The 72089-nt window shown below is 44.6% G+C and overlaps 1 protein-coding gene across 1 annotated transcript; it reads left to right on the top strand.

Moving 5' to 3' along the window:
* Window positions 1-18497: 18497 nt before the first annotated feature.
* LOC139643887 (zinc finger protein 521-like) lies at window positions 18498-69825 on the top strand. Its single transcript, XM_071519178.1, has 5 exons — window positions 18498-21831; window positions 22041-22125; window positions 50506-50637; window positions 56383-56498; window positions 68392-69825. Exons 1-5 carry the CDS (start codon window positions 18676-18678, stop codon window positions 68419-68421), a joined length of 3519 nt encoding a protein of 1172 aa, XP_071375279.1. The 5' UTR covers window positions 18498-18675; the 3' UTR covers window positions 68422-69825.
* The last annotated feature ends 2264 nt before the right edge of the window (window positions 69826-72089 follow it).

The raw sequence follows: 72089 nt of genomic DNA, 5'->3' as shown, positions 1-72089 counted from the left end.
TTCATAAATTTGGTTTTATGGGCAGGATGGGTGTCGTTTCAGGTCTCCAAGGCCACCAGCTGGACTACGCTTTGGCAGGGGGAACAGTGTGTGTCTGTACAGAATGTAATGGTGTGACGGTAAAGTCATGCTGTCAGGTAATACAGAGATGTCCTGTTAATGTTAAGAGCAGTGGACAGTGGGGGGTCCAACACCGCTGAGAATGTAAAGGTCATCTAATCTATTCCACCTCCAACCTGCCTGGCTGATCGATCATCCAGGAGGAGTCAATCGATTTGATCAGAGAGCCTCTCCTAAGAGATGGCCTCCCGGCGAGTGGCTGGGATTCTATGGAAGGCTGCAGAGTGTGCCAGCTTCGTACGTGTCTCTGCGATAAACCAAGACATTAAAATCCCTGATTAAATAGTAACTCGCCACCTGTGGTAGCCATGCTTGAAATAAGCTGCTGTTTTAAGAGATAGCAAAGAACATCTACTGTTGCTATCACTTCATTCAGTTACATCACATTCATTCTATATGCACTGGATGTACACTAAAAACAAATCAGATCAGCAAAACCCCACAGGACTTCTGACAGCCAAAAGAGATTGGACTGTAGTAAACAGAGTGGTAATCTTTATGATTAGGACATTGTGTGCCCCCAGTCAAGGCATGATGCATCTTGCACATCGTGGGCTTGGTTTGTAGAACATACCCCACAAATAAAGTCAACAGACAAAACCATCGTGTGATTGGATTTTAATCCAATTGCATTATTATTCTGGCCTCCCATTGGCCATTCATTACTCTCACATGGAGCCTGTGTGGGCTGTTATCACCCAATCAGGCGCAAGACTGTATTCCGGAGAGCATGCTTTCGTTTGCATCCTTTAAACCCTGTGAGCCTTCACTCTCTCTGGGCCCGCCAACGGAATACCTAATTCCAAAGTAAACTGATTGCTCTCTCCAACAAGATTACACTGTGATGATGTTAGTCAAATGAGACCGCTATTCGGATGCAACCAGGGCGGGCAAGGATGCTTACCAGAAGATGACTGATCAGCATGTTAAGAGAAACGAGGTTGAAAAAAAAAGGAGAAAACGAGGGAGAGAAATCGAAAGAGTGTGAGAGAGTTGTGCGCGTGGGGGTAAGCAGAAATGTAATTTGCTTCTCACCTCAGGCGACTGGGCTCTGAGGCCAGTAAATATGCAAACAGGCTGAGCCTGGCCATCAATATGAAGACCCTAGATGATTACTAATCTCCACTGCAGAAGCAGATTGAGGTCTGTTCAGGAGCACCATGCAACATGAGGAAGAATACGAAGGAGGTTGGAGGACCAACTACATCTCTATATCAGCCCTAAAATTACACCCAAGCCGGAATTGCGGGTACATTTGACCTTAGAGTTAAGAAGTTATATACTATTTATGATGCATACAAATCAGCAATATTTTGCAGCTTTTTACATTTAATTTATTTTCTCCTATTTTGCAAGGATACATTAATGTTACATCATACATATAATGCAGAAACTAATGGCGTAACTTCTCAGTAACTTTGAACTTTGCTCTCAACTCACCCCAGTCTTTTCATCATGGAAAACTCCTTGTCTGATATGAGCTCTCAGACGTGAGGCACAGTAGTTTACCAGCCCATTGTCATTCCCCATCCGTAATCCGGGATAAAAAAACCTATGGGACATGGACCAGGCTGGAGTCATTAGGTGTGTGCGTGGCTTACCCAGACAGCCAGATAAACCAGATGCCTCGGGATGGCCAGGGGTCATCTCTCTGTGAGAACACGTTGTTGATGTCCTTGGTTCTCGCTCGCTCTCTACCTCTCTCCTCCCTCTCTTCATCATTCCTTCTCTTGCTTTCTTTCTCTCCCTTGATTGCTCTGCACAGTCATCACAAACACAGAGGTCCGTGTTGGAGCTTAGCAGTCGAAGAACCTGTCAGCTAAAGGGAAGGAGGAGAGACAGACAGGGGAATTGTCTGTGGCCCTAGTTTGAATGCCTGAGGGTGTGCTACGTGTGGAGGATAGTTAGTGCAGAGGACGCACCACAGTCTGCAGGTGAATCCTCTCATTTTGGGAGAGTTAGCGCGTTTGAATCATCACCTCTAGGGGGGAGTGTGATGACTTTCTGTGATAGAACGAACCCAGATATAAAATGCAGCAAAAGTTGTGTTATTTTTTTATTTCTAAATACAGCAGGAGGGCCTTGTAAGAGGAATATATATTCTAAGAATGTCTTTCCAGTCCTAAACATAATTGACTATTCCCTGTATTTTAGAGTGTATTTCAAGCATTGAGCTTTACCCTCTGCAGTGAGTGCACAAGGCTTGAGGATGTTTACCTGGCATGGTGCCTGTTGTAGCTGCCCTCCTGTAGAGGAAAAGCAGGTCAGGCTACAGCTTTGTGTTTGTTTGTTTGTGTGTGTGTGTGTGCGTGTTTTGGTGTGTGCGCGTGTGTGCATGCACAAGTTTGTGCGTGTTCATGGATGTGTGCATACAGTATATGTGTGCGTGTGTATGTGTGTGTGGAGGAGGAGATCATTAAGATGGTAAGGGTCAGAGAGCATACTACGTTCAGCCAGGAAAAAAACACGATGTATCTCCAATGTAAGCATTCATTTTTCAGGAATGGAATAGGATGGGCGGGTGTGGGGGGGGGGGGGGTGTGGGGGGTAGCTGGACTCTCAATCCAACTGAACCATCCATCTGCTCAGCCATCAATCTTCCCTCTCTCTATCCCTCTGTTCATTTACTCATCCAGCCATTTATCCATCCTCGCCCGTGGCCAAAGGGCCATGTCTCTTTGTGGCCCTGATAATCTAGACCAATTTCCTCTGCAATTTATTTCCCAGCCAACCACCCACCTGGTCAAGCAGCATCAGCCTTCTCAAGGTAGAGCCACTCATCCCAGCAAGCTCCTTCCCACCAATCACACCCTGTTTTTTTTTTCTCCTTCAAAAGCATCAGTTCTTTTGTCTGAGGTTTCAATCCAGGAATGGAGAGTTCTGCTACCTTTTCTCCTCTCCTTTCTGTAATCTCTGACACCACTCAACAGCAGTTGTTTACCTCTCATGTCCTATTCTTTGTCTCTCTTTGTTTTCTGTTATTCATCTCCTTCCATTTCCATCCATAGCTCTCTCTGCTGCCTCCCTTCTTTCTCTTTCTTTCTCTCTCCCTCCCTCCATCCTGTCATGGCTCCTCAGTATTCTGCTGCTGTCTTGTGTGGAGTGATTTTGCCCAGACACGTCTGGCTCTGGGTAAAGTGCGGTCCCCAGAGAGCGCGCTCCGCAGCCCCCAGGTCGCCGGCACCATGAATACATTATGATCCCCATTTCCATCCTGTTGCCACGGCAGCACTTTTGGAGCCGCAGGGCGATTAAGACGTGTGCTGTCGATACCCTGATAGGAGCAGAAGTTGGATCTGGAAGCTGGCCTTTGATCAGATTCCATCCTCCCGCCTGCGATTGGTGGCTAGAGCACAGGGAGACAAAGAGGAGGTCTGGTGGGCTTTTTGTTGGTTTGACAGGCTCACCTACCGATATAAGCATACCATGCATCCATCCTCCAGCTCTTTTTCCCACCTCTCTGCTTTATCTCTCCCTACCGCCCGAAACCATTTCCCTCCCTTATTCTCACTTCCGTTGCTCCTCCCCATCGCCGCAGTTCAGCTAAGGCAGCATTATACGCAGTCTCTCTCTGCTCTCTGATATTCTGCTTTCCTCACAAAGGAAGCAACTCCCTTACCTTTTTATTGTTTCCTTTTTTTCTTTGGGGGATGATGTATAAAACATGGCGCCTCAGGTAGAGGATGTTGGGTAGGAAGCCATGTCCCCCTAAATGGCCAGCCGTGTGCATGCGCCTAACACTTCACTGAGCAATCTGTCAACATGTCAGCAACACATGTTTTGTAAAAAGCCTCTGGTGGGAGCCAGGGGAAAAAAGGCACTCCTGCCAGACCAGAGAGGAAATGCTTTTTTTCTCCTCTATGCAGTGGATTTTCTATTGCTGGTGCTCAGTCCCACGGGCCCCCCACCACCCTCCCCTCCCCCACACATACACCCGTTGTCTGCACTTCAGAAATTTGAACTGGGGACCCTCGAGGGGGTTTGCTGGGAGGGTGGGGGTAGGTTGGGAGGGAGGGGCTCCCTCTTTTTCAGAGCGTATGAAATTGTGAAGGTATATTGTGGCAGGTCCCCAAGCGGTCTTTTCTAATACCTGAGTTTCTGGCGAAGCTGGAAATTACCAGCGGCTCCCTCGAGGGACGGCTTTATCCACACCAGGAAGGGGAGCAGAACTCAGTGGGGAGGTTGCTTAATGCATGGCTGAAATAAAAGAATTTCTGAGAGACAGAGGCTGAAAAGCTAGCTTTTTTCTTTTTCAACCCCCCCACGCCCCCCTCACTCTCGTTCCCTCTCCCTCTCTCTTTTCCTCCCCAGTAGTATAGTTTACTACTCTCTGCCTTCTCTTGAAGGGTTCTAGTTTAATAAACTTTCAGAGGATCCTGCTGGTGCAGACAGCTAGACAAATACCCTTGTGTGTTCTCTTTTGTCGGAGATACAGCTTTTTGTTATGTTCTTGCAAATTTGATTTCTCCCTCTGTCTTTCGTTTTCTCTCCCGCCCTCTGTCTCTCTCCCTTTCTGCATTTGTCTTCATCTCCCTCATCCTCCTCTCTCTTTCTTTCCATCTCCCTCTCCCTCTCCCTCTCCCTCTCCCACATACACACACACACACACACACACACACACACACACAAAGTCAAACTCTGTCTCTTGTGGTTGAGTTTATTGTTTGGTCTGTCTCCTCGTTCTCCCCCTCTGTGCTCCCTTTTGTTTTCTGTATGTTTTGTTGTATTGTGCAGAGAGGCTGAGATGCAGATAGAATACAGACAGTTTGCCCTGGGTGAAGAGTGCGCACAATCACCCATGGTATCTATTTAACAAAACACATACATCTATTTACACTTGACCAAATGTACAAAACTCTACCTACTGTTGAAGGAGAGTGTAACTATCTTGCATTGAAGGGATTTTTTGCATAATTTTGGCCGGGGCAATTTGCTACTGATCCTCCTATATGCCCCTATTTTATAGTTACTGTATACCAGTATGCCCTTTTCCTTGGTAATCAACACCTATATCTAATGTCCATGGATGATTAATCTTGCCTTTTTCATAACCTCAAAAACAACATAAAAATCCTATTCCATGTACAAAGCACCCCTCTCTCTCTCTCTCTCTCTCTCTCTCTCTCTCTCTCTCTCTCTCTCTCTCTCTCTCTGTCTCTCTCTCTCTCTCTCTCTCTCTCCCTCCCCCCCTCTCTACTGTTGGTAAATAATTCAACCTTTTCCCTGTAACAACCGTTGGCCTTAATAGGAGAGCAGTACCTGTAGTTGGGATAAACAAGGCGGCCGGCTGCACCAGTGAAACAAAGGGATTTGGGCTTCATGAGGGCAGAGGAATAAGTCGTTTCCTTCTGAAAGGCAAAGAGTAGACTGGCTGACATTAATTAAACCCTATAGGATAAAGGTTATCTGAGGCCTAGCAAAGCAGAGTCCGTGCGTGCAGGATGCTCTGTCCACCGAATCCTAATCAAGACCTCTTATTAAAGCTCCATGTGTGGGCTCAGGCATGTGTAATATGTGCGCTATGTGTGTACTATTACGTTCCAATGTATGTATATTTTTCAGGGGGCCATTGGTGCATAGCAATGCTAACATTTCATACAATACAATAGAAGAAAGGCACTAATATCTCTGATCTTCCACCTTCAGTTGCAGATGCAAACTGATAATCCAAGCAGCTAGTAATGAAAAATATGAAGCACCAATACAATCTAGCTGCCACCTCTGCTACATTTCCTGTGTTCTATTGTTCAACATAGATCTAAAAAAAAAAAATGACGGAGGCAACTTCTAGAGAATTCCATGTTTAGAAAACATTGTGCTGCCCACCTTGCTCTATGGTGGGAGGTGTGCCTACTCACCAGAGATCCTCCCATGGTGCACCTGTGACTGAGTCACCTGACCCGAGCCTCAGCAGGGCGCTCGGGTGCCATGGCTCATGTTTTACAAATTACCCAGGGGGCCATGCACCACCTCTGTGCCCACATTTCCTCCCTGCTGTATGCATAGTGCGTGGGATTCTATTCCCCTGTCCAACTCCTCCCTCAGACAATGAAGAGCCGCAGAGATGACAGTCACCTCACTAACCCAGGAACGCTAAGGAAAATACAAATTAAGGAAGGGAGAAAGCGCTGCTCTGACCTATTGGCTTCCTCTGTTTGTGCTGGATGTACGCTGGTAAAAACCCAGCATGGATCCTGTTACCAGGCGGATAGGGCTCTATGTGTTGTCATCAGGACTCCAGTGGTAATGTTAGAACATCTCTCTGTCTTCTCTCTCTCTCTCTCTCTCTCTCGCTCTCTCTCTCTCTTTCACTCTCACTCTCTCTCTCCATCTCTCTCTGTCTCACCCTCTCACTCTCTCTTTCACTCTCACTCTCTCTCCTCTTCCTGACTCGTCAACTTATTTGCATGCCAAATTTAATTAAAGGTCACCTTATTTGTAATTCTCCTGATATTTAAAGTAGCTAAGTAAGATTGCCATTGGATGACTGTCTTGGGTTTTTATTACCATGCCATCACATATGATGTTTCTATATTAGTGGTACAGTAGCACTATTTCTCCTTCACATTAATACCATAATAGTAATGTCTCCCCTTTCATAGACAGATAAAGGCCGGTGTCCTCTCATCTATAATAGCGCAATGAAAAGAGTAATTAGCTGATATGGATGTTGCTGTCAGTGATAACTGATATTGGGGGACTATTACATCCACTCCACTGAATGATGATCCTTGAAATGGGTTCATCACAGTAAGCTGCTCATTGTGATAGACGTGAGATTACGCCATGGAAGGAGGAAAACTCCCTCTTACTCCAATAGAATTGCATAGAATCGCATTTCCATATATGAGGTTACCTTTAGCATTAACAGTAAAGTCGCAATATCCACAAACAGAATTACTTGAAAATATGATCTTGTAGTATAGTTGAAGATGTGATATTGCATTAGTCTTTTTTCTGTGTTTCTATTATTAGACATTTGTCACCTCTAACGTCATGTAGTGATGTTTCTCAAGCAGACCTAAAGTGATACTGAGCATCTGAGATCTTTCCTCAAGTTTACCAGTATTGAATGGATGATAATTCATACGGGGGCGTTGGTTGGCAGTCATACCGAGTTCCTCTCCTGAGAGAGACAGAAATAGCCTCCCAGGTGGTGGTGTGTAACTAAGTAAATGGTTACCAAGCCAAGGAGTGTTGGGCCTATGTAAATAGGGATAGGAGAGGTATCTGGAGGGACAGGGGGGGGCATGCAATTGGGTAAGATGAACCCCAATACTTGCTGTTAGGGATTCTGATACAGTGACCCTGAAACTTTTCCCTCAACTATCAGTATGTCAGCATGCAAACTTTTTAGCAAAACAAGCCAGGGGAAAGTTTTTTTTTTCTTCCAGCTGATAAATAGATAAACAGGAATAAATCAATGTGAAGTGATGGATGAATAAGTAAAATGCCCTGTAGTCATTTGTCTGGTTGTATTCAGGCCTCATATTCCAGCCCTGTTCTGCAAATGAGGATGAGGGCAGTGAAGGAACTGCTCCAGTCTATCTGTGGTGGGTGTCTCTGGTCTCTCTCTGTGTGTGTGTGTGTGTGTGTGTGTGTGTGTGTGTAGGTGTGTGTGTGTGTGTGTGTGTGTGTTATAGACATTCGCAAAGTACTTACTAGCATTAAGATATGATGATGAGCTGCCTGGATACCAGAAGAAAACAATAGAAGGGGAAACAAAGCAAACCCCTAAATCTGTCTGCCATTTGCGCTCACATACTGTACACACATGTCATGAGTATTCTGGCACAGTTACTGGGCCAGGGAAGTGCTGGTCTGGGGCCTGGCCCATTCTCCAGAGACCCCCCCCCCCTCCTCCTCCTCTCCCTCTCCCTCTCCGCCCCCTTCCCCCTTCCTGTGCAATGTGTGGACACAGTCTGAGGCGACAAGGTTGCACAACAGCCCACAGACCTCCACTTTACGAACACGAACATAAAAACACAGCCTGCCATTAGCGACCCGTTAAAAAGAAAAAAAATAATTAGAGGGACTGTGATAATTGTGTCAGGGGGGAAATAGATCAGACGAATTATGGGAAGAACCAGAAAATCTTGCCGTGGCTTTGTTACTTTGCTGTTGGTTCATTCCGACATTGATCCACCCTTCCATCTGTCCTCCTTTTCCTCTGCTCCTTCTTCTACTCTCCATTTGTTTCTCTTTCTCTCTCTCTCTCTCTGTCTCTCTCTCTCTCTCTCTCTCTTGGATTTGGGAGTGGAGGAGCCTTCTGGCTTTAACAGAGAGGGGATGAAGATGTTTATTCATCTGGAGGGTATTAGAGCCATGATTAAGGAGAGGAGGGAGTAGTATGGCTGATGCGACGTCTGCAGCACTCGCTCACAGGCCGCCTGTCGGATTCTGGCCAACACACCAGGAAAACAAATTTTTTTTAAAAAGAACGAAAAAACTTGTAGTGAAATTCGAATCTGTTGGCAAAGGACAGAAGTTTAAATTTTACCCGTCTCCCTCACTCACTCGTTCCCGGTCTCACTCCCTGTCCTCGCGGCTAAGCTAATTATTAATGAATGCGGTTTCTGTTGAACCTTGGAGAGGTGTCAGCGCTCCAGTCACTGAGGGTTAGGAAATCTTGACATTTAAGACAGGGATGCATGAAAATACATCGTCTTGCTTGAGTTGATGCTTGTTTTTCTTCCCACCCCTCTCTCCTCTCCAAGATGCATGTTTTCTTCTCCCTCATGGGCTGTCTCCAGTTGTTTTACCACTGACAAGCTGGGATGGCATTGAGGAGATATCAAATAGAGCCAAAGTGTATTAATCAGGGGAACCAGAGGCCATGGGTCAAGAGGCAGGGTCAGCCTTTTTCTGGCGAATGCTAATGCTAAAGCTAACACTCGAGGCTATTGATAGGCTTGTTTGTTCATACCGTACACGTGATTCTGTGTAGTCCACTGCAGTGAGAAAAAAAAGTCTTGTTTTCTTTGATGGGCATTTGGCAGATTTACTGCCCTTTTTATTCCCCCTGTATGCTGAATGGTAGATCCAAGTGTCTGATGTTATCCTTAAAAAGTGGAATAATTTTCTGTTGAAGTCTTGCCCAAGTTTTATGGGTCACTATAAGGTAGTTTGATTAAAAAGAATTAGACTTTCTTCCCCGCATTCAGTGAGTGCTGTGCTTGGTTTTAAGTAATGGATAGTGCCTCTTGAAACTTGCAGAGCAAACCCTATTTTAATGAAGCAACCATACAGTAACTCAGCATATTTCTATGGCACACAATTTTTTTCTTTTTCAAGTTGATCACATAAATCAAATTTCCGTGAGTAACTAAGAGCGGGGGAAATAAAACAGCATCCAAGTAAACTCTCGCCCGGCGAAGAGAGTGAGAAAATATTGGTAGAGCAACAGCACAGCACAGCACAACACAGCGCTGCAGCATCTCTCACAGTGGCTGACTGGCTGACTGGCTGGCGGACTGTCCACTGGGTCCTGCGCCTGGTCTGCCGCAGTGTTGAGGGAGCAGCACACACACACACACACCCACACACACAGTCTCCCCTGCCTATTGAAGCCCAGCCCATCCCAGCCCAATCCCGCCTGGCCCAGCACTCCCTTAGAGCCAGTGCAGTGAGGCAGGCGGTGAAGGGGCATGCTGGGGGACAGATTGTCATCCTCCTCTCTCCCCCTGGGAGGCCCACTGTGGCTGCGGGTCTCGCCAAGACCTGGGGAACAGCCTCCTTCCTGTTTGTGCCCTAGTCTACCTGAAACGGTCAACTGTCCTTCCTCTCCACACCACCGGCCTCTCGGTTCCAGCGGGGCCGCTTGGAATTCCGGGCCCCATGACAACATGTCGCCGTGGACACCCCCCGCCCCACCCCCCACTGTCCCACCCCCGCCCCCGCTGCCGCCCACACCCACGCACACTGCACCACCTACACCCAACACACGGCTCTACCTTGTGACCTTGTGACCATCTTGCTTTCCACCACAGCTACGTCTTACTGCTGCCAAAGCTTGAGAGATGCTGCCTGTTTGTAAACTAGGAATAGATATAGTATACTGTACAATAAACTGTACAATATACTGTACAATTCCACTTAATTAAAGTTAGTTTTACCATAGTGATAATGTCTGTGCAATTAAAACACATTTATACATGATGTTAAAACACTATATCCAATATCACACAGATAAGGCTATACAGTGCCATGAAAAGTATTTTGAGTCCAGTGTGATTCTCTGCCTTAATCTGATCAAAATATGTGAAAACAAAATTGCAGAACTAAAAAATCAGAGAGAGGAGGCTAATATTTTCTCACAGCACTGGATATGATTTCTCTTATCAATATTATGGAAAATAGGTTGGCAAAACCTTTGTCTAGAAGAAATCAGCTACCACAAGCCACAGGGTGAAGAACACATTTACAGTAATACATTTGTGCGCGCACACACACACACACACACACACACACACACACACACACACACACTATAAGATGCCAGATTAAAATGACTGAAATACCAATCAAGAGCATATTATCTGCTCTTTAGAGAAAAACCAGCCTATATCCTAATCAAAGTTTTAACTTTATTTTTTTTTTATTCTTTTATCAAAATAAATTAAACAGATATTTTTAAGAGACAATACAAAACAACATATTATTTTGTTGACATTTATTATGTTACTGTAAGTGTATAATTAGCCTATATAAAAAGTATCAGATGCTGAGATAATGCATGAGCAGAACAACAAGCATAAGTAAATCAATAGTGGTTAATATGATGTGGGCGACCAATTAGAGACTTATTTCATCTCTGTGGAAAATCTTGTTTTTTTTTGTTTGTTTGTTTGTTTTTTTCCAGTGCTTCTAGCATTAGCAATAAACTCACATCACACTAAGCTCACCTCCCTCTGTTGCTATTGAAGCTTGATCATCAGGTGGAGGGGTGAATCTGCTGGGACAGTTTGGCTGTGAGAATGAAGCCCTTTATACCGCTAAAATTCAACTGAAACAACAGAATGTCAATATTAGCTGTAACCGTATAGTCTCTGAAAAGTAACCTGAACATGAACTGTAAGTTCACCTTTCTCTGTGAAAAATTGTGTAATTAACTGTCTTCCTTTTCTTTTCCTATCTTTCCTTTCTTTCTCTTCTGAAAACCAGACATAGATTTTTGAGGCGGCATGATCGCACGATATAGTGATAACACTCCTGGCAATTTTATTTCTTTTCAGCCCTTTCTTGCTGCTCTATGATTTTCTATCCCTGATGTGAGTCGTTTCTCCCATGGAAAAGACACGACAGACAGCGGGCCGGGCTAAACCATTTTTGACATAACACAGGGTGTGTTAGAATTTGCGGATATTTTGGGCTAATAATAGTGATAATTTCACTGCAAATTGTATACATGGCTTTTTCTATGTAGTTGTTTAAATCAACACAACAGAAACATTATTTTAGCAAATATTTATAGTAAAATTGATAAATTACGGCATCTTCGAGGTCCCCTGTTCACCCCTATTCAGCACCCATGTTCAGCTCCACACTCAATGTGATGCACTGAAGTGTTTACTGTGCTTTGGGTGTGTGTTGTTGACCTCAGAGTCTTGTAATAGTAGATAGCCAGTTGGTTATGGAAGAGAAACAACAACACAGTATTATGCCAGCAGTATGTCATCGCTGGCACTCTTTCAGGGTTCAAGCACTGTGGTTATTGTTATGTGATGCTAATTTTCACAAGGAACACAATGAGGCGGATCCTTCAGAGAACGCAGACATGCTCCTTGTTTTTAGAGGCTTGTAATTATTCTTTATACGTAAAGCAAAGTTATCATTGATTTCAGTTTGTCCACGTCTGCAGACAGACGTCAGTGTAGACGGGGGAGCGGCCCTGTGATAAGTAATGGAATTCCTTTCTTCATTCTGTCTCACTATCATGGAAAGAAAAAGCCTAGTAAAGGATGACTGGCCGCCCTACTTTTCCTTCTCTGGCCCTCCATTTGTCTAACTTTCCTGGGACGCCACTGGGGCGCTGTGATTTCTGGGACAGTGACCAAGTGCTCCTGTCTGAGCTGGGGGACGTGGGTAATGTGGACAAAGTAGTTGACAGTTTGCCGCTTCCCCACGGTTGAGAGACAGAGCCATGAGGGCCAGAATAATGGACACCCAGACCACAGACGCAGGACAGCGCTTGATGTTCCAGCTCTGCGTGTCAGGCCCTGTGTGAAAAGATCCCCATTGACTGCATTTTTGGTGTGTGAGCGTCTCAATGTGTGCATTGTTGTCTGTGTAAATGTGTGTTGTGTTGTGTTGCGATAAGGTGTGTGTATGTGATGTTATACTTCGAAGCAACACAGCACTACCGCACTGGTGAAACCCTGGGAAGTGAATCCTTTTTTCATCTACTCTTCCTCTACCTTTGTCCAGTAACAGATAGCATCCTCCTTCACTGTTCCTCCAGTCGTCTCACCCAACCCCTCCTTCTCATCCTGTAGCATAGCGGACTTGATTGATCTGTAGCAGGGGGTGAGTGGGACCTGACATTTCTCAGTGATGTGTAAAAAACATATTGTGTTTGCTAAGAGAGAAAGAGGAAAAGACAGAGAAAGAGGCTGAGTATACACAGACACACACGCACACATGATATATATGATCCTCCTCCTAATATATATCCTAAGGGACATCCTAATATCCCTCCTGCTTGTGCTGGTGTATTTGTTTATGTTTGTGTGTGTGAAGTATCAGTTGCATGTGAAAGACTGGTGCAAAAAGCCATGTCTGGGCACCCGGCACTGTCGTTGAGAGCTACTGGGAACGTTCAGTGGTCCGTTTTGACTGGATTTGATGTCGTAAAAATAGGGATGTAGCGGGACTGCTGTGTGTAAAGCCCGACACTGGGCCTCTTCCAGTAGCTCTGTGTGGGGTCCTGAGTCAACTGAGTGATTCAGTCAAATAAGAAGAGCTGGAATTAGCCCCACAAAATTGAAACATCTTCTCTCAGTCAGGGAGATAGGATAATGTAAAGTCTCTGTAGCCACCTTCTATTAGATCTTAAGTGGTTGTGTCACGTACAGCGCCGTACATGATATTGTGTTGTTCAGACACACATTGCTATTTGGGCATCAGAACAGGAAAAGCTTCGAGATGACACATGCATTGTCCCAAGGGAAAGGCTCACTACTTTTCCCAGTAACTGTAAAAAAAAATCCCCTCTCTGAATATGAAGTGGGGTCATGGTGTTACATCAGACAAGTTGTCAGCTTTTTGTTTATTCAATGAATCCCCAATCCCCAATGTGCCACAAATACACTCACACAAACACATCTCTTATGACAACCTCTATGTACAGATCTGTGGTACAACACACAGGAAGATAGGGTTTGGCGGCTGAAAGCACAGCCATCCTTTGCTTTACTAGAATGGCTTTTGAACAAAGTCTAGCTCGCTGTGGAAGTGGCAGATGAGTGATAGCAAAAACACTCTCCTGATAAGATAAGGTCCTGGACCTGGATAACAGTTTGGCTTCCTAAATGGGAGAGATGTTCTCTATTGCTGTCAGGCAGAGATAAGCCACCTTGAACAGCTTCCAGGACCTCAGACACGAAGGCCCGGGTGCCAGTAGTGAGTTATTCCCAAACCACGGTCCCTGTAAGGTTTTAACAGGGTGTATGACTGGATAAAAACAAAACAATCACGAATAAGCCTGTCTACTGGAATTAAGCATGATGTTTAACAGTGGGCTTGGGGCAAAGACGACTGACAGATGTCATATTCTCTGATGGAAAAATAAGTGAGTCACCTCTTTTGGTCAGGCCAGGGATGGTCAGCATTACTTCAATTCAAAGTTTCACCCATCTAAGCTGAAAACATACAAATAACAGCTCCAACATCTAACTGTGGTTTTGTGCGTGTGAAGAGAGCTGTATTTACAGCAGATTGTTTTAAGGAGACATTTAAAAAAAATATACGGCAAGACTCAAGTGTGGGTTGAGAGTAACAGAGTAATTTTGCTGAGGTACTGTAAGTAAATAAAGTTTTAATGTATTTGTACTTTCCATTTTAAGGATTTCTTATTTTCTCTACCAAATTTCAAACCAAATATCCTAGTTTTAATATTACATTTAATGTAATGGTTAATGATACCTTATTTTCCTTTCTCTCCGACGTTCATTTTCTCTCAATATATCATTGTCAAACTACTTTTGTTGCACACCTTAGCTGACTCTCTACTGGAAGGGAATTTTTACAGGAATTGAATGTGTATTTCACAGTAGTTGTGCGTGTCTGCTCAGTTGACTTTTCCACTCCTGAACAAACCAGCCACTAATGTGTGTGAACGTGTATAGTGTATAGTGTATTAGGAATACAAAAATCATATGTTGCCTTCCCTCCAAATTCTGTGTGCAGATGTGTATGAAGGCCATAACAAGGTAGTTTATGTCTGCAAGTAGCCTTCGATTATAATGATTCTTTTTTAAATTATGCATATTTTTGAGCATAAAAAAAGAGCATTAAAAAAAAGACAACATTTGCCACCATATTTTAGTCCAAAAAGAAAATAAGTTATCAGGAAAATGACTTTGTTCTCTTAAAAAAAACAAGAGAGAGAGAGAGAGAGAGAGAACAAAGTAATTTTATATATATCTATATCTATATCTATAGATATACATGTATATATATATATATATATATATATATATATATATATACATACACACAGTATATGTCTTAACAATTCTCAAAGACATTAATTGTATAAATCCAAACATACTTCAAAGTCCTTGAAAGCGATGCCTTTGTTTACAGAAACAGCAACCCTACCTGGTCCCAGCATTAAGGGTTTTATTTGAACAGGAGTATTTGCTCTGGGAGAGGGTGCTATAAATGAACATAGAGGAAGTGGCACACAAAGAGTAGTTCAGACTGGCTTGGAGGAATCAGAGACTTGCATGTGAAGGGGGAATTTTTAGAGGTTAGTTTCATAATAAAAAAAATATGACTGGCGTTGCATAGGGCTGTTGTATCTGTCTCCATTAGCCTTACATATTTTTAAATCCCTAAACTGAAAACCATAAGCTTATTTATTTAATTAAAAGAAAGTATTTTATGTACAGTAGCTGAGGGCTAAAGCAATATCTTACTAGTAAGTATGACTATGACACATTTTTTCAAGCTGTCCCCTATATGAGCACTGCAAATGAGTTGTTTTGTTCCATATAGGAGACATTTAAAAGGGGTGGGGGGGGGGGAGAGAACTCCCAGAGAGGGACAGGCCTTAAGATGGAGGTCTTCCTCCCAGGACGTGACAGGCTGTTGGCTGGAGGATGCTCAGGAAGGCCTTGGCAGACCAACAAAGACAGCCCTTCAGCTGCAGGGTGTAGTTTTTCAGGCCCCAGCATCCCCTTTGGCAGCAGCACAGAGAGTGCTGGCGTGCACAGGCCCCCGGCCCGAGAGACAGGGAAGTAAGGCCCGTTCTTTTATTTACTCAGGCTGCTGAGGCCTGGGCATTTCTTGTCTGGGTGAAGGAGGAAAAAAACAAGTCTCTCTCTTTCCTCTTGAGGTCTCTTGAGGAAGCTAGCGCTTTCATCTGCAGTTGTTCACACACTTGTCTCGGCCATGTGTTTGTATCTGTATACTCTATGTGTACATATGTGTCTGTGTGTGCACATATATGTTTGTGACTGTGAGTGTGTGTGTAATGCATGCATGCATGCTTTCTTGTGTGCATGTATGTGTATGTTCCTGAGCATGTGTGTGTGAGAGAAACTGCAGTAAGTCTCAATATATGGGACAGTAGGGGACCCAAAATTGTACCTCAATTCCAATTCTCTGAAAGCCCCAAACCAGATGGGATACACTTAGATTATTTTTCAGTATTCATAGCCATCACAGTAATACTAGGAAGAGTTAGCAGCCACCTGTTTAAAAATGTGATTCAGAGGACACTGAAGAGTGCATGTATTATTTAAATAGAGCAGCTTCTGGAATATTTCACAAACCCAATATCACAGCTATTTTACCATATATTTAGACCATTTAGATGTTTGTATTTAAGCATGTTAATTCAATTAAGCTTCTGTCAGCTGAACTCAAGCTATGGTCCATATACACTCCACATACCCCCCACAGATGTGAGTTTATATATCTGGCTTATTGGAGTAAAGGCACTAAATAAATAACATACATCAAATAAACAAAAGAAAATGGAATGAGGTTGTTTTGACAGCTTAGTAATGTCTCAAGGCAAAGGGATCCTCATTTAAGACAGTAGAATTTCATTTAGCCTTGTATACAGGCCCATTTGTTTGTTTGTTTTATACTATTGTCTCCAAGCCAATATGTTTGACTGTAAGGCATTGGCTGGGGTCATTCTTCTTGCACTGTCTTCTTCTACCATACCCTGGGAGGCTGTGTGAGAGAGGGCAGATCCGCCCCCTCTGTGGAGGAGGGCATACCATTGAGTCACCCATCCTCCCTCCAACCAGAGAGAGAAAGAGAGAGAGAGAGAGAGAGAGAGAGAGAGAGAGAGAGAGAGAGAGAACATTGAGACATGCATGAGATAGATAAAGCAAGTAAATCAGGCAAGGTTCTCTCCTTGAGTGAGATGTGTGTGCAGAGTGGGCGCCTTGCCAGGGGTGGGAGGTTTCCGGGAGGGCCACGGTGTGGAGGTGGGCTCTCAATGTGCCGCTTTCAGCAGTTTGGAGGGGCAGGGGAATGGCCTCCGACCCCATCTGTTTCCTGAAGATAGGCCCTGATGGGGGTAAGTGCTCGGAGAGGGCATGTTATCCTGACAAAGGGCAGATCTCCCAGCAAAAACAACAGAAAGAGGGAGAGAGAGAGACTTGGATTTGTCAGCTGAAGGAGAACGCAGAGGTTGGATCCTGGAAAGAGCTTCATGCTTTTCCTTCGTCCCTCCCATAAATCTTTGCAGTTTCCTCTTGTTTTTCCCATTCCAAGTTTTGGCCTTTTGACACAATTTTTTTTCTGAAGGGGTTGGGATTACGTTGTTTTATTTAGGTAAGGAAGTTCACAGCACTTAGAATTCGGCAGCGGGAAGAAGTGGTCTGTAACCTTTTGAACTTGTGGAAAGTGGTGTTCTGTGTTTTCCATTCATATCACTGTACAGTACACCAGTGGAATGGAATGTCGGCAAAGAAGTGATTTGAATAGGGACACATTAAAGTAATTGTAATAGGAATGGGGGTGTATTGTCAGTCGTCTGATTTTCCGTGTTCATTCTCTGCACCTGCTTGTCCTTGAGTGAGGTAGTTAACTGCTCTGTTCTCTTCCCCTATCCGTTTCCCTGTCCCCTCCTTGCCCCCCTGCATCAGCACATGGCACATTCATCCATCCAGTATCGGCTGCCTCACGGCTTAGCTCAGACCACACTGACAAATATGATAATAATGCATATTCTATAATCTGATATCTATTGACTGATGTGCTGAAAGGCCCATGTTTCATGGAAATCATCTATTTTGCAGTGGAGGGATCCTAAAGGCTATGCATAGCTGTGGTTTAAATTGCACATTTAATCTTCCCTTTTAGCCTTGTGAACTGCTTTTCCCTGCTTCTTTTCCCTTTTCTTAAGGTCATTTTAAGGCCTCTTGTTTTTCAAAAAATATTCTGGTAATTGTTCAAGAATAATAGAAATGTTCTAATTTACCTCATGCCGGGCTTACATCTTAAAGCACACCCATTGTCTTGTGTTGGCTTTAAATGTCAAAGAGATTGCGTTTTGAGTCACAGTGGGCTAAGCCATTACATGGCCACATACAAGGTTAATTGTAGTAAAAGTATTTCCATTTTTCCTTTTCCCTAATTACACTTTAAATTGCATATTTAAATGTAACTTTTTAGATAACACCTAAGGAGAGGTATTGTTTCTGGTGAAGAAAAAAAGTCTAAGTTGCAAAGAAATCTAAATTCATACACCACTACCTTATAATTACCATGACGATTAATACCACAGTGGCCCACCTTTTCTATTCAACAGAGTGAAGACAAATGAGTTGCTAATACAGTCTGACAAAACACCTCTCTCTCTCTCTCTCTTTCTCTCTCTCTCTCTCTCTCTCTCTCTCTCTATCTTTCCCCCTCTGACTTGCCCTTGATCCACTCTTTTCTCATCCACTTTCACACTCTCCCATCTTCTCTCTCTCTCTGTCTTTCTCTCTCCCTCCTCTGACTTTTTCTGCAGACGGTGCTGATATTGAGGATGACCCTTCGTGTTCTTGGCCTGCGTCATCTCCCTCCAGTAAAGATCAGACTTCTCCAGGACACTGCGAGGACTATGATTTTGGCGAGGAGGAAGGGGGCCCTGGCCTGCCATATCCGTGCCAGTTCTGTGACAAGTCCTTCAGTCGCCTAAGCTTCCTCAAGCGTCACGAGCAGAGCCACGGCGATAAACTCCCTTTTAGCTGTACCTTCTGCAGTCGCCTGTTCAAGCACAAGCGCAGCCGAGATAGACACGTGAAGCTACACACCGGTGACAAGAAGTACCACTGTGGAGAGTGTGACTCTGCCTTCTCCCGCAGTGACCACCTCAAGATCCACATGAAAACCCACGCCTCCAACAAACCCCACAAGTGCCCTGTGTGCCGCCGAGGCTTCCTCTCCTCCAGCTCACTCCACGGCCACATGCAAGTACATGAAAGGGGCAAAGATGGCAGCAGCTCAGGCCTTTCTAGAGCTGACGAATGGAAGTTGAAAGAAACCCGCAAATGCAGCCGATGTGAGGAGGGCTTTGATGTCCCAGAAGAGCTCCAGAGGCACATCGCTGAGTGCCATCCTGAGTGCTCTCCGTCAGAGGATGGGGGCTTGGGCGCCACCCTGCAGTGCATCTATTGCCATGAGCCCTTCAGCGATGAGGGCACCCTGCTGACCCACATCGACCAGGCCCATAGCCGCGACAGGAAGGGCCACACTTGCGCTATCTGCTCTGAGCACTTCCTGTCTGTTGAGGACCTCTATGCTCACATGGACATCCACCAGCTCCCTGAATCTAGTAACCATAGCAACAGCCCCTCCCTGCTGACAGTGGGCTACACCTCCGTCTCTAGCACCACTCCTGACTCCAACCTCTCTGTCGACAGCTCCACCATGGTGGAGACAGCCCCACCTGTGCCCAAGACAAGGGGGAGGAGGAAGAGGGCTGCCCAGCACACATCTGACATGGGAGGACGTTCCTCCAAACAGCCTAAGATCTCCTACAGTTGCATCTACTGCAACAAGCAGGTGTTCTCCAGCTTGGCTGTACTTCAGATTCACCTGCGAACCATGCATCTAGACAAACCAGAGCAGGCTCATACTTGCCAGTTTTGTTTGGAGGTTCTGCCCTCTTTATTCAATCTAAATGAACACCTGAAGCAGGTCCACAATGCAGAGGACCATGCTGCCCTGCTAGCCAGCTTGCCTGATGCCCTGCTTCAATGTAACTTCTGCCCTGAGGTGTTGAGTGACCTCAACGCCCTCCAGGAACACATCCGCTGCTCCCATGGCTTTCCCAGCCCTGTGGCCAAGGAGAGCAATGCCTTTTTCTGCCCCCAATGCTTCATGGGGTTCTTGACAGAGGCCACCTTGGAGGAGCATGTCCGTCAGACTCACTGTGATGGGGGAAGCCTGCGCTTTGACTCTCCCCTGGCTGTAACTCCCAAGGAGCCTATTGTAGAGGTATACTCTTGTTCCTACTGCACCAATTCCCCTATATTCAACAGTGTTCTGAAGCTCAACAAGCACATCAAGGAGAATCATAAGAACATTCCTCTGGCACTGAACTACATCAACAATGGAAAGAAATCCCTACGTACCCTCAGCCCCTCTTCTCCAATATCTGTAGAACAAACTGCCTTGCTGAAGCAAAGCAGTTCAGCCTCTCGCACTACCAGTGAGTTCATCTGTAACCAATGTGGGGCCAAGTATACCAGCCTGGACCTTTTCCAGACTCACCTAAAAACTCATCTGGATGGCCTGCAGCCTCAACTCACCTGCCCACAGTGCAACAAAGAGTTCCCCAACCAAGAGTCCTTGCTTAAGCATGTGACAGTCCACTTCACCATTACCTCCACTTATTACATCTGTGAGAGCTGTGACAAGCAGTTCACCTCAGTGGATGACCTACAGAAGCACCTACTTGACATGCATACCTTTGTGTTTTTCCGTTGCACGTTGTGCCAGGAAGTGTTTGACTCCAAGGTGTCCACCCAGCTCCACCTGGCTGTTAAGCACAGCAATGAGAAGAAGGTGTACCGCTGCACCTCCTGCAATTGGGACTTCAGACATGAGACAGACCTGCAGCTGCATGTCAAACACAGCCATCTGGAAAACCAGGGTCGTGCTCACCGCTGCATTTTCTGTGGTGAGTCCTTTGGCACAGAGGTGGAGCTGCAGTGCCACATCACCACCCACAGCAAGAAGTATAACTGCCGCTTCTGCAGCAAGGCCTTCCATGCCATTGTCCTGTTGGAGAAGCATTTGAGGGAAAAGCACTGTGTGTTTGAGGGCAAGGCCCAGAACTGTGGCGCCAATGGCTCTGCTGCAGGAGGTGGAGAAGGCCAGGCTAAAGAAGATGTTGAGCTACAAGGCCTCTTGACAAACAGCCATGGTACAGTGCCAGTAGGAGGATCTGTGGTAGAATCCCAGAACAGCCGTGATGGAAGTGAGGAAGAGGTGGACACTGCAGACCCCATGTACGGGTGTGACATCTGTGGGGCATCTTACACCATGGAGTCACTCCTCACTAACCACCAGCTGAGGGACCACAATATCCGCCCTGGGGAAAGTGCCTTGATGAAAAGGAAAGCGGATATGATCAAGGGCAACCACAAGTGTAATGTCTGCTCCCGCACCTTCTTCTCTGAGGCTGGGCTGAGGGAACATATGCAGACCCACCTTGGGCCTGTCAAACACTACATGTGTCCCATCTGCGGGGAGCGTTTCCCTTCCCTGCTCACCCTGACTGAGCACAAGGTCACCCATAGCAAGAGTCTGGACACTGGCAGCTGCCGCATTTGTAAGATGCCTCTTCAGTGCGAAGAGGACTTTCTGGAGCATTGCCAGATGCACCCTGACCTGAGGAACTCCCTGACAGGTTTCCGCTGTGTGGTCTGCATGCAGACAGTCACCTCCACACTGGAGCTCAAGATCCATGGTACCTTCCACATGCAAAAGACAGGCACTATGTCCACCAACCACCCTATCGGCCGCAGCAATGCCATCTCTCACAACCAGCAGCAACACCAGATCCAAAAATTCTTCAAGTGTGCCTCCTGCCTGAAGGATTTCCGCTCCAAACAGGACTTGGTAAAGCTGGACATCAACGGACTGCCGTACGGCCTCTGTGCATCCTGTGTGACAGCAGCTGGCTCCAAGAGCTCCAGCCCAACGGTAAATGGAGGAAGGCAACAGCAGCAGCAGGGTGGAGCCACCACTCCAGCAACAACTACAGCTACATGGATCCAGGGGGAGAGTCTCAGCCCTGGGGAGGGGAAAGGCAAAGCCGCCTCTTCATCATCTTCATCCTCCTCCACATCCTCATCATCCGCTGCCAAGACACGATGCTCCAGCTGCAATGTGAAGTTTGAGTCTGAAGCTGAGTTGCAAAACCATGTCCAGACGGTACATCGGGAACAGGCTGGGGACAGCAACAGCGGGCAGCTTAGGACCCCTCAGGTGTCCCCCATGCCCAGAGCCAGCCCCTCACAAACCGAAGAGGTACTTGTAAATGACATTATATTAACTGAGATTGAATAGTGCATAGTAGAGGTCTGTCATATTGTTATGTATTGTCATGTTAAATCTGTACTAGAAAATTGTTTTATTTAAAAAAAAAAATGATTTATTCATTCTTGCTAATAATTCAAAAAAAAAAGTGAATATCATTATATTATATAATATCTTATTCCTCTTGGTCTTATGTACAGAAGAAGACATACCAGTGCATCAAATGTCAGATGGTGTTCTACAGTGAATGGGACATCCAAGTTCATGTGGCCAACCACATGCTGGGTAGGAGATGACTCTTTGTTTTATTTCATTGTGGTCGTTGCAGTCTTGCAATCATGCTCTTCATATAAGAGAGTGCCTGTGTAATATGTAAATGCATTTTATGGACATTGCCCAAAATATTTTGATAATGTAGCATAATATTAATCAATTCGGCTTTTAGGTTGACCATTTAAAGGTTGCAGTCAATGATTTTGTGTGACTGGTCATCAATACAATATACAGATCATGAAGGAAAATTCACTCAATTTCACAAAAAATGTGAAATATCTTACAATTTTCAAACATCATCTGTGCATACATTTTTGAGAGTGAAGGGATGTTTGTAATAAAATATTTGACCCTGTCTCATTCAGGCACACAAGTATCTGGATCACATCACCAAATAGGTGGAATTATTTTAATATTTTGACTGCCAACTGCATCCTCAGTGTTATGCATCTTATAAACTGACCATCTCCATTTCTGCATGCATGTGAATGGTTAAATATAGTATGTGTGCATGCTTGTGCAGCAAAATCTCTCCACTTCAAATCACTCAGGAATGGAGGTAGTTTGAAGTAGTGGAAACATACAGATTATTGAAATATGTTTAAATACCAGTCCAGAGTATATTCAAAATTTTGAATATGTTTTTGCACTCATTCCAAAACATGGTGAGTCTTATTTGTGTTTACAATGCTTGTAATTGTAAAAATTACAAAAATCGGACACAATTATTGAAAAATATTTTCACATTGCTACATTTTTTGTTCATTGTTCCCCTTCGGTTAGCTGGTAAATTCAGATGACTGAGATTTGGATATACAAGATTTAGCTGCATATTCTCTTGTTCTCTACACGTAAAGACTTGTCAAATCAATTGAAAAAAAAATTGATTATTGAAATTATTACATTGATTGTTCATCACAGAATTATTCAAAATTGCTCATTTCCCTTCAAAAAATTCCTAAACAAAGGATACTAGTGTAATACTAACCTCCACGTTTTCAAAATGTCTTCACTTTTGGTTGTCATTTGTATGCAGGCAGAATAATTTGTAGAGAATAGACAATTGGAAAACAGGTTTTCTTGCCTGCAGTAAGTAGGCGTCTGAATTCCGGTCTCACCTTCCTTTATTCATTCATTTATTCAGCTCGTTTGGCGGCTCTTTCATTACACTGCATTATCTGTTGTCTTCAGTGGGAGAGAGACTCATTGATCTGGAACCAAACCGCCTCTCTGTTTGGGACACGCTTCCAGGCGCAGGTGAATTTAAACACGGTGGGCAATTCTATCAGGACCGGTAGGCAATTCTATCAGGGACACACTGTTTGTGCATAAACAATCAGAGGCATGTGATTTGTGATTTTGATGCTGCGGTGTATGTGCAAAGGAGAGAGACGGGCTGAGAGTGTGTAGGTGTGTATTTTGTATTCATCTTTGCGATCTGCTCTCCCACTATTCTACTGGGGGTGCCTAATACAGTACCATGCCAGCATTAGTCCTTTCTCTCGCAAAGGCAGGCACGGAGCACACTGGGAGGGTAGAAAACAAACCCCCCTACTGGTTATTTTATGTCTTTCAGCCACACAGGCACACAGTTCCCCCATAATAGTGGAATTCAGACAGCTTAAGATAACAGGAGGATAGGTGATTGGGTTATGGTCTGATGTCTTACTTCTCTGATATTCCATTGTTTTATTTTCGACATGATCATTTGTTTCATCGATTTCCTCGAAAGGATTTCTGTCAGTTGCATTTGTTTTACATGTGGCCTGTAAAATAAAAAGAAAAGGAAATTCGTAGAAATGAAAATTGGGTTGAAAGATAGATGGAATCAAGACGTGATCACATAAAAAAAAAAAAAAATAGATAACGGAAAAGGAAAAATCAGAAACATTATAACTGAAGTAGGTATAAAGATATAAAAAAACATATGCATCATGTTGGTCGTGTTGTAACACCAATGTTCATCTGACATGTCTTTGAATGGTTTTATGCTGAGAAATTGCAATTGCTCCCTCATTGAGAATGGGGTTAAATTTGAACCAGGCTGTAATCACTGCAAAGCCAATTTGGGCCAAAAACACAGAAAAAAATACTCATTTGGAAAAGCTCTAAATACCTTCTCCCTGAAAAAAGGGACACTTTCTCCTTTTAATGGCCATCTGCACAGGAGAGGGGAAACAGGGGGCTGGGGTCATCTCCGCTCAGCTGTCAGCGTTATTAGCGTAGGTAATGGAGCAGACGCTGGATTCATAGGGGTGTTGTTTTCATCCATGCCCCGCTCCATGGTGTCAGTTCACACTGATAACTCTATATATAGTGATGTGGCGTGACATAACCATAGTGCTAAGTGTATGGAACAACAAAACCTGAGCCTGTCTCACCCAGACAAGTCCATCTTAGCTGCCTTTGTAATACAATAGTCTCCCTAAGCCAAGTGCACTCAGCCTCCTCCCTCTCCTCCTCCCATCGGGCCGAAGAGCTTGTGGCTGCCTCTTCTGTATGACTGCCAGCACATTTTGATGCATGGATATTACACTCCGATGATGACGGTCCTAGTTCAGACAGAAAGCACAGCTCTGGTGCCTAGCTACTCGACATTTAGTATGATAATGGAGGTAAATGAAAGGGAGGGCGGTGGCCATGGGTGCAGAAGGGTGTGTTGCAGACCAGCCCTAGCCAAGCCTGTGAACGGCCCCACGTGTCTTAAGATGGAGGCCGCAGCCTGCTAGGGCCCAGATGGATCAGTACACATTTGCTGTACAGCTGGTCGCTCTGTTTGGGGACCTGGTGTGATACTCCTATGGAGAAAAAAATGATATCGCCACCATCCAAGGAGCAATTTAATAGCAGGCCAGAAGACAGCTGGCCACTCTTTAGTTTAGAGTTTTTTTGGCATGGCACACTTACAGAATTGAGGGTGTCCGATTTTTCTCCAGAGACACACAGATTTATACAGCTTTCAGCTGTTGTAGTCGCTATCAAATCCCTTATTTCTATTTTTCTTTGTTTGAGATTAAAAAACAAATCCCTCCGTCAGTGTAAACTATTTGCCATCATCATCCGTTCTAATTGCATAGGACAAAATATTTAAAATCACAGTGCTGTGACAAAGTTATCTGTTAGAGTACCTTTGAAGGTCTTTCATTGTCACAAAAGCCTGTTTGGTTTTATCAGCACGGCTTCATGCCACCCCAGTGCTTCACTTTGACCCCATTGTGAACTATGACATTTGGAGCCTCATGGGGGGCACGTTTGGCCCATTTATCGCACTGTTTCAAATGTCCCTGTGTGGATTTTCAGAGCCCTGACATGTTTTGAAGCACGGGCTCTGTCTTAGAGGGTTTTAAAGGTGAGAAGGGTTTTTGCTTTTCTGTTATATCTGCTTTCAATCCGATTCTCATCTCGCTCTGGTCCATTCCAAGCAGCTACAGCCAAGGTGGCAGTGCTCAGAAGGACAATCGTAAACAAACAAACCAAGCACATCCCAGAAAGTGGTTTTGGGGTCACCTCTACGGATTTTTGGGTTGGTGACAGCACTGAGCCTGAAGCCAAGTCAGGGAGGAGCCTTCTCTCACAGAGAGGAGCCGGTGGCCTGGTCGGCCCAGGCAGAGGGGGGCACTGGAGGGGTGGAAGGGTTCGGGGGCGGAGAGGGAAAGGCACATTTGCTGTACAGCTGGCCGCTCTGTGTGAAGCAGGCACTGTGGGCCGTTACAGAGCTGGAGAGGAGGGCGAGCGAGAGGCCTTTAGCTCTCCTCCAGTTTCTCCTCCTCCCTGTTCTCTCTTTTTTCTTCCTCCTCTCTCTGTCCACTATCTCTCTCTTTTCCTCTCTCGCCCTATCTAGCTCTCCCATTTCCATAATAACCTAGCTTCAACCTGGCAACACATATTGTGCTGGCTGTTCGTGATGAAACAGACCAGGAGGCACACTGTAACAGTATTTGAAGCTAAAACCTTGTTTTGTTGCTTGCTAAGGGCCGCAAATTATCCTTGACACATATCCTCTTGTTTAGGGCCCCTAGAGCAACTTGGCCAGTGTATGTTGATTACATGGTCTCCGTCACTGTCTCTACCCTGGTGGCAACACATTTACTACTCCATTAAGTGCTTTTCTTCTCATGTGCATAAACAGAACATGGTGTTTTTATTCTTTGTTTCGTTTCCTGTAATCCTCTTTGATTAGGTATGTCTGATGGTGTTCCCTCAGTTTCTGGGGCTCATTCATAGAGCACATACACATGTAATCTGTTAACGAACATGGCCAACACTCCCCATTTGACTCCTAGGGGGCTGGATCAGAGTCAGAACTCAATAGTCAACACGGCACAGAAACAGGATCAATCTTATGAAATAAATAAGAGAACAGGCTTGGACCAGCCAGTGGAAACAAAGGAAACCATGCGTGCCATATACTGAGTGTGATTTCTGCCTGCTTTTATTAATTGGTGATTAATAACGCCTCTCTGTTCGTTAGCGCAGTCACCTCCCGTGCAGCCAAGTGTGTTGCTGCTAATATGCAATTACGCACACCTTCCTGCTCGTTACATTATACCTCTCCCTGACTAATGTGGCATCCATGAGGAGAATAGGAAGCAGAGCAAGCTGCAAAAAGGGCTATCGATAAGATTCTCACTTTCACTTGCAAAAGTGTTACCTACCTGACTGGTTAGAAAAAAGTTTCTTACAAATTCCTCCATGTAACCTGGAGACTGCATTAAAAGTTTTACAGCATTGCAGAGACTGTTTTGCTCTTCCTGGTGTTTTTGTTGTAAAGCAGGGGTAATTGACATCACCATGGGGATGCTCTGTTGCTAGGCCAGACAAGCTCGGTCTGATGTGGTCCTTATCTATTGATTTTCTTGACATTTCCCCACACCTCACAGACTAGGCCAACATGTGAGAAAATATCTGATGCTCTCAGTTCATACGGCCTGTTTGTACAAGCTCTGAGCGAACACTTGCCGCCCCTTACTGCATTGCAATTGGTAGGCTGATGTCACCATGGTGATTTGGGGCAAATTTCCTTCAATGGATGGTTGAACTGTATTCCTTCTGTTGCTGTTAACTGGACAGCAACAATTACAAACAAAATATGATGATACAAATTTGTCTAAACTATTAAGCTTTTGTCTTTGAATCTAAAAACAGAATCTAATGCAGGATTCGCTGGTATACTTTCCGCATTCTCCCATATAAGACTAGTTGGGGACTTGGGCGACCTGAATAGAGGTAGGCTTTTCCTGCGCTCCTGGCTATGTTTTATTGATATACAGGAGGGATGTCTCCTTTAGAGTGTTAATGCCAACCCTTGTTCTGAAGTGCCCCATAAATACTGGATGATCAGAATTAACCTCTGCATTACTCTGCCTCCCCATGGGCTCGGAGATGTCACAGAGGCCATAGGAGCATGCGCACTCCTGGCCCTCATTGGTCTGATGGGGTTGCTTAGCAGTCTGACTGGGAGGGGGCTTATGGGAGCAGTGCAAACAGACAGTCCTGCCTTAGTAAAGGTCAGAGCTGCAACCCACACCTCTCAAATCCCAGCCTGGCCCTGGTGGGACCAGGGTTCCAGGCGTGCCTGGAGATGCTTGTGGCAAGGGAGAATTACACAGAGAGCAAAGTGGTGTACTGCTGCAGCAGTGCGTGGCTTTTAGAGGTTGTCACCACCAATATTAGTGTGACAGACAACTTCATCTGATCCAACTTTGTGTAGTACCTCTCAGTTGGTGTCTGTTTTGGCAGTGACACACTGTGGTACCAGTAGCTATCATGGGCTACTGGATACAAAGGAGTTTCGAGGTTGTTCTCAAAATTGTTGTTAAGTAGACTTCATAGGCATGGAGAGGCAGTTGGTTGTTTTAGAATCCAAACAGACTACAAAAAGAATACCGCAAAAAGTTTTCCCCTCTCTTTATGGAGCACAATGGTGGTTTTCCAAAGTGCCATGTAACGAATGACTATCCTCGTCGAACTTGGGTTGTGTGAATGGCAGACAGGGGAAGAGAGGGGAGGGGGATAGAGCTCTGAAAGGCCCCCCAGCGTCAAAGCCTTAATAATCATGTGAGCGGCGCTGGACTTCATTACCCTCCTGTTCGACAGGCCGAGTGCCAGCCTGGATTGCTGGCTGGCTGTGGCAAGGTCAACGGCGGAGGAAAAACCAGTTACTGTGTTACTCTGGAGCGGAATGGAGAGGGGCAGCCATCTGTCAGCTCAGGCCTGCCATACCCGCAGAGCAAATGGACACGGGCGGCCAGAGGAGAGGCCACAGACACCCATAGAGCTAAACCCAGTGAGCATAACACTGAGGCATGGACACAGACCCAGCCAAAGAGATGGACCTTGGTACCACTAAAACACATACACACACATACACTCACAGTGGAGAAGATAAGGCTATCTCCAAGAAATTTGGCAGCAAGTTGTGTGTGTTTATGCGTGTTTGTTTTTTAGTGTCAGTGCACTATTGGGCCCCCACTGTTTTAAGTCCAGATGGCAAACCATTTGATAAAAACTTGATAAAAGTCTTGCTTGGCTTGCCAACGGTAAATGTTTTAATCATACTGTTCCTTTATGAAGACGAATTTCTTGTGAATGTAAGTAGTTGAGAATGTTATCTTTGCCTTTGGACAACAGTTTTATATTTCTGCTGGGACTACAGGCAATCCAGGGACCCGGTGCACAAGACATGTTTCCTGCCTAATGACAATACAAGCGACGCCGCCACTTGCGATGTTCTCTGATCTCTCGCGGCCTTCGATATTAGACTGAAGCGTTAGTGTTTCACCTTGCTGGCTGTATGTCAGCTCAGCAGAGAGGGCGTCTGAGTAGCAGCGACCCACTCTGTGAGGACCTTTACGATGCCCTCTGGCCGCAGTGGAAGAACCCTGTGGAATGTTCCTAAGCTCTCTAATAGGTTTCAGGTGCTGCGGGCCACCGGCCAGCCCCCCACCATCACCCCACTCTGTGTGTCTTGTGTGATAGGACTCCCCGCTCAACAGTCAAAGCACCGCCATTTCTCCTCTAAAACAGAGCAGGCAGAGCTGTGAAATGGATCCCCATCATCATTTACAGTGTAGAAGAAAACTGGAATAAACAAGCAAATTCCCTTTGATTTTTAGTTGCATAACTTACATTAGCCAGTTGTTCTGCACTCTGTTTAAATGTCTATTGAGGTTGTTAGGTTTCACTTTAAATGTTGTGTGATAGGGTACGCAATGCATACTGTCAGCCATCAATCTAAGCACATCTCCTTTATCTGAAATTTTTACATTTTGATTGCTCTTCTGATCAAAATGTAGCAGTTTCTGTCTCACATAACATAATATTATGACATGATCTCTGAACCCCGTGGATGAAATTAGACAGATATGCAGTTTGTGTCGGTACCATTCCACAACTCAGCACAGCAAAAGTTCCTCCTTGTTTTCCTCCTGTGCCAAGAGTACCGACCCCCCGGCTTGAGCGTCAACATGCTCCGGAAAGCAGGGAGATGGTCCTGGGCGATTCCCCCACATTAATGGAAATCACACAGGAACTCCCTGGATGAAAGCTTTATTAGTTATTAAGCTTTAATGTTGATATCAGTGCTTATATGTTTAGTGGAGTGCATGTTGTTGCTGATGTGGAATTGTCAGAGAGGTGCAGATTTAGTAAGGAATTAGTGTACACCCAGGATTTAATTAAGGGGATCTATTTCCATCTTGTTAGAATGAGATAATGTGAGTACTGCATGCATCATAGGTTACCATATTAAACACTGCTTTCTGTAACAGCATTATATCCACTACAGTAGGTGCTTGTAGATTATAGTTGAAGCAGGAATACAGGCTGGATGAATGGTAGAATAAAGGCAGATTCAAGAGCCAAATATCATGTGTTTTGGCACATGTAGTACAAGCAACTGTTTTATTTTGAATATTATTTTGCTTTATTTCTAGTTTCAGTATCTTTCCATATGCAAACACGTGGATAAAAACATAAGTGGCAGTCAATAGAGGTAAAACGGTCACACTTCCTCTCTTTTCATATGTCTTGTTCAATTGCCAGCATCGCAATTCAGTGTGAACATTGAGGCGACATGGCCTCTTTGTCTCTCCATTTGTCCCACCACTGCCTAGAGACGTAAACCTTAAGCCACTCACTCTCTGATTAATCTTTAACATTTATAATTACTAATTAAGTTAGTAAGAGACTTTTAATGTAGTCCTCCTTCAATGGGGAGCAGAGAGGACAACAGATCATTAGCTTCAATAATGAACGCGGATGAGACAGATAATGGCTTATGATAGGTGAACACTGACAGTTATATTAAATGAGGCGAGTATATGGGAAATACTATGGGCAAGTAGCACTTCATGGATTCAAAGACACAGGGAGACAAGGTGGTGAAGTGCCCCCACAAACTCCAGTGTTGAAAGGCCCTGAAGCATTATGAAATTTAGAATAAAGATTATAGTTTGTTCTAATTAAAACACATTCATCTGTAATATAGCGGGGGCTGTATTTTATCCTGGTTAATGCACACCTAGTAATTGTGTCGACCGCACTATCAGGTATGGATAGATTTTATTTATTCATTCGCACTGGTTTCATTGAGTTTTTGGTCTCCCTAATGTCTTTGGTGTTGCTCATTATCACATTATTGCATTAGTGCCTGCATTATCCGGGTGGCTGTAAGTTGCTGCCCATTAAAAGAGTCATTTCATTTCTGTTTTTTACCTTAACGACGATGTTACCCTGGCACATTCCGTGAGCCTTCCCACTTTGGGGAAGGTGCTTATGCCATAATGATTATTATCATTAAGAAGATATTAATGTGCTTAGTGTTTGCGACCCAGCTGCTCATCATGGCCTGAGCTCCCTGCCGGGGAGGGGAGAGAGCTGCTGCCAAAATGGACAGTGCACAGAGGCCACCGCCCACCTGTCCAGAGGTTTCAGGGTCAGTGGAGGTCACGCCTACCTGCCTTCCTGCCCTCTGTTGAACCGGAGGAGGCACGACTCGGAACAGAAAATTGGAAGAGACGAATGGTGTGATATGTTTGGTGGAATTACGTTAAAAAGCGCTTCTGAATGAGCCAAAGTGTAATGAATTCGAGTGATTTTTTAAAACTCAACCCAGATTTTAAACATCTCCCTCTTATACAATATTGGCATACATATTAATTATAGTTATGTTACTCTGATGTGAGGGGAAATGTATGTTTTCCCTGTAGAGATTCATTCCACATAATTATTCAGTAAATTTCCATGTTGCCATTATTTCAGGCTACTCCAGCAATGGAGCACTAATACTAGATTTTTGGGGAAATTAGATTCAATCAGAGTTGTGCAAATAATGTGTTTAATTTCCTCAATTGTTTATCAGACAAAAGCAGACAATGTGATATATTAGCATATAAAAGTGCTCCGTTTTAATAACTTCCACAAAATCTATAAATTTGTTGTTTTATAATGGAGGTGCAGGGAAATGATGTTGTGTGATGACTCATGTTTGAAAGCAGTGGCTGGAGGAGGACTGTACCAGCTTGGGCGCTGTACTGTAGCTCTGATCTAGTCTTCATATACACGCAGATAGACAGTGTGGGGCTGAAGGCAGTCTGGCTCAGTCTCCTCCTCTCCCAGTTTCAAATTGCTGCTTCATTAGAACTTGGAAGAGAAACCCATGGTTACATTTAATCAAACGAATCGGTATGGCAGACCCACACAATCAATCACAATCCTTATCCAATATGCTACATTCTGTAACTACCAAGCTGGCTTGGAGAAAAGTCAATTACGGCCCCTCTCTCTGCTCCTCTGCCGGGTTGCTGTGATATTATACTGTTTCTGCAGTTGTTTTCATTATGCGTACATGGACTGTGTGCATCTAGTTTATACAGCTTTTTTCCTATTCATACAGTTATTTCCTATTTTTCCTATTTATACTGCCAGTTCTTGTATGATACATGCACTGGGGTTTGTTGGGGGAGTATGATGTGCCATATCTGCAATAATCAAATTAACTATTAATGATTTTTGCTCTCAAACTAACACTTGTGCTACTCAGTGGGCTGCAGTCAATGATGTTGTTCATATTTCATATGTTTCATGTCCATATGGATCTCTTCCCACTGTCTCTCTGTATGAAATCATTTACAGCTTGTTTCTATAGATGTTCCAGCTTCTCACCCTGTATCCCTGCATACATTCACACACACACACACACACACACAGACATGCACGCTTATACACACATACTGTAAACACACACGTACAAACTAAATCCATCAATCCTCTTTCTCTCTTTCTCTCCGTGGCTGCTTTTTCTCCCTACCTTTCACTTACATACGGACTCACTCCTTCGCGCACAAACAAGCACACAGACTCACGCAGAATACACATACCGCACATAATACACACATGCGAGGAAACACACACAAACGCACGCACACACAAGGTAGCTAGGTTGGTGGGGGCCATGGCTGCAGCTCTTCTGCGCAGTCCCAGAGTGGCTCCCGGGGCTCGGCTGCCAGTTGTTTGCCAGCGTCTCCGGGTGGAATTCATTCAAATTAAAGCGGCGGAATGAGGCCCGAGTCCCAGAATGCCTCGTCCCTCTCCTTCATCAGCATTCCGCCGATGAGAGTAATTAAAGCAGAAATTAATTCTGCTGTAAGCAGAGGAGCCACAGAATAACTGATATTAGAGGCTGGATGATGAATGCTTGGCATCAAGGGAGGTCTCAGGGGAAGAGGGGGAAATTCACAGATCTCTTTTTCTTTCTTTCTTTCTTTCTTTCTTTCTTTCTTTCTTTCTTTTGCTCTCTTTTCGCCAACTCCTGTGTTTCCATTTCTCAGGTTTATGTTGCCTACATTTCTCAATTCTGTTTCTTTCTTTCTCTCTGTGCGTCTGCTTACTATTTTGTACCCCTTTTCATTCTCTACATTCCTTTCATCCTCCGTAGCATCATTTATTCTTCCAAGCTATAGTAAAGATTGCCATGCAGAGGTGAAGCCACTGGGTTTGAACACGAGTGGAGAAGTCTTCGGCAGACCTCCTCTGCTCAGTAACAGTATTTCACATTCTGTCAGCATTGGTGCTCTCATTATCAGTCACCAGGCATATTAGAGTGTACTGATGCTGCAAATGCTAGTGCTTTGTTATTTGTCAACAGAAGCCAAAATGAAGAGTGCATCCAGGTGAATGGTGATTCTATTCTATGATACCAGAGGCATACTGTTAAGTAATAGTGTCACAGGAAAAAATAGAAATCTTTTTTAATTGTTATGAGACTATGTGTGCAACCATAGAGATGCATAATTATTGAACTAGACTGTCTATATAAAGTGCCTTGGAGCTAAATAGAGTGTATTATTTTCAAGACAAACAGCAATTTTTTTTTCCAAGGCATAGTTTGATATTGAACCTTCAAGCTCTCCAGATGATGTGATATTCTACCCAGGATGATTCAATGATCCCCCACGTCCCCTGACGCTTTATTTTTGGAATAGCACATCTTTAGCAAGAGCAGTCACAAGACTGAAAGACAAACAACTGAACTCATGAAACACAGAGACTGGATGAGGCTGTCAGTGAGACTGTGTTTTCCTCTCTTAGAATCAAATGGAATTGAACAAAGGTTAGCTCTTTGGGGCTTTATGATAATGTGATATACGATGCTGCCATGGAATTTGCCAATGCATGTCTTAGCACTGTCTGACTCCAAGGGAGGAGTGAATGGTAATGATCCTGACCTCTGCTCCTCCCTCTCTTATTCTGCCCTCTGGGTAAAAAGCCTGAGGAGGTAATAAACAATAGATAGATTTGTCTTGTTTGTATTTCAGCTGCCGCTGTCTTAATGACACATGAGATTGGTCTCTATTTTGAATGTAATGCATACCAGGCCCTGCAGGTAGTTGTATTGCGTTTTAAATTGGTTTGTTCAACAATATCTCAATCAGATGTAAATGAGTGGAAGCTCAACTTGAGAGTTACTGACCGCCATTAAGAATTTAGAGGGCTGGCTTGGATGGAGTGGAAACACAGAGTGAATGATTAGAAACCATGGAGGCCCAAATGCAAACTGGGGCCCTCAGAGACAAGGGCTGAACCCACACACAAACCTGTTGATGAGGCCAGGTTGGGGTCTGGAAAAGGCTGGAGGGAAGCCTTCTCTGGTGCTGCCCAATAATGATTAGTCTTAAAGGAACAGTTGGGCTGCATTTCTTTTTGCTGTTTCCAATTGTGTCTTTCTACTCTACACATCACAGCCATGAATTAAGAGACAGCGGACTGACTCACAATACCTCTAGTGTGGATCATTCACATTATATGTTTAATTGCTTTATTTATATGTATATACAAGTATAATATTATTCCTTCCTCACTCTATCAGTCTTCTATGTCTTTCGGCTGCTTCTCTTCCCAGTCTCCTCTGCACTTTGGAACGATGATATGAAGCAGAAATAGTAATCATACAGTAAAGGCATTTCCTCTGAATTATTTAGTAATACTGTCTTTTTATAGACATGAGGTTTACCTATGTACCTTACTAAAAGCTTGGTGCTTAACAGCGGTTTTCAGGATGTATTGGGATGGATCATATTGCTGTAGTGCATGATATTTGTTCTATCATTCAGAATGGCAATGTCTGTATCAACTGGGAGGGCATATTTCGATGTCTGCCATCCTGGAAATTGTGGCAGCATTGTTTGTTTGTCTACTTTGTTCCACAGACCAATAAAAATACGCTCAAAATGAAACCTTGGTGTAACGATGACCTTAAACGCAATGACACTCTTTCCCATAACATTGTCCTGTCCAATAGTCCAGAACTCCCCTAAGAGGCCTTACAGCAAGTCTAGGAGGAACCGAATGAGAGAGAAATCGATTACTTTCCTCTCTCCACTGTCTCTGCCCTGGCTGAATTACTGAAACAAGATGCTGCACTTAGAGGAGTCTTTGGAGAGGCAGAGAGAGGGAGAGAGGTGGGGGAGAGAGAAACACTTTTAGGGACATGGGTGCCATTTAGACTAGGACCATCTTCTCACAAAAAGCCACTAAAAGCAGTGAATGATCCTCTTCCTGTCCCTGGCTGGGAGGCGGTTAGCCTCCTGTGGTTAAGTGAATACAGAACATACACTCAGGTTTGAGGTCAAAGCAAGATCATTAAAAAGAACATCATTCCTATATTCCTATAGTCCAAGCATGACATTCATACACATAATGTCATGAAAATAAGATGACAGGCGTGTCCTCCCACATGTAAGATTTCAAGCAGATTGCACTGAGACACTCACTGAAACACTCATATACATTTGTTATTGTCCACAGCCTGAACAGCTGCATCAAATTGTCTTAAACTTTGGCTTCGCATACAGTAGCATAGGAAAACATAACATAATTATGGTGTGTCCAATAGCGTGAGACTGGGCCATGTGGCCCAAGTGTGATGCTGTTTTCAGACTTCCTAATGTCAAATGGGTGTTGTTTAACATCCACACCAGGTTTTATTGTCTGAACTATGAAGATGAAAATGAATCCCGCTCGTTTGGTAGACAGAACGTGGTGCTTAAGGGACCCAATCCCTGTAAGTGCCATTAAGTGGAAATTGCCGTTCACATATTCCAGTGGTTTGATTAATTACACTCTCTCATGTGCTTTCATAAAGGCCCAATGAAATATGGGGAGCAAATTGCATTGTGTTCCTGTATCCTGTTATGTAAAAGCAGTTTAATTATTGACACATGTTTTGCCACCTGGCAGGGGAAAGGATGGTTGGACATGAATAGAAATCATACAATAGATATTATGGACGGGTAGAGCTAGCACTTGAGATGCCATGTGTTTCTGTATCTGTGTCACAATTGTATGGCCCGGTCTTCACCTTGCCTCAGTTTTCCTCATGCTGAATCACAGCGTAAAGAGCAGAAGTGATCAGATGAACATGTCATAGTTGTAAGTGAAGCATTTTCAGGAAGCGATTGTACTTTTAACCCTGTTTGACTGCGTGCGACAGGACGGCGTTTTGAAAGGTGTAGTCTGATAAATATGTAGTTAAGGAGATATTTTGTGAAGGCTGCACAAGCTCCTTAGGGGATTAAAAGATCACTGCCGGCTTTGTGTGATATCTTAAGGTAGCTCTTTTTGATCAGAGAACAGGCTTAGACACTGCTTAGTTACTGACACGCCGCTACGTCGACATCAAGGAAATTGTGTACGACGCCAACAAGCAAATCTGCAGTTTTAACAGAACTGTCTTTCTTTATTTCCATTTTTTTTTTTTTTTTTTTCAAGGCAGTATTTTTCGAAAGCAGTGCCCCCTACTGCCACAGAGACGAAATAGCATCACAATGTCAGGGCATTACTCCTCTTTTCGTAGCCAGTAGTGCTTGAGCTCCACTCTCTATTCTGTATTCTACAGTGTATGTGGAGGTATTAGCTCATAAAACCCTCCTACTGTCATATGAACCCACTGCCGTCCCTGAGCTCTATATGAACAGCAGGGCTCTGATACTTAGTCCCAAGCTGCTCCTGTTTGCCCAAAACGATCAGGCCTGGCCTCGTGCTCTCTACCTGATCTAGTTGACTGGGCTGTGTAAGTTAGGTAGGCAGTCCCTGTCTCCATCCCCCTCCTCCCTCCCAATATGCACTTGGACCCAGGCTCAGGCTGCACCTTTTGTGTTCCACAGGGATAGGGGGGCCAGATGGAGGAATTTGATTAACCAGCAGTGGAGGACCAAATGTTCAATTGGATACAGAACCAGTTGGAAGGAGGGAGGGAGCGAGGGATGAGGCGGGGGAAGAGGGAGAAATCTAAAATGGCTGGTCATGTGCGCCGGCCAACACTTTCCAAAGGGGAGCCCAAACAGACACTGAGGTGTAGTAATGCAGAAGCCCTTTTCCAAGTACCAGCTGGGCCTTTTAGGAGCCTCTATCCCCACAGCAGACACTCGGCAGCCTCCGAGCAGCTTGACTTTACCATATGTGGAACTTTTTTATGCTCCACCTGGTTTCCCCAGGGGACCTGTGCCGCTGGGACGCCGGAGGCAGGTGAATTGCTCTTAATGCAAGGCACTGAATCACTGGGCCAACAACATGAGGGAAGTGCCTAGGGAGAGGAAATGGATCTGCAGAAAGACTGGCGCGGACTGGCGCGACCTTGGAGCCGGTGCCCGCTGCGGAGCAGAAAACGAGGCCGCGTGATGTGTCATTGTGCCTCCGCTCCACACACCTCCACTTTAATAATATCCACAGTTGTATTTCTTATGTAACATTGTGTATCATTTTTCAAAGTGCTTTTTAAAATGGAACTTAATCCATTTGTAAACTCAATGTGTATTTCCCAACCTCTATTTAGTGCCCCATGCTAGCCACTGGTCAATTTCAAGCCGCTATCTGAGTTTCTTTCTGTCTCTCCCATTTCCTTTTTAGCTGTATCATCCTCCTCTCCATTTCATCTGATAAGCTATTGATATAGATTTTGCAATATTAATTTAGTAAATGCAGTATGGCTGCACTTAACTGTACAGCATTTTCCTCATGATGGAATATTTCCATGCATATTTCTGTTTATTTAGTAAACAGAAATATGCCGTGCCTCTAGTTAGTGATAGATTTTTTTAATGTAGTTTGAGAGTCCAGACCATCAGGACAGGTAGGTCAGATGAGGGAGGTTTTGGCCTGGACAGTGGGGGTGTGGTCACTCTCCTGCCTGCACCTGTCTCACTGAGGCTGTGGCACAAAGCCAGAGGTCAGGGGTCACTGCAGGGGGCTGTCAAGGTCAAAGGTTTATCACTCTCCGAGGGGTCCTGCAGCCATCACTCAGGCCCTACAGTACACATGATCTGCCCGCTTGAGTTTTTTTCTTCCCCCACTTTTTCTAATCCTTCCAAATGGCTCGGGCAAAACTCCTGACAGCAGCAAGAGAAACAAACTGTGGGGTGTGGAGCTCTAAGCCATCAGCTGGAGATTTCACTTTGAAAAGATTCCTTTTTTCCTCACTGCCCTTTCCACCAATCAGAGGGCCCGCCAGAGTCCAGGCACCCAGAGCAGCTGCCCTCTGACCCTGCCAGCGGTTGTTGGTTTATTTTGTTTGGGCATTTTAGAGAGGATGGGGCTGCTTTTGACAGGTCAGGCAGCAGGACTTGGATGAGGTCTTTAGCAGAGACAGCCAGAGAGGGGGAATTTCACAGCTCGAGAAAAGACTCAAGCTTCCCCAAGCTTGTGTTCCAGCTCCAGTATTACACCCAGATTGCTGGAGAGAAAAGAGAAAACTGGGGTTGTCACGTTCTAGCTCATTGAGACATGTGGAAAACGGCCCATTTTGGGGGGAAAAGTGGGGCCATTCATGCAAAGTCAATTCCATCAGCAGACAGAAATTCCTTGATACCCCTGTTTGTGCAGCTGTGCCCTCCGATTAAATTACACCAACCCTCTCCCAACACCCACGCCTCCCCACTGCCCCTCATACTAGTCCCCCACACCTCCTGCTCCCAGCCAGGAGCTTCGCTGTTGGGTCTCCTATTCGCTGGGGATAGTGGGAGAGGTGAAGAGACAGGAGGGGGCATGTAACCCCTTGGCTCCCCCTACCGGCGGCAGTAATTGGGGCGAAGCCGTAGCGCTTCCATGGGTCAGAGGAGGGGCCTGTCATGTGAGGGGCACAGGGGGGGCAGGCATAGGAGGCACGTCCCCAGAGATGCAGTACTAACCGTCATGCTGTAGCACCAACTCTGACAGGCCGCAGGGAACGGGCCTGCCGGATCGAGCCTGTCAGCTGTTCCAGCAGCGCAGAGCGATCGTGGAGCCCTCCGCCGGGACTGTATTACTGAAGGCTTTTCTTCTCTGCCTCTGTTTTATTTTTTGGGTGGGGAGGGCAGGGTTGCGAGTGTGTGTGCGAGGGGGGTGTTGAGGGGTATAATTGAGAGCACAGAGGGAGCTTCGTCTCTCCATCTTATGATTTGGAGGTGAAGACAAGCGCCCGCGGGGGCCCCCTGTCAGAGCTTTTGGGCGCGCTCAGTGCAGACTTCAATAAAAACACACAAAAAGAATTCCCCCACAAGGGCGCCTGGCTGAATTGCTGACGCCAATGTAAAAGATTCCGTTTTCTGTGAATCATTTAGTACGCGACCCTGCGTTCTCTACACAACGTGACAATAACAGGAAACCCCCCTCTGTCCCTCTTATACAGAGGAAAAAAATGAGAAACGCAACAAACCCAGAGAATGCTGAATTATTTTTTTCACACATGCGATTTCACACATCGATCACCCTCTGCCACTCCTCCATTCTCCTCTTCCCCTCCCACCTCTCACTCCTCTTTTCTTTCTCCTCTCCCTGCATTCCTGTCATGACAAATGTCAAACACAGTCAGTTAGGAGTGTGTTTTTTCTTTTGGTAACCAAGAGCTTGCCAAGTCGAATGTGCGCTGGGACAAGACTGCTGCGGAAGCATCACATTGGAGCACCAGCATCAGATATTTCTGTGAAAGTAACAGAAATGTTTGAAGGTGTTGTCACAAGCTCACAGGCTCCTGCTGTTTGCGTGCACCAGAGGGAAATGGCGCCTTCTCAGCCCTTTTGTCTCCTCCCTCCCTATTGTTGTTTTTAAACTTATTTCTCTGTTTAGTTGTTATCACTTTTATTGTGGTTAAGAATCTCAGCATGCCTGTTTTTTGTGGGTTTTGACAGAGGGGGTCGGTGTTGTAGTCAGAGTTAAAATTAGAGGAGTTGCTTTTCTGCGTGACTTGGAGACATGTCATCTCCTAGAAGCGGTGGGGAGTCTGTCAGTCACAGCCATGGTGTGTTTTAATCATCTCTGTCCCACTTGGAGAAGCGCTGACGGTTAGAGTGAGGGTTCCCTCCCCTGGACAATACCAGGATTCGAGAATCTCATACACTCTGATGTCAGATGTAGCAACCGGTTAAGAAATATGAGACGTTTCTTCCTCAAGTTAATCCTGCAAATTCAATGGGGGAATCAAGCAATGTCTGGTGAATTTGAAGACATATCACAAGTGTGTTTGAAGGTTTTTTGTGATCTTACAAAAGATATGACAGCTGGAAGGAGATTGGCAACAAAATAGCAGGAATTTGTCACTATAATAAGAGAATGGAGCTGATAGAATAATCAAAACCCACGACATCTTAGAAGCTTAATGAGCGAGGGCTCCCCCCAAGCGAGCAATAATAATGGTGTTTTGTAATTCTATAGCCTTTTTAATAATACTCCAAGGAATTTTAAATAGACAGCATTTCTTTGTAAAGCAAAGTAGGTTGGATGGAAGATTATATTTTCCATAATGTAGTAGTGATGACTGCTAGTGTCTCTTTACAGTAAGTCTTTGACAGAAAATGTACGTTCCAGTAGCCAGGAAACTGTGAAGCAGAGTCAGGCTGCAGGTTCCCTTTAACCCTGTGTAGAGTTGGCTCCCAGACTACATCCATCCAGCTCACTCTCCTTTAACCCCAGCCCCAGTCTGAGCATGCTCCCTGTGGACCTCTCCAGAGATCTGGCCTCTCATTTCTGAGAGCATCCTCTGACAGTCTTAATGGACAAGTAGTCTCTCTCCAAGGCCAGGAGAGCTCTCGCGGAAAAGACCACTCTGGGCATGTCTGGGATAAGTACCGTTTTCTCCTCTCTCGTCTCAGGCCCATCTAAGGTTGTGTTTACGGGGAGAAATTAAACGGAGCCGTCAGACAGCAGTGAACACAAGAGGAGAGGAGAGGAGAGGAGAGGAGAGGAGAGGAGAGGAGAGGAGAGGAGGGGAGAGGAGAGGACAGGAGAGGAGAGGAGAGGAGAGGAGAGGACAGGAGAGGAGAGGAGAGGAGAGGAGAGGAGAGGAGAGGAGAGGAGAGGAGAGGAGAGGAGAGGAGGAAAACAGAAAAGAGTGGAGGAGTGGAGAATGGAGGAAAAATCTACTAAAAATGTCTTTTTAAGAAAATTGTGTGCTAGGAGTTTTGATACCTAATTTTCTAATAATATTAAACACACATTATTAGTTTCTGTCATTACAGAGAAAATAAAAATATTAAATATATAAATTATAAATATATGTAAAAAGTTGTTGAAAAGCATTCTCCTTAATAATTACATCCTCTCCAAAGGCAACTGGAGTGCGCAGATTTACATTTTAGGCATTTAACAGACACCAGCGTGACTTAAGACACCAAATTGAGCTTTAAACAGAAGTACTTAAGAAAAATATTCCTATAAGCCCCCAAGCAATTAGTCCAGCTGCCTGCCTTTGTCCACCTATCCATTGTGTTCTTTGTAAAAATCATTCTCTTATACCTCCACTTACTCCATCCTTTGAGACGCCATTGGAAATCCAGGGCTCTGAGTTGAACCCACAGTTGGTTTAAGTGTAATGAAATGTATGTCATGTCTCTGGCTCTCTCCCCCTGGCTTCCCCTCACCCCTGGCCCCATGAAAGCACTGCCTTTGACAGGAAGGCCTCTGCGGCTTCTTCTGCAGTGATCTTTAGCCCCTCCAGGTCCCATCGACTATTTCAGGACGTCCCTGCGATTTGAGGGTGGACTCAACCGTTCACGCATGCTTCAGAGCATCGACTGAGGAGAAAAATAGACAGATAGATGGAGTGGAAGCCTCGGACAGTTAAACCAGCCCTCTGGGAAATCCTACCCTGATGCCTGGCTGTATATAAAAACAGACAGCTTCTGCTCTAATAGTATTTATTAATGTTTTGCGGTATGCTTATTGAACAACACCGGGCTGGTGGTGCTTATTCGACATGCTGTGGAACTCTATCTAGGCGCTCATTTACTCAGTGGTTTACGCTATCTTTCTCTTATGTGTGCCCTTTTTTTCAGTCCTTTCATTTGATTTTCGACAGTACACATAATGGAAACTATGGCAACAGAAGTCAGGTGCGGCGTCTGCAAAGGCACACAAGCTGAGCCATCCCAGATGATGCACATTTGAATTTTAACATATATTGACTCAGTTCTTGGTATCTGTTTATTTATCATATTCAATCTTTATGCAGATGAGGGCGAACAGATCATGCGAGGAACACTTACCGTGCGTCTGTATGTGTGTATGTTTATGGGGCTGTGTACGTGATTCACGTGTGGTTTTTATGTGTGTGTATGTGTGTGTGTGTGTGTGTTTGCATGTGGATGTGTGTCTGTGCATGGATATTGCAGCTTGGAGAGAGTGTGCATGTCCACTATATTAGACAGAGCGTGCGAGGGGTGCCTCAGCGTGTGTGTACTGCTGTCTGTTCGGAGCTCTCGGCGCCAGCAGGGTGCGCCATTCCAATTTACCCATCAGCCACGGAGGTGGGGGGTAAAAGCGCGGGGCATCGCTGTCGGAGATTTCACATTCGAGGGACGAGATTACCAGTCAGGGGACCCCTGTGTGGAGGTGATGAGGGAGGGAGACTGCCGGGGCACAGCGTGGGGGAGTTGGGGACTGTGGGGGGATGGGGGAGGGAGGGGGATGGGGGGAGGGAGGGGGGTGTGGGGGGGTGCGGCACGACTCCACGTCACCCTGGAATCCGCGGGCTCTCTGTTTTCTGGGGAGCGTAGCTGCCAAGCTGCACATCTGTTTGACACCAGGCGCTGTGGTATGCCAGTCAGGGGCTGTCTGTCCTGATCCACATCTCTTCTCTCTCTAGTTTGTTCTTTGGATCTGGACTAGTGCTGAAGCTCCGTCTCTTCACACAGCCTTGTGAAACTGTGTGTTTTAGGTTTTGAAAAACCCGAAAAACAAAACAAAAAAGAAACATGGGTGTAGGATTCCCACTATAAGATGAAATTCTTTATTTAGCATTCTTTCTGTCTCTGTTTTCTCATTCTTCCTTCCATTCTCACATGCACAGAAGAGTATTTTGTATCCGAAAATAAGAGGATATAATCATGGCATTGTGAACTCATGGTGAATAGGAGTTACCACAGACCCAGAGACCCAGCCTGCTGTCGGCCGCGCTCTCTCAGCCTGTGTTTGAGTGTCGGCCAAGTCAGCTATGGCTGCTCCAGAGGCCCTGAAGCCTGTCGGGGAGACGGGACATTCCAAACAGCATAACTCATTCTTTACACCCTCTCTGCTGCCATTAGTTAATTATATGCAGGTGTTTTCCTTTCTCAGGTTTTTTGCTGTAGATCTAATAAAAATGTAACCATAAGTACATAAAGCCAGATAGACGGAGAAAAGGAAGGGGAAAACAGTGTGGAGGAAGTGGCTGAATGTGCTGTGTGAAGCAAATTATTGCCCCCATGTAGATTCATCAGTTCTCCCTGCTGGATTAAGGAAGGGCCTTTCTAATGAAGTTCGCCCCGTCAAAATGAAGGGACTAATTCTGATTTAGCTGAGGTAATGAACTTCCCCTCTCCTAGTGAGAGCAGCACCATGGGGCGAGGGGAGGGTTGGGGGGTGGGGGGTGGGGGTGGGGTGGGGGGTGGATGTGGGGGGGGGGGGGGGGGGGGGAGCAAAGGAGAGTGGCAGCAAGAGAGAGGGAGGCAGGACGAAGACGAGACAGGAGAGAGACACGGAGGGAGGACAGAGAGATAGAAGGGAGAGAGAGGAAGCTAGGTAGAGAAGAGGAAAAAAATTATGCAAAACGCCTGTCTCGTATTTGCTGAGATGTATTAAATTTCCAGTGCGGGCGCCTGTGTTATATAAAATTATGCTAATGTCTCGTGGCCCGCTGCGAATGGCGGCTTGCTGGTCCCGAGCATGCGTGGCTGGCCGCTACACGGAGCGCACTCAGTGGGACTCGCCTTTTCTATTAAGGAAAACCTCTAGACACCTGATGATGAATTCTCTCTCACCAAATGTTCCCCCTTTTTTGTGTCGAAAATATGAGCGCTTTTCTAAATGACTTTGGAGAGCCCGGCGTGGCGCTCGGCGGCCTGCGTCGAGCAGGGGGGAAGGAGGGGGGGGTGCGAGGGGGGGTCCCTCTGCAGCAGGCTAAGGGAGTCAATTAAGGCAAGCACTGATAATTATAAGCCGGCAGAACGCAGGGGCTGGCTAATTGTACAGTGTTCCATGCCGCGAGCCCAGCCAAGGGGCCTCTCCACAACGCTCTCTCCCTGCTCCTTTGTGTGGACCACAGACCCCATAGAGCCACATACCTCAGCCTGACAATGCCGCAGTGAGGCCAGTGAAGAAAGCTGGGCATGTGCCCGTAATTAACTTTTTACATTCAGGCCACTCACTCTTTTGAGACCTGAAAGAGAGATTCTGGTTGGATTCACACCTCATTTATTTTCTCCTGTTTTCTTGCCAGTTAGATTTTCTTTGTCCATTTTGGTGTTGCTTTTTTTGGTTGTTTTTTTTTCTCTCTCTCTCTCTCACTTTGCACAGCAACTTTCATTGAGCACCAGAGTCTTGTGCTCTGAAAAGTCAGGGCGTAGTCACTTGACCTTTATTTCCTTCTAACAAGAAAAAGCCCAGCAGTTTAGAATAGGCATGTATGGAGTAAATTAGAGCAGTTCAGTGCAGAATGGTGTTTGTGTGGCTGCAGGGGGTCCGGCGCTCCCATGCAATCCATCTCAGCAGCCTGCACTGTTTGTCCCCAATGGACCTCCATACCTGCCTCCAGCTGCAGCGCCTACACATCATTCGTTAACAAGTATTCGGCTATCGCCTTTGTTGTTGTGGATTTCTCCCCTCTTTTTTTTTTCTTTGCCTCTGCCTCTGTGACCTACACACTGTTCATTTGACCGAGTTTTAGCCATTGTGTGTTTCAGCTGTAAGAATAGCAGTTAATGGTCCAGGTCCAGGCAGAAAACAAAATGGCAGACTATCTTTCAAAGCATACAGTAGCCCCAAATCCTATGCAGACACCAGCTCCATATCACTAGTTACCTGAAAGGGAATCCTTAACTTCATCTTAATGCTAATCATGCAGAGTAATGCTGTGTCTATTTTGTCTTATTATGTCTCTAATGTTAAACAATGACTATTGGCTTTAAGTGGTCAGTGGATTTTCTTTACGAAAAATCCATTACTGTTAAACAAAGTATTGTTAGACATGCACAGGTGCTCTTTGCAAATAACTCAAGTGTAAATGTCTATTCAGTGGGTTTATGTTAAAGAGGGGGAGAGGTGTCCTTATGTTTTTGTCTCCCATGTTTGGTGAACTCTAAAAGGTGTTCTAGTCGGCTAAACCTTTTGTAACATCCACTCAAGCGTTACGCATGTTTATCTCGACACAAAAACCTGTCAGTTTGGTGTTTTCTACCTCTGGCCCAGTAGCCAGGGGAGCTGTGAGGCGGTTAATGTAGGCGCAGAGTGGCTGATCCTAGCAGGAGCCTAGCCCTGCTCTGATTAGCACCTCCAACGAGCTGCCATGCATCAGAGCTGACATTCTCCCAGAGACATGTTCCCCCAGAATCCTTTGCTCTCGCTGTGCGAGGGCGTCGCCACCACTGACATGTCACAGCCAACAATCTCACCTCACCCCTCCTTCTCCCTCTGGAGGTTTGAAATGAGCATCAGGCATGCCATGAACATGGGACCCTGACATGGGGTCTTTGGTTTCTTGCTTAGCTTATCTTGCCTCGACTTTTCTCTCCCAGACACAGAACACATCTTTAACATGTTTCCACTTCCCCGCAGGCAACCTGGAGTGAAGATTCTCCTTTAATTCTATGGTAGTTTTGCCATCTCTTTGATTTTATTAGCTAGCACTAGGCCATATTTTCATCACTCTTCATGTAATACATTAACTCTTTGATAGAATGGGGGTGAATTTCCAAGGTGCCATGATTACATCTTGTACTTTAATTTCTGTATTTTGCACTTCATTCACTCTGTCCTTCTCAAACCGAGGAGGCAGGAAATAGATATTAGCAATGTTCCCCCCAGGCGCCAGTTCTCCAATCAGCTTTGGTCCAGGGGGAGTCCATCCCTTTGAGCTCCCACCTACCACCTCCCTACCCCCATCCACAGCATTCTCCAGGCATTAATGGGCCTTGTAGTACTTCTGAAATGAGCTGGTTCCTTATGAGGAGTGCTTCTACCTCAAGAGAGCACACACACACGGAGGTGGAGTCAATTTGTATTCACCCATAATTCCCTGGGCCTTAATCACTCTGATTTTCCCCCCATTATCTGTTAATGGATAGTTCCCGCAGAGAGAAGAGAGAAGTAAACCCACCTACTGTTTACAGGCCTGAAGCTGTCTACTCTGCTACCATCCACAATCCCATAGTGGGTTGTATATACAGCAGCGGGTCCGCTGAAAACTAAATCTTCTAGGTTTATTAACATAACAACTGTAACATCAGGCTGAATATTAGTAGACAGATGGAAGAATTGGAAGCTAGTTCTTGCCTAAGGCGAGGTTCCTCCAAAACAGGATCACTCCAAACAGGTATTTCTCCTTTCATCTGTGCAGGATCAGCAGTCCAGAAAACTTGGTAATGCATGGACCTGTTAGTTTTACTTGACAAGTTTTGTGTCTACTGTATTCGGTGGTTCTGTCTGTTACTTTTCCAAAACACCCCGTCGCTGCCTACTAAATATTCTCAATTTGTTCTCCCACTTGTTTACTCATTACTCTCAGTAAAGAAGTGCCTTGATTGATGTCCTTAATATCATTTGTTAGAGTGTGCTGCTTCGGCGACACAAGCAGCATGGGTCCCTTTAAGAGTGAGCTTTAGAGAACCATTCACTATGCCCCAGAGAGGAGTGTAAATCTAAGTATCAGATTTTTCTGTTCCAAAGCCAAATGCTAAAAGTGATCCTGAATTCCCCTCCAATTCAAGCTGCTCCTCAGCAGAATTGTTTAAATAGGGTAGGGGGCAGTGGGGGTGGGGGGTGGAATAGAGTAAGCTGAGGGAGAGTTTTTAATTAAGCAATGCCCTGCGCCATACTTAAGTACACACTATTAGCAGAATGTTAGACTGTCTTCAGCTACTTTAGTTTCAGTGTTTCACTCACTGTACAGTTCAGTGCTATGCACATATGCACTCAAGCAAACGACAAGGTCCATATCAAATGCACAGACACATTCACCGCCGACTTTCAGGTTTCAATATGCTGCAACTGTATCATTGTTATATAAATGGAGTTCACTAAACTATGCAAGCCAGACCAGCAAACCCCAGCGTCCCAAACAACCTTCAACAGCACATGAACTTCAGCCTGGATAAAAAAATAAACAGCGAGGAGAAATAAAGACCATTCTTTTTAGAGTAGTTTTTCCTCTCTCTGTCTCTCCCTCTCCTCCACATGGGAGAGATATTAGGCGTTTGTGTTTTAAGGAGCTGTGAAATACATAAACCATGAGCCACAGGAACGCTAGGCCCTGTGGATATGCAGATGGGCTTACTTTGCTGGTGTCAGGGATGCTTAGAGGGAGCAGGCACAGGAGCAGTTCTCATCTAAAGGATTTTCTTAGGAGTGCAGAGGGACAGGGTGGTGGCAGTGGAGAACACTCAGGAGACTCGGAAAAAGAGAGTGGGAGGAGGGAGAGAGAGGGAGAGAGAGAGAGAGAGCTGACAGTCCCCTGTGGCCCTGTAACTATATCCAGAGTCTGCTCAGTGCATAGAGAGGGGTGGGGGCTCACGCAGGGCCGTGCTGATTGGGCAGCCCTGGAGAAAGGCTGGGGGAGCGACAGGAAGTGACCTAAGCCCAATGAGGGAGCTATAGGGGCGAGCGGGCCGACTTCCTCCCTTGGCTCTCACTAAGAAACAGGCTGCCAGCGTGATCCAACCCCTGTTACCCTGCCATATACAAACCCAGCCCCTATACAAGCTACATTACAGGGCCAACGCGTGTAGAACTGAGTCATGATACACTCACAGTCTCTCTCCCTCTCTCTCGCTCTCTCTCTCTGTCTCTCTCTCTCTCTCTCTCTCTCTCTCTCTCTCTCTCTCTCTCTCTCTGCCTCTCTCTCCCTCTATCTATTTATATATCTCTCTTTTGCTTTCTCCCTCTCACACACATACACAATCACACACAGACATACTTTTCATTCTCTCTCAAGCTTTTCTCATATATACATACACTCAGTACAATAACATGTAAACATATATATAGTCATATTGTATTATATATGCATATTTCAAACCAACAACCACCCACTCAAATTTGCCAACATATTTTTACTTTCCCTCGATGCACAGGCACACACACACACATGCACACACACACACACACACACACACACACAAGGTCAGACAGGCAGGTGCAGAGTTATCTGCATAATGAAGCAGGCCAGGTCTCCAAAGGGACAGCACTGTGCAGCAGGGTCAAACGAGGGCTGCACATATGGCAGAGGAACAGATCTGTGAACTCTGCAGCATGCTTGACCTTAGTGTACACCCTCACACAGATAAGCAAACTGAATGGTGATCAAAGAGGACAGTGATCAAACTATCCTCCCGCGCGCCTGCGTGGATGCGCTCGTGCCACCCCACCCCCACCCCCCACCCCTCTCTCTCTCTCTCTCTCCCTCTCCCTGATGCCTCCTGCTACACACAGACGCACATGTAGGCTACAGCATGTCTCATCTTTCAAAGGGGGGGGGTGCATGATTGCAGAACGCACCATCAACTCTTTCTCTCCAAAATAAAGGGCTTGTTTTGATCGGTCCCTACCCTTCTGCCAAACAGTCATTCAGGACTGTACACCCGTGAGCTCGTGCTGATACACGGCCTGCGGTTTGTTTTTACGCTGCAGACACAACCTTGTGTGATATACAGTGCCATATGTTTATGTTATTAGGAAAAGATAGTAAAGGAACATATGGAAATATATTACCGTAACATGTTCAATATGTATACACTCCCACTGTTTCTTTTGGCACTGCGGGAGATGTTTCCCTTCCCTTCCCTTCCTGGAATATTGGGGGTCATTGGGTTGCAGTTGTCACTCTCACTCAGGCTCAATCCATAGGTGCAGAAGCAGAGATACTACATATATTTCATTGCTTGCTTCTTTGCAACTCCTCATAAAGTGACAAGGTCCTTTGCTCATTTGAAAAGTATTTTCAGAAAATTAGACCGGAATGAGAAGTTTTTTACATTCTTGACATAATTGGATTTTAGAAATTCCCCAAATCGCCATGACACAATGTTTTCAGTCTAGTGAACCTGCCTCTGTCATTTCATGTGAGCTTTGAGTAGTGGATAGGCAAATAACTATAAAAGTGAAAATAGGAAAGTTGCTCATGATGAGTGAACAGGAATTATAAAGTGGGGAGTTGGGCACCTACATAAATGTCCATTCCAGTTCATTGAACGGTACTGTTGTTTAGCGGAGTTGGGTTGCCAGATTTGCCTAAGGCGCCTTCGATTAACCCTCTACTTGGGTCCTCAGTGGGCTGGAGATGGGCACAGCTGGTTAGGTGAATTGTGTGTTTGCACGTCTGGTACCCAGGGCCTATGTTGGGGGCACTGGGCTGGAGAGACCTAGGGATAGGCTCCGGATGAGTCCCTGGGGTGCCCCCCACCCCCTCCACCCCATCCCCCCCACCCCATCCCCCTTCAGCTGGCCTAATGTCGGGCTTGGCAGGAGTTTGATAGTGCACTAGTCCAACCCCATGGCAGAGTGCATAGGCCTTTTATTGACGTGCTGGAGATGGGCAGTTCTGTGGAAGTCTGAGTCAGCAGATCGTTGTGCAGCAAATGAGCGGTCAGTTTCACTGTCTGAACGGCATTTATTTAAGCTATCAGTGGCCTCGCCTGAGGTAGTCTAATGTTGAGATAGACGTGTGGGGAATTCTAATGCCAAACAGATAGACTGGGAGTCTGTTTTGCACTTGCCATAAGTGTTGTCTCACTTTGTTGACATATGAACATGTGTTGTTTTTAAGGACAGTAGTTCTGGCAGACTTGACAGTGACACATGTATTTTGACAGATTTAATTTGATTTGATTGAGTTGCTTTGGTGATATAGAGTGAAGGTTGAGCAGAAACTTTATTGAGGTTATTATTACGCCCTTGTATCGTTAATGTTAATTAAGTAAAATCACCCTCTGCACTATTTGAAATGAGCCTATTTTGTAATTCTTGATGTATTTTTGATACACATTCTGCAAAGATCACATGCCTTTAAGTCACATTTTTCCTTCATTTATACCTTTCTTTAAAGTCTGCATTCATTTCCCTACACCAAGAATAAATTATTTTTGCATGTAAGTTAATCAAAAAGACTACGCTCACCATGTTCAAAGTGCAAGACCTCGTCTGAGCAATTAGGACCCCCACTGGTCATCCAATTTATGCCTGATGGGAACAGATCACACGTTATATTAATTTCCTGTCTATGTCATGAAAGTCACAGGCAGGAGTCTTCTCCACAAATTTGTTAAAGTTGAATTCCATGTGAAGGCAGAAAGAAAAAACGGAATAAGGTAGAGACCCTTGTTGCTTCTCTGCCGCTCCTGCTCTGATTATTTTTCCTCTTATGGATTTCTATGTGTTTTTGTTGTTTCTTCTCTGCAGAGGAAGGATTGAACCATGAATGCAAGCTCTGCAGTCAGTCATTCGACTCACCAGCAAAGCTTCAATGCCACCTGATTGAGCACAGCTTTGAGGGCATGGGCGGAACCTTCAAGTGCCCGGTCTGCTTCACAGGTGTGTATTGTGTGTGTGTGTGTGTGTGTGTGCGTGCATGTGTGTGTATGTGTATGTGTTAGGGGTTTGCGGGCAGATGAGCAGATAGAAAGAGTGTATGTTTGTGTACATGTTCACTCTTCTGAAATGTTCACATTCTCTCCGTACGAAGCTTTACATTCCAACGCTGTCTTTTTTTTTTTTTTTTTTTTTGCATTGTGTGAAAAGGCAAATGGTTTCTAAATGAGTTGGGAAAGGTCAGGCAAGCGGGTCGCTCAAAAGCGGAGAGCAGTTTGCTGCGTGTGGCTTTTTATTTAGTCAAATTGCATCCAAATCAAGGCCAGAGAAGTGTCATGAGGCGAGAGAGAGAGAAAGAAAGAGAGAGAGAGAGAGCAGGGGGGAAGACAGTGTGAGAGGGGTTCAGGGAGAGGGGGATGAAAGAGTGGGGAAAGAAAGGGAGATGTGCTAATTGTGGATGGCGGTGGTGCTGATAGCTGTAATGATCTCATCTGTCTCTGTGCGTGGAGGTGGAAGGACCGGACTCCTCCTGAGAGGATAGCGCCCTCCTTCAGTGTCAACAGGGTTAACTATCTCTATAATGAAATCTGCAAAGTCGTTAACTTCAGCTCTTCACTCTTTCTCCCTCCTCAGCTCTTTACTCTTCTTCGCGCTTTTCGGGTCCTCAGCTCATTTCGCTCTCTTGCGTTTCCTTTTCTTGCTTTCTTTTTTTTTTCCAACTCCCTCCAAATTCATATGTCTCCACTCCACTTGTTACATCAATTAACATCATTAGCTCTCAGCACAGTTCACTCCCCGATCTTTTCTTTCACATTCTTTACCTCTTCATCCACCTCACCTCGCGGCTCCTTATTCATTTGTCTCCCCTCTCTCCCTCTCTCTCCCTCCACTCCCCTCCCTTGCTCCACTTCTCTCATTGCTGTTTTGGCCTTATCTCTCTTTTAGCAGAAGCCTATTGATATATCCCCACCCCGCACCCCGCACCCCCTCCTCATCCCCTCACAGGGGTCTGGGCATTTAATATACAGAGCATGCCTCCTTCATCTGAGCCTTCATTTTCCACCGCCGGCTTTGACAGACAGGTCCCCCCTCTCCCTCCGCGTCCATATCGATCACGGCGCATGAGAGAGAGAGCGAGGGATGCTGGGAGCGGGAGGGAGAGGGAGAGAGTACACCCTCAGGACAGTGGTCGCAGAGCAGACAGACAGATGGGCCAAGGACTGTGGTTGTGGGGAAGGCAGGCTGCGGAGAGTGTGGACGGACTGAAAGGCCTCCCTCTGTTGGGGATGCAGGGGACAGGCAGACTGAAAGTCACAGCACTCGGAGGAGGAGGAGGAATTGAGAGATTGGCTGACAGCTGTCCTTGAATATATTTCTTCAAGTTGAGCCTGGCATAAAGTAGAGGCACAACCCTAGTTTATCACCCAAACATGAACAGTGTATCAATTTGTAAATGTAAATATATATTGTTGGCAAGCTGAATTTTTATAGCACATTTGTTTTGTGTGATAGTTTAGATAGATCAGATTTTTTGTGATTTTAAGAATTTCCACACTCTTTTCCTAACCATAATTTTTACATATGATTATCATGATATGGATTACTATACGTAAATAAATTACTGTTTACTCGTTTACAGTTTACTTTAAATTACTGTTGTTGTTTTTTGTTTTAGCAAACAAGGCTTTCTAGTCATTCAAGTCTGTTTGCACTCACCATGTATAATTGAACATACTGCTAACTATGTCATGATCATTTTAGCTAACATCAGTGTGGATGAATTGCCGTTGATTAATCATGGCATGCACTATTTTGGTACTTTAATTACAAATTCAAAGGGAATCCCCATTTCAGACATAATGAGTCTGAACATAAAAGTGAAACTTTGATCAAAGTAGGTGGTGCTGGTGATGGTGGTTGGGTCGCTGAGTTCACTTGATTAACAAGGTTATTCCTTGTTTTAAAGATCATCCCCAGTTGATGTCCATGTTTTAGTTTGATCTACCCTCTGTGACCCAAAACTCTGTGGGAGGCAGGGAGTGATTGTCATTCTTTGACATACCTGATTATCCTCGATCCCACTGGAGGGAAAGGAGAGAGGACAAATCATACCAGAAAATAGACCGAGGGGAAGTATGGGGAAAAGTGAGTCATAGACAGAAGAAGAGGGGAGACGAAATAGAGGAGAAAAGGAGACAAAACTTGGAGGAAGCTAAGAAGGCTGCAACTGGCAAGTTTGGATGTGAGATGAAAGGAGGGAAGAGGAGGAGGAAAAGAGAGCTGTGTAGGGGAGGGAGGGTAAATGGGAGTTGAGGAGAGAGGTCCATAAGCCCCTGGATGATGAGAGAGAGGCTGACTCTCCCAGGACAGATTTGACAGGTTTCAGAAGTGGGGGAGCCTGCAGCTAGAAGTGTCTGCCTGCACCCTTAGGAGCAGTAGCGAGGGCTGGTGTGGAAATTGTGATTGGGAATATGTGCTTAAGACAAACAAAACAGAAGAAAGTGTACCTGATGAAAGTCGTGTGTGTGTGTGTGTGTTATTCTTTTACTTATGTCACAGCATGCAGTGGAAAGTCGAAAAACTACAGGATGCTCTTCTTTCAAATCGGCAAGAGTACGGCAAATACAGTAGTTTAATTAGTTGTTTGTGTAGTTCCTGCCCACATTCTCTTGGAGCATGATCTTAGAATTATGACATCTTACATCCAAAAACCAGCATAAGCATAGCTTTAACTGAAAATACTAAGACTCTAATATTTAGCAACTTACAACTTGGAATCAACTTACTGCACACAAATGACTTGTTTGTGTTGCCTCAGAACACTTGGATCAGCCTCTGCATTGTGAACTCTTGGATTAAGCAGAAACGAAATACATGTAGGCTAGACGAATAAATAAATGAAAAGGAGAAAGGGGGAAAAAAGGATAAACTTTTTTTTTTCTCCCTGCACAAACAGCTTAGTATTGGTGCAGTGCAGCCTGCAGAGAGCACCACCCTGCCAAAATAAAGATGAGCTGGGGCCTGTAGTAAAGGAGACGTCTGCCATGGGCGGCCCCTGAGATCTAATCAGAGGGCTTAATATCCCCCACAGCGAGGAGACCTTGGCCCCTCAGCCCCCTCAGCCCTGACACCCCTGACGCCCAACCCGGCTCAGCGCTCTGCTCGGCTCCACTCTGCTCTGGCTCCACAGCCAACAAACTCCACAAAGTTCTCTCTCTCCCTCTCTCTCTCTCTCTCTCTCTCTCTCTCTCTCTCTCTCTCTCTCTGTCTCTCTCTCCCTTATTCTCTCTCATTCTCAGCAGGGAGTGCCACAATGGCCAGCCACTGATCCTGTTTGGATGTGGTTTTGGATTATTTCTTCCCCGTTTCTCTATGTCCTCATTTTAACCCTCTAGGAAGACATGCTTCTGTGACTCCTCTAAATGGGCATTGCAAAGGCATATTTCATGTTTGCCTCATGCTGCTGTACACCAATACAGTGTCCCTGCATAGCCTGTGTGAGCCAATCCCTTTATTAGGTTTTACGCACTAATTTGAAGAACAATGATGAAGATAAAGAATGTTGTTAAGCGTCTCCAAAGTTAAATGCTTACCACTAAGTAAACAATTAACACAGTTTTGCTGTGAAATTATGAATGTTGTAGTCATTCTAAGTAATTTTAAGTGTGACCTACGGCTTCAGATGAAAAGTCAATACTGACCTTTACAAAAGGGCTAAAATGTTGTTCGGGCAGTTACGTCTTTGCCTTCAATGACATCAGCCAACTGAGTATTAATGGTCTAACTACATACAGGAGACTTGTAGGTGCTGTTGTTAGGGAAGTGCACTTTAGACTGTGGCACTTTGCTCGCTGTGCTTTCAGCTGTCATTGTCCGCTTAATATGCATAGGGATGAATGAATGCTGAGCTATGAATTGATGCCAATAAATGCAAAGCTGATGCAACATGTCTCTCATTAGTACTGGATCAGATAGACATGTAAACAGAGAGAAACAGCTAACTTGACACCTCAGTGGTGTGTAGGCCTATTGTACAGAATTTGAAGGCCCCCCAAGTCTCAAATCCATTTTTATTTTTGCTGTATTGACTTTTTCCTTCTCTAGCCAAAGACATAATGAAGGCTTCCTGCAGATGGTGTGACCTGCTTCTGTACACTATATGCAGACAAAACACGGCTAAAGAAAAATGCCATTGTTTTTCAGCCTATTTCCTCTTTTGGAGCATGTAATCCCCACAAAGAAAATTGTCATCATTTTCGCAACATAAAACAGTTGCAAAATTGTGCGTTATAGCCCATGCCCTAACCTTGAGAGGAAATGCTTTGTGAACAACAGCAAAGCCATCTATCTACAATTATGTTTATCTTCATATTGTTGTGGTCATTAGTTTCAGAAATGGACCATGGCGTTGTTTGTTTGTTCATTAGAGGAGGTTTGTTCATTTCTGGTTAACATGCTGCCACGTTCCAGAGACAGCTGTCACCCAGGCATTAGCAGTCTGAAAGTATCGCCGCAGTTTGACTGCTGCGGATCTAAACTTTTATTTCCCAGGTCAGGAGTGTGGCAGGCATCCATTCACTGAAGCAAAGCGAGTCTCAAGCGTATACAGCTCAATAATTAATATCAGCTCTCCCAGGTGTGCTCAAATTGGGCCACGTTAATGTTGCTGAGCCCCCTTGAGGGCCACCAGGCTGCAGCGACCCCAAAGTGATCTCTCCAATAGACACCTCACCTTTTGTGGCTGTGCTTTTTCCTCCCTCTCCCTGTGGCCCCACGGTGCATGCATTAGAAGAAAAGTTATTTTGAGCTGTAAGAAATTCAAATGAAGCCCCCACATGCTAACTTTTCCAGAGCATCCAGACCTTTGAGATTAGACAGCCGTCCTTAAAGCACAAGGGTCTGGGATAACAAACGGCATGTTTGAAGTGCTCCTCAGAGAATGCAGACACACACACACACACACACGCACACACACACACGCATACACACACGCAACACACGTACACTCAAACACACACACTTGCTTCCCCCTTAGCTTTCCAGCGTGGACTATGGCTTAATTAAAGCACAAATGTATGGTATATGTTTTAAGTGCCAGCGAGTTGTGTGTTTATATGATCGTGAATGTAGTCTGAGTCTGCATAAATAAATAGTGCAGCGCCATGAATATTTATATTGTCAATATAATTAGCGATGTAGACTAATGGAGGCCATGTTTTGCACTTGAAGCCATGCCAATTTTTTGTGGTTGTTTATTTTCTGGCTTGTTGTCCCCACAGTAGTGCTAAATAAAGAGCATCATTATTCCCAAAACATTATGCATTCACTAGCTGTAGTGCCACGGATATGACCACTCTAGTTCCACTTTCGATATCTAAATTGTTCTTTTTTTTTCAATTATATATCTCATAATGATGTTTTTTATTGTTGATAGCACATTCATTTGTTTGTAATTAAGTAATTTTCCTTGCCATTTGACATAGACTGTCTCCAATGATTATTCAGGCAGATGCAATTATGATCTTGCCTTTATTCCTTTAATGCTGACAACAAGGCCCGACTCTAATTTACCAAAAACAGCAATACGGCGCATCACAGTGATTATAGGCATCGCGCAGTGACAATATTGAAATACAGTATAGAGAGCATCTGGAAAGTGTTTTTGAAATTTACAACAAAATTGTTTACTTTCCTCTCCTTTTCCCTTCTCCTCCTGTGCCTCCTTTGCGTGTGCCTGTGTGTGCGCAGTGTTTGTCCAGGCCAGTAAGCTCCAGCAGCACATCTTCTCTGCCCACGGCCAGGAGGATAAGATCTACGACTGCTCGCAGTGCCCTCAGAAGTTCTTCTTCCAGACAGAGCTACAGGTGAGCCTCGGGCCGGGGAGCAAACGGGCCACCAGCAGACACTGTGACCGCTAATCACACATGACAGCTTAACAAACACTAAACACTACACACACACCGCACTTCGGCGATACCCTCCATCCCGGTTGGGATGGGAGACTCAGAAGGAATTATTTCAGTCCGTTTCCAAAACTCATTTGTGATGTGCAGATATGATTTGATTTGCTTATTAGACCAGCAGAGCACTAAAATATCTGGAATTAGAGGATTAGTGGAATGTGCGTTTTTGAAGAGGTAATTACATACAGAGGCAAAAACACAGTTGAGTCAATATGCCTGCATCTCCCCTCCTAATCACAGAGGAGGCCTCATGGCTAAATATGAGCTTTGTCCTCTGGGAGGCCATATCTGCCCTTCAACAAAGTTAGTAGTTGGACTTATGAACTCGCAATGTTAGAGAGATAATCCATTTTCTAGCAATCTCTTTCTCCAGTCCTTGGAGAGCCTGAAAAAATGAAACAGACCTTATTATATTATTTCAGTGTGGTGGTGTTTTCAAGCAGCACTGTTGTGTTTGGGGGATTCTCTACCTTACACATGGCACATTTCTCATATCCAGATCTTTTTCTATTACCCTGTGTAACTGTAACATTAAAATGTGAGCAGTCTAACCACCTTGTTCAATCCAATCACTGAAATTATTCTCAGTTCTAAGCACCAAGAGAAGCTAATAGGTACTGACCACATCCTTCAAAAACAACTATCTTGAACATAGATTAGCAGTGCTGCGTATTAGTGGCTAGCCAGAGGAAGCATCCAGGGCTTTGGCTGCCCATTGATCGGCAGCAATTTTCATATTGAAATTCAGGTTGTAAACACACAGGCGTGTGCCTGCCAGGAGGAAGGTGAATGTGATCATTATCTACCGGTCATTTGAGCACCTCAGCCATGAATAAAACAAGTCTTGATCCACCAACATACAACTCCACCATGGAGAAGGCTATTAACAAGCCTTGTGCTTCTCCAAACTGCCAACATTGAGTCTTCTCATTCATGCCAAGGCCTCCTATTTATCACATTTTCATCTCTCATTGGTACGAGTGTTTTCTGTATAGCCAGGGTTGTTACAGGTACCTGTAAACAATCTCAAATAACCTGGGGATGTTTTCCTACTTTTTTGTCTGACATTTTTTGGAATGAAGTGATCTCCACCTCCCTGAGGTGTTGTTTCATGCATGATTATATTGTTTTACACTCTCTGTGAAGAGACAAGAGCAGAACATGAAAGACCTATGGCACTTTGTTGTGAAACAGGGGGTTATGAAAGGAGAGCAGGATTGAGCTTGGGGGATAAGACGATCATTATGCTCAACCTGTGCCATGCTCTAAAGGCGGTCCCAAGTGAGTGCATGCTCACACACTCAAGCACTCAACACATACACACACACAGTCTGATCACATTCATACACACATTCAAATGAACATTTACATAAATTCCACATAATCATAGAGGCATGAGTTGATTAACACTGTGACCATCTTGAAGCAGCTCTTAGTCTTTTGAGGGGAGAGTTTCAGATCCATCTTTATCTTAAGAGGTCATTTCTGTGCCATTAATATTGGATGTTAGATTTGCGTAAGTTATCCCTTTTCTCTGGGAAGCCTGGTGTGTTTATTGTCTATTGTTAAAGTATTCGGCATACAGTGCAGGTTGGAGTCTTGTTTTTAGTTGTTGTTTGTTTGTGGTTGCTTTTTCCAATGTATCACACTTCAAAATGTCTCACTGACATGGGGCAGTCGTTTGTCAGTCTGTCTGAAGTGGAGCTGTCTTTCAGCAGTGAGGAGAGTGGAGGCTCTCTCTCTATGCCAGGTCTTGAGTTTGGAGTTTCTCCCTATTTCTCCCTGACACTCTGGCCCACTCGCTGGCTACCTGGGCTCCTCATCTCTCACAGTAGTCGGAGGGGTCAAAGGGCCAGTGCAAGCTGGGAGAAGGAGCGGCAAGAGGCAGAGCTGCCACGGCAGGTAAAGGGAAGCAGGAACGATATTTTATTAATTTGCTGCTGAGATCCTGAAACAGACCAAAGGCTGTGACAGGTATCCAGTGCACCGCTCCACATCCTCCCCCACCGCCTCCCCCCGTGAACTCTACCCTGCGAGGGGCTAGCCAATTTTCGCCAGCCTGTCGAGATGGATGATGGGAGAGCATCCGTCTAATCAGCCCTCCTAGGACCCCCCGCCCAGCCGCCCCCCTCGGACCAGCCAGATTGACTGACTCCTGGGCCTGTGTGCCCCAGAATCCAGAGTCCAAAGGAGAATAATCTCTCTCTCTCACTCTCACTGTCTCTCTCACTCTCTCTCGCTTTCCTCTTTCTTTCTCAGACAATCTAAGCACTGAGATGCATAGACCACCATTCCCTCCAAACTCTCCAGAGGACCCGCCCCCCTCCCATCCGACACACACACACACACACACACACAGCCTCCACCCTGTGCATCCCCCTCCCTCACCCCATTAAAAGATGGAGCAGAGTCTAGATATTTCATGAGGTGCTGATGGGGAGGGCGAGCAGTTCAGTATTTGTGCTAACAGGGCCGGCTGTGCGCTGCTCTCCCTGACCCCCGACTACTGCCCACCCCTTGAGCAGCTAGGAGATCGAGCTTCACCGTATCCTCTCACCCAAATAAGATGCGCCGTCTTCTCATTTTAAAAGCAGCCTCTCTCTCTCTTGTCCCCCGATGTGAAAAAAAAAAATGCTCCTGGGTTTCACCACAGGCTGCGCTGCAATGTGAAACTTGATAATAAACTTTGCCTCCTTTTCCCCTTTGCGTTGGCTTCAGAGACAGTAGCTTTTCATATTGCATAAGGAACTGAGCCAGTGACAATGCTGCTAGGCTGGATTAATTAGCCAGATTCATTAACTGATGGATGCACAGTATTAGCCACAGCTTAAATCTGACATTTCTCTGAGTGCAGTTCATTTGTGAAGAAGCACATAAGTTCAGCTCATCATTGCTCCACGAGTGATATAGAGTACTGGAGGGGTGCAATTTGAGGCTTCTCTCCCAATGATCCCAATTCCTCCTAAGACGAGACAATGAGATTGAAGTTACACAACAGTGAATATGACATTTTCTGCGTGAGATTCCCTTGTTCCTTTTAAGCTGGGCTGTCTTTTATTCCCTCCGTCCTCCAATTTCATTATCATTCCTTGGAAGTGACACAAGATTGTAAGTCATGTGTTAAGTCGTGCCGCGATCGACAGAGGAGTGGAAGGACTGGGGTACTGTATGACTTCTCCCTCTCCTCAGACGCCCGCAGGACACGTACCTTAATTGGAGTGTCTTTTAAAAGGATTCCTTCAAAGACAATCCAAAGCTCCCCAGCCTTAATGAGTGCTGAAAGTGACAGGAGCACGCCTGCATCATGTTCTACTTCCCCACACAAATGAGATTCTCCTCTCCCTGTGTGATAGCCATTATTGCCAAGCTGTGACCAATTTTGCTGTTTTAATTAAGCATATTTATAGGCTGCATGGTCACCGGGTCAGTGTAAATAACTATGCGTGTCATAACGTCCATCTAAGGCTGAACGAGAGAGAGAGAGAGAGAGAGAGAGAGAGAGAGATGGACAGTGAGAGAGAAAGAGAGGGAGTATAGGAGAGAGGACAACAACGAGCAGGAGAGAAAATAAGTAGAGATGTTATGGGTTAAATTTATCCAAAGAAATTAGTTTACAGCATTACTAATGATATTATTATAATGCTTTAGAATTACCCACTGGAGACTAAAGATGATTCTGTGGATGATCCCCGACAAGGATAATTTAGACCCTCCTTTTTGTGGAATCTCAAGCATAGCATCCCATAGACTAGAGCGCACTCCGAATGTGAAGCACAGAGACCTAATTCCCCGGAAGTTTTTTTTTTTTTGCATGAATTTTAAAACATGCCCCCAAAAATGCCCTAAATGCCCTGAGTCCCAAACGTGCCACACGAAAGCAAAGCTACATTTGTTTGGTCCCTAAGTGGCTCTCAAACAGCGCACTTTCTCTGAATATCTTGATCTGCCAAGTATGACAGCTTCTCATGCGTTTGAAAGTTGTATATATATTTTTTTCTTTTAAATGACAAGCTGTTTCTTTCTTCATCACCCCAGGTGCTCTGAATTCTGTCACCATTTCAAAAAGTTGCACTACAAAATGAAAGAACAATGAATTAAAAAAACGCAACTGTTTGTGAGGCGCCATCATTAATACTTAAGCTTATTTATAATTGCGTACAACACTGTACAAACTCTGCTCAGCACTGTAAATGGGGACATAAACATCCTTAGATGATTGGCGATGTATCACAATTGTGGTGTTCTAGTTTTGCAGGTGGATCAGAATTAGACAGCATGACAGACCTAATGATCCTAGGAGGATATTCTCTCTCTAAATGTGTGTGTGTGTGTGTGTGTGTGTGTGTATGTGTGAATGTGTGTTTGTGTGTATACATCTGTGTGCGTGCTGTATGTATTTGTCTTTGTCTCTGTCTCTCCCAGGGTCTGATGTGTGCATGCAAACACATTGTCTGGAGGGAGACATGACAAAAACTCCCAGAAGCCTTTGAGCTGTTCTTTTTTTCTTCTTCCTCTGTTGCACCACTGGGGAAAGTTAAATCCAAACAAAGAGGAGAGCGCTTGGTGTACTGTGCTAGAATCCATCACCGGATCTCTCCCTCAAACATGTTTCCTTTACTTTCTTAGTTGACTTTTTCCACAACTTTGATAAATACCGTCATAAGCGCTTCTCAGGAAATTCACTACAGGTTTAATTTACTGTCTACAGCGATTTGATTTTCAAGTGTCTAATTATACCTTTGATGTTTACAAAATGCTGTGGAGGCTAAAATAAACAGCATTAGAACAATCATTCCCTCTCGAGTTTCATATTCACATATTCAAACACATGTTTAACCAGAGTAATTTAACTCTTCAGTTTTGGAAAGGATGTTAAATGACACCAATTGCGGGTCTATTAAAAACTAATATTCTGACTCGCTCTTCCGTTCAGTGGGAAAACATGAGAGTGCAGTTCGGGTCTCAATTTAGCACCGCAGCCTTCTCTCTCGCTCAGAGAAGTGTGGAAATGCAGGCGAAAATTTAGTCCTCAAAATCTCTGCATTTGTGAAGTGGGCTATCCAGCAGCAAGGGAGGGAGGGTGAGCGCGCTGTAGCATCCCTAGTCAAAGTCTGTCCCTGACTGAAGTGGTTAAATGTGAGAGTAATTGTGTTTTGTTTCTGGGACTGACATGTGGAGCCCCATGGACCCCATCTCCCTCCCAGTGACAGGCAGAGATCCTCCCCCCTCGCTCTGTCTAATTAGAGGATGTAGCCCAGGGCTCATGTCCCAGGAAGACCCATCCCCCTCCCAAGATGGTTCCCCTAAGAAAGCCCTTAATTGGGTTCTTTAGTCATAGTCTTCATTTTAGCTGGAACGGCATCTGTGTGTTGCTATCACCTCAGAATACAGTTTGTATCGCTCTCTCGTGTTTTTTCTTTCTCTCTTTTTTCATTCTCCCTTTCCCTCTCTCTCTCTCTCTCTCTCTCTCTCTCTCGATTTCCCTCTCTCCCTCTCCCTGTCTCCCACTCTCTCCTCACTTAATGAGGCCCCATAATAACACAGCAGTTGTGCAGTTGTTTTGCTACCTCAGTCAAACAGCGGGATCACTGCATAGTGTGTTTCTAGTACCATTCACTTGTCTACTTAGACAGGGTAATGAGTATCATTTGGAGCTACAAAGCACCACCCCACAAAAAGGGCGGTCCGTCATCTCTAGTTACACCTCAGAAGTATCTGGTTGGGGTAGTTAGACATCTAATCAAAGCATTTCAAGTATTATGGATTTATTATATATTTTCTTACAAGCATACAGTATGAGTATGACCAGACACAAAACGATGCACATGGAGGACACTGACATCCACTGTTATTGTCAACTCCACCCTAGACTCGTGCTGTTACTGTATGACCATGACTCCCTGGGCACCTCACTTCAAACAAGACAGTCTGTTACCAAGGAGACCAGGCCGGTTGTGGCACAACAGTGTTTGGGGTCAACCCTCCCTACGGCCTGATAAGTGTTGACTGTGGAGAATGCCAGCTGCTATATTATTTATTTATTTGATTGTGTTCTTCATTGGCTAAACTGGCCAGCAGTAAGCCTGGCCTGAGGCCAAAGCAGGAAGGGATTACTCCCCTAGTGGACTGGTCAACAGTAGGGAATGCACAAAGGGAGGACTGAGTCAATACCGGCCTGTGTTCAACACACCATTAAAGATTAGGGCAAAATGAAACACTCTTGTCTTTCTCCAGAGCTGGTTTGAACACCAAGAACATAGTTCACATGGTGATAAAATTGTCACAGATAAACCAGAACACGGTGGTAACAGCAACAGCATCTCAATCATTTGAGATGAAGTGAATTTACTGAGTGAATTTGTCCATTGCTCATCTTTGGGGGTTCAACCATTACACAACCAAAGAGTGGCTTAAAAATCCGAGTGCTATCAGTTAACCTGCAGTCTAGAGTCTAAAAGGAGGACCATGGGTTCTTTGTTTTAGTATCATTTGGTGACGTGCGCTCATGCGTTAATTAAATTCCTGAGTGATGACTAGGAGTATGCACAGGTCTCAGTGGTTTTGCACACACTCCCCATGCCCCACATGTAGCTATGCAGACTTATGTCATGCCATGAGCGGTAAGACAGAATCTCAGCACAGGAGTGATGAGACATTCCTCAGAGCAAGCTTTGAAGGAGACTTTGGACTGTTCCTTTGCATTTTTGATTACAGATCAATTAAATAACAAGAATTTTGGCTACAGGGGCAAAAATGAGCATTCTGAAATTTTACTTTACGCAATAATCTTTGCTTTATCTCAAGTCAGTAACACTTTTCTCAACTAATGTTAGCTAATGCATGAACTACTGTTGAGCTAATGCAACGTTTAACTAATGCATGAGTAAATGTATTTATTTTACTAAGCCATTAACTAAGTTAGTTGTAAATGCTTTAATTACATTCTGTTCATGACAGTCTTCCCTTTGCCAGAACTTCCTCTTTTGTTACTAAAACATTAACATTCATTAACAAAGAATGCCAAAACTTTACTCATATTAACTACTGTTGGCCATTTATTAGTGCTCTTGTAAATACATTTATTTCAATTCATTCAAACAGAAGGGATGTTTCACTTGAAGTTGTGCTCATGTTTAGAAATCATAAACTGATGCATTTACAATGCATGAACAATGCTTTACTACTGTATATATTTATCTACTCATGTGAATTGGTCATTGCCTCCTTTTCTCATAAAAGACAATAATGCAGGAAAAAGGTGTTATCAGCTTTGTTTACACAATATAATCCATATTGTAGTGTTTCACTGATACACACCCACCATCCCTCTATATTACAACTCACTATAATATATTTATCCATAAATAAAGGTTTCTTTATATTTGTAGATATTAATTAATGGTTATTAACCCTTAACTAATCCAATTACATTACCTGTAAAGTGGCAGCTTCTTCTATCTTACGCAAATACTTACTTAAGGATTCTCTGGAAATGTTCCATTCATCTGGTATAACACTAATAATACTAATAGTGCAGTTTATTAGTCATTTATTCATGTTTAATTAACTATTTTTGCAGTACCTGTTCTAAAGTGGCAGCTCTTTCTGCCTTATTAGTGGCTTACTAGTCCGTGTAAAACATTAATTAGCAGGTGAACAAAATTTCATCATGCACTGTAAATACATCAGTTTATGATTTCTAAACATGAGCACAACTTCAAGAAAAGCAAAGCAACCTTTCTGTTTGAATCAAATGAAATGTATCTTTACTGAAACATTCACAAATGGCCTAGTTAACACAAGCACAGTTTTGGTCATGCTTTGTAATATGTTAGTATATGGTTTAACAATAAAAGTGGAGAGAGAACTTTGTCATGGACCCAATGTAATAATTGCATAAGTGAATAGCTTAGTAACCATTAATACATTTATTCATGTCTTAAGTGTTACTTCAGCATTAGTTCATGCATTAACTAACAATTGTTAAGGTAACCTTACTATAAATAGTTACTAATAAATGCTTAACATTTGCAGCTACAGAGCTTAGCACTTCAGGGCCACACATATGTGTTAGGAGTTGGTCAATTGCTTTTTACTTGTCAACTCTACGCTTGTATAACATGTCCACTGCTTTCCTTGTTTATGACTTAAAAACTTAAGCTTAAAAACTCATTATTATTCCCTCAGCTTTCTAAGCACCCAGTAAACCCTGGGTTTAATGTTACATGCTGGATAACACCACGTACAAGTATCGGCACAATATATTTAGCATGTGCTCTGCATGTACTAACATAATGCTCATCAAACATTGTCAGTGTTTCGATTAAGCTTTACATCCTCTCTCTGATGTCGGCCATTGTGAAGATTGTCTTTAATATAGCATGATCAGATGAAAGGGAGAGTGTGTGTGTTGGTCCACTGGCCTTCCTCTGCGGGGCTGATGTAAGAGGTGCACCTCTGTTGCCTCACTGGAGACCGGGTGCTATCGATGGAGACCAGAGCAATGGGAAACGACATAAAAAATGATTAGTTAATAAATCAACTCCCCTGCCTGCTTGCAGTTTCCCACTCTCTCCTCTCAGCCTCCCTCTCTCTCCGCAGCAGCGTTAAATTCCTAAGACATGTTGCACCTGTTTGCATGGGTACACAAGACCCCTGCCGGGTGTTCTCCCTCCTCTTCTACTACCCCTGAGGGCGTTGCAGTAGGGTGATGTAATCAGATGAAAGTCATGGTTTAGCGGTGGCACAGAGCCGGCGAGAGAATAGGAGAGGAGGAAGAGGCTCGCTCTGAGCCGATGCAGCCAGTCTTCATAAGGGAGAATGCGGGTGCGCATTATTGATCAGAGCAAAATTTAATTTAGTGGAGAATTGACTGCTATGGTTTACCTGAACACTGCTGGTAACTGGGCCCTGCAGCAGGCCTGTGTGGCCAGCAGGTGGTTGGAAGGATAGAGAAGGAGATTAAGGGTTGGATGGAAGGGAAGGAAATGGATGATAAGGGGAATGGCAGAGGTTCAGGGGGAGCAGTGTGGTGGAGAGATGCAGGGAATGGGGGAGCAGAAGATGAGAGGTAAAAGGTTTAATGGAGGGCGTCTAATCCTAAATTCTAGGGATTCTGACACCATCGGCAACATCCTACTTGTGTTGTTGGACAAGGACAAATGATGTCAGCTTTGAAATTGTCATTTTCTTTGATAAGGCTTGAATTGTGGTTTTGAATGATCTTCGCTTATAAAATTTTGTTAGTAATGGATATGTTTTTTTGTTGTTTTTTTAAATGAAATTGTTTCTTGTCATCATTTGACATAGGCTCATATCTTATTTGACTTTGATGGGTGTATTTGGGGTTAGGTATTGTATGCAGGTTTTAACTGCATCAGCACTAGCAATAGTGGTGCAGAGGTGCTTGAAGAACTTGATAAGGATGAAGATTGGAAAGTGAATTCAGTTCTTTTTCTACTCTCCCTCCCCTCTCCCTCCATCCCTCCCTCCATACTTATATACAGAACAGTTTATAGCTACTCTGCAGAGTTCAATATCCACAGAGATAAAGGTATCAGTTTCATTTTCTTTTTACTTTTTTTCCCCCCTCTCTTTCCTCTATTTCCCTTTAGTCTGCATGGCTGCCACTGCCACTGAAGTCGTTTAACACCGTCCTTGAGAAAGCCCTCAGTGAGAAAACTCCTGGCATGTTTAAGGAAAAGGTAGAATGCAGTGTGTGTCAGACAGAGCTGGGACATGCAGAGGGGGGAGCCATTCCCCAGAGGGGTTATTTTCCCCTCTAATAGCTGTTACGAGCCCTACATTATATCCAAGGAGCTACGTTCCTTTGGGGTCCGCACACACACACCTAGACACACAGGCACACTCACACAAAGGCATGCGCGCACAGTTGAGCACACATTTTCTCTCTCTGTTTCTCTCTCCTCCACATACACACACACACACACACACACACACACACACACACACAGAGGCACACACACTCAGTCCCAGCCGCTTTGCTCTCTCCGTGTCAATATCCTGCCATTTGAAGTCACGTACTGCAGGGGCTTCTGGGAGTCGCCGAGGAGCCAGGCTGACGGGTAATGGGCCGCATTCATTAATAAGGTTGCCGTGCTCCTGTCCCTCCTCAGCAACGCCATGGATGTCTTCACCGGGGGGTAGGGGGTTGGTGGAGTGTGAGGAGGGGGAGGGGGGAGGAGGGCGGAGGGGGGGGGGGGCGTCCCATGGGGAGTCTCCTCCCAGACTCACTTAAAGGAGCTTTATTTCAGCAAGAGAGGAGAGAGGGAAGCAGAGGAGCGGTCCGGGGCCGCCTCTTTAAAAAAGGGAGAGCCCAGGCGAGCCAGGCTAACCCTTACAGGGGTCGCACTCCTGCTCCCCGTCAAACAGCTTATTACCCCACCTGTCGGGAAGTAATCGCCCTAGCTGAAAGGAAAGCTGTCGAGGTGTTTAAATGCTTTATATGGAGGCACCTGAAAGGGTAAAGGAGGGAAGGAGGGAACGCAAGGGGGGCTAATAGTCGTCTCCTAGCACTGCCCGAGGGATTTTGTGCCAATAGGACTGAAGGTGACTGCTTTGGTAAACTCACCTTCATACAGTCTATCTCAGGTTGCTGCAATCTTTGTAAAGAGTTTTTTGTTTCGCATTGTCATATTTCAAAAATTTGTTAAATAGTAACCGGGATGTTAGCTTGCATACTTGTATACTTGAATATGCACGTATGAACAGGCCAAAATGGTTGCGTTTGTGTATTTGTGTGTGTGTGTTTGTGTGTGTGTGTGTGTGTGTGTGTGTGTGTGTGTGTGTGTGTGTGCGTGCGTGCGTGCATGCATGCTGATGAGTCTGTGACAGGTGTGTCTAGTCCATGCCAGTTTAGAGAGTCCAAGGCCGTGTTTTAAACAGAGCGCAGCAAGTGGGGCATGTAGTTTGCATTAAAGGGATTAGCAGTCACTTCAAAAGATGACCTGGATTCAGCCCACCAGGGACACCAGTTACACACCCCCTGGTCCACACTCCCTTTAAAGAACCTGGCACAGCTGCCCCACTACAACCACTCTCACCGGTCTGTGTGTGTGTGCCTGCATACGTTTGGGAGGCAGAGTAAAACAGAGTGATACTGTCTTTTTATAATGCAGCGATAGTGTTTGAATTGTGCATCGTTACATATATAGCATTATCATTTCAAAGTTCTGGCTCACACCGCGAGCATGGAGCATCTTCAACCGTTTCACCTGCACCTCAAGTATTACTGAACTTTTTTTCTCTAATGTGCAAGTTCAATCTGCAGCACATGCAATACATGTAATCATTGGATAAACAAGGCTGCAAGGCTGATAATATTCCATCTGGTGTATTACCTTGTAATGGATTTGTTTCCATGGCCACAGCTATTGATCTGGAGGCAGTATTCCCGAGGATTGGGATGTTAGTTGTCAGTGGTCTCATGTCTTTGTGTCAGCCCAGGACTTAACTATGCTTAATCCCAAAGCGAACCACTATTGATCCACACACAGATTTGACTACTGTGCAGGTTAATTGGATTTGGATAATGCAAGCCCCATATAAAGCCTGACAATGACACTCAAATGTCAAAAAACAGTCAAAAGACAGTGCCTGTCAATCATCATATATAAAATAAATGTTAGAACATTTGGGCTTTTGGTGTGAAAAGTTTGAATAATGCTGTATTTACTGTCCAGTGTCCCTGATATAAAAGGGAAGGGGAAAATGAAAGATATGTCCATTGTATCTGATCATAATGTTTCCCCTGTTTCTTTTTGTGCCCTCGCAGAACCACACGTTGACTCAGCACAGCAGCTAACATGGCAAAGATCAGCGCCGTGGCCAAGAACAAGGATCACATGGCGCAGAGAATAATGTCTGACCGCCAATTACTGTCAGTGCAGTTTCCCACTGACTCTCTTGCACTGAACTTTTGATTCAGTGACACCACAAGGAACCATGCCACAACAAGAAAAAAGAAAAGAAAAGAAAAGAAAGAAAGAGGGGGGAAAAGAGAACAGAAAAGAACCCTCCCAGTTCTTTACTAACCATAATTTCAAGATAAAGAAAAAGCCAACTTGTTTGTACATAGAATTCTTCATGTGTTGCTTAACTACAGCTATATTGCAATCTTATACAGTATTTGCCAATGTACAGTTCAAAATGTTTGTCCAAAAAAAGAGAAGGAAAAAAAAAGATCAATGCCATTGTCAATCAGACCAGATGGGACTCAACCAGTTGTGTGAAGGAGAAACAGGGTGCCATTGAGAGTGTAGGAAGCTGTAGGAACCAGCAAGTGTTGTCAGGAGGACTCTTTTCATCAGCGCCACTCCTACTGTGCAGTATGTCACTCTGTATCCTGACCTGGTCAATCATTATGGGGTAGAAAGCTTGATTCACCAGCATAGGCTGAGATCATGACTGTGTGTCCATCGTAACATGGCTGCCAGAGGACCAGCTGAGAACGGCGGTGCGGCTAATCTGCACTGCCTGCGCATGGAGTTCAGATGAGAGGGAAAAACAACACAGATAACAGAAAAACAGGACAGGATTCTGATATATGCAAACGCAGTGACACAGATTTGGAAAAGGCTAGCTCCTCTGGTTGGCTCGTGAACAGAGGCGTGAAGCTCCCATGTGGCTCTCAGAGCATGGGGAAATCTCCAGCCCACTGACTCAACCTGTACATTTCTGTTGTTAATGTTTACTGCTCGTTGAAGCCTGGAGATTACTGGAATTTGTTGTTTTTTTCTGTTTTGTTATCTCTTTATATATTTTTTTTTTTGCAATGGGGAGTAAATCCATTTGGATTTGGGGTCATGAAGACTGAACATGAATTCAGTCTCTCTCGGGGATATAGTTATAAAACTCAGTCCCTGGCTCTCCTGGAGAGTGCCCAAGTACTCCTCTTGTTTCTCTGCGGTGTCCCATTGCTCTGCTCAAGCTGGAAGCCATTGTGGCATCATACAAAACTTTAAATCATTCTGTTATGTAAATGTTTTGCATTCATTGAACCTGAGATGCACTTTTGTATGAAACTTTAATGTTTTGACATTTTGATTGAGAATTGTTCGTACTCAGTTTACAGGAAACCACCATCTCCTGCAGCAAAAGGACAGTTATCTCTGATGTTATTAAAATGTATTGTACAAATATGGAGTTCTGTATTTGGCAGACCTCGTTTTTTTGTGTTGCACATGTGATGGAAATATTAAAAACTGTATGAGGAAATGGCTTCAATGTCCCTTCATTTTCTGTCTGACTGATTGTGTTTATATACAGTATGTCTGACTGATTGTTTATATGTGTGTGTGTGTGTGTGTGTGTGTGTGTGTGTGTGTGTGTGAATACGATTAACCTGTCAGACAAGACCTGTGACAGTATAACATGATCATCATCAAAGGCTTACTTTGCCTTTTTTTCAATGTATCAAATTGCATCCTATTTTTCCTCACTCCCTCGTGGCTCTTGCTAACGAACATCTGAGCATCTTAAGGGAGGTCTGTGTTATTAATGACTCCATTACCCATCACCCTGTGCGGTCCCATTCTACACCCTTGCGCTAGGTCTATTTAGGGAGCCTCCAGCACTCCAGGGGACCACGGGAAAGATTCTTCCGCCTTTGCCGAATGGGACGAAACCCATGCAACAACATCTGTCTGTCTCCGCAAATGATTCATCAATGGTGACACTCACGTAGCATAGCACTTATTTAAGCTTTCAGTTTTGTTTTGAAAAGACTCAACACTGCATCTCCTACGCATCGCGCTGAAACAATCTGATGATAACTAGGTTATACCATGAATAACAAATATGATGGTAAAACAATGCTTCATTTGAGATATACAGTACATACTATTTTTATCATATATATAACACATATAAACACATATAAAAACAAAGATATGAAGAATACATGTATATATTCTTATATATATATATACTGTTCAGATCAATTAGGAAAAAAATGCAATTATTCCTGTTTTACACTAATAGATATTGATTCCAACATGATCCATAGGATGATGGCATTAATTAGAACTCAAGTATTATCACATACTGTACTTTATAATGAGCCTGTATCATTGGGTTATGTGATGCTTGTCTTATTGAATTTTCCTATTTCAAGTGTAACATCAAATGTGCATGTTGTCTGTTATCTATTTGATTTGATTACGGTAATGCAATGAGGATCAGATGAGAAATGGACAGGCCCTCTTACAGTGACAGTCTTCGTCTTCCACAATGGAGATGGAATCCCTCGTCCAAGTCAGAGATGGTACGGCCCAACATTAACTGTCATACTGAATGCAAGCTGGGCATCCATTAAACAACTTTGCTAGCATCTCCCTGTGCCAGGCACTTTTAATAAGCTTCAAGGGCATTTGAACGGGTCCAGAACTTTGCTTTGCCAGAGATGGACTGGCCCACATCATCCATTACATTAAATTGGGTGGCGGCCTCCAGCTCATATTTATGATTTAATTAAATTCACTTGTGAGGCGTATCAGAACCACTGCGGCCTCCCTTCCGACGCCAGCCTAAGCAGCAAAAAACACACATATATACACGCACACACACACACGCAGACAACTACACACATATGAGTGCATACACAAGTGTTGTGTTTCTGACACTCGCCCAAGTGTGAGACTATGTGGGGCGCTTTGGCAGGGATGCTCTCAGGGGTTCATTTAAAGCAATATAATTACACAGCCCCCAAGTATTCTCCATCAGAAAGCAGCAGAATGGATGACTTGTTCAGAGATAACTTAGCCTGGCTGATCCTCTACGGTGTCGTCGCCTGAACATTACCTCAATGCAAGTGGCACTCAATGCTAGTAAGAGCCTGGCCGGTCCTCTGTGAAACCGGGCAGTCAAGCCAGATGTTCGGGAGAAGCTTAAACGCTGTTGTTCTGGTTCAGGACATTGGTTGTGTGTGGAATAGTATTGTGATTCTTTATTTGACAGCCTAATACCCGTAGTACTCAGGAGGAAAAGTGGCAACCTGTGTTAAGGCAGAGACTTTATTAAAGAATTATGAGAGCGCACTGAACCTGTGCGGTGTGTGTCTATCCAGCACGGGGAAAATGAGCCATTTCATCCAGCATGAGCAACACAGGCACAAATAGAAGTACGCATTCAGTCCTTGTCCCTTGTGTTCCGGTGTCCTTGCTGTCGTTCTTCTTTGGTGGAAAATTTGGTTTGGTGAAAACTCCACATTGTTAGGCTGAGCATTCCTCCCACTGAAGGAGACCTCAGAGACCTCTTATGGCATTCAATATGTGCGCCCAAGCGTGAGATCCAGATCCATTTGGCCGGGATATCCGCTGGGAGTGTCTGGGGTAACCCAATCTCTCACACCGGCGCTCCACATCCAGAGAGCCATCTTTTCACTTCAGAACTGTGTCAGCAAAATGGACGCCTCAAGCTCGTTCTGTAGCCCTGCCACAGTGCTTATGGATTGAGCAAAAGGGCCTCCACTGT

This window comes from Centroberyx affinis, unplaced genomic scaffold (assembly GCF_046629955.1).
Source record: "Centroberyx affinis isolate AG114_WGS23_722 - 3 ecotype Tasmania unplaced genomic scaffold, CSIRO-AGI_Caff_v1 ptg000668l_1, whole genome shotgun sequence".
Classification (NCBI taxonomy): domain Eukaryota; kingdom Metazoa; phylum Chordata; class Actinopteri; order Beryciformes; family Berycidae; genus Centroberyx; species Centroberyx affinis.
Note: the sequence above shows the minus strand (reverse complement) of the source record. Positions and strands in the feature narration are given on the sequence as shown.

Excerpts from the sequence above, each read along its gene's own strand:
- LOC139643887 (XM_071519178.1), top strand. The coding sequence starts at position 18,676 with ATGAAAACCCACGCCTCCAACAAACCCCACAAGTGCCCTGTGTGCCGC. Across the intron at positions 21,832-22,040 it reads GCCCCTCACAAACCGAAGAG|AAGAAGACATACCAGTGCAT; the intron begins GTACTTGTAAAT and ends TCTTATGTACAG. Across the intron at positions 56,499-68,391 it reads TCTTCCAGACAGAGCTACAG|AACCACACGTTGACTCAGCA; the intron begins GTGAGCCTCGGG and ends GTGCCCTCGCAG.